The sequence below is a fragment of the Solanum verrucosum genome, unplaced genomic scaffold, assembly GCF_900185275.1.
Source record: "Solanum verrucosum unplaced genomic scaffold, falcon-dt-bn FXZP01000103.1, whole genome shotgun sequence".
Classification (NCBI taxonomy): Eukaryota; Viridiplantae; Streptophyta; class Magnoliopsida; order Solanales; family Solanaceae; genus Solanum; species Solanum verrucosum.
Genome location: NW_026020048.1, coordinates 1,364,214 through 1,419,027, shown reverse-complemented (window position 1 = coordinate 1,419,027; position 54,814 = coordinate 1,364,214). Strand labels below are relative to the sequence as shown.

Sequence of the window (54,814 nt, the reverse complement as noted above, 5' to 3'; positions counted from 1 at the left end):
GGAGTATTAGACAAGTTTGGTGTAATAAACTCGACCGAGAAGACAAATCGCTTGATTTCGCTAGCGAGGAGTTTCAAACTTATTCCTTTACTCTTTATGGTCAAGCAAGAGCAATTTGCAGTTTTGACTCTTTTCCTCCAAAGTGATTCTGTTATCAAATTTATGGAGGAGTGTTATTTAAGTAAAATATTTAATAAAGAAGTAGTTAAGAGTGTTAATAACATATTTAGATTAAAATATTAAATATCTACCTTAAATAGTAGTGTTATTAGTTTTTGGGTTTCCATTTTGGAAGAAAGAGGTGGTGCACAGTTTAATTAAATGATTGAACTACCCTACATTTCATTAAAAAAAATATCACCAAAATTGTACTAATTTGATTTATTAAGTAATTTCTTTTGTTTGATCAATCAAAAAACTTACGTTTAGCACTAATTCTGCCTTTAAGTATAAATAATTACATTTACAATAATGGTGTTTACTTACCGGAAATCACAAATTAGATTCATTAAAGGAAATTAGTGCCTTTAATATTTTTAGGCTATTTAAGATATTAATTATAGCTGTTTACCTAACTTTCTTTAAGTTAAATTAGAAATTTAAAATGCTACAAAATTCACAACAAATAGGATGAAACTGTACTCTAGTAATATAACATTTAATATAGCCAGTATATTTTGTTAAAAAAGGAGTACTTATTACTACTAATCTTTTAGCTCACAGCTAATTAATTAATTGGTCATTACATGGTCAAGCTGTGTATTTTAATGAAAAATGAATCATGGCTAAATCACTTTCCCCTTTAAACAATAATTAATTACATTCAGCGTAGAAATAGTGTTATGTATTCTCAAAACACATTACACATGGACATGATAAATCACAACATAATAACAAAAAAAGACCTAGGTGAAAATAGATTTTTTTAGTTGTATTATGTATTGCCGTAAAATTATTTGATAATAATTGAATTACTGTTGTTATATCCTTTAGCAATATAGAAATTATTGATTAAAAATATTCATATTTGTTATTATCGCCGAATATAATTTAATGACAACTATATCATTGCCGCAATGCCACTAAATCATTTATTGTTATAAAGCAATTACACATGTATAAAAATTTTAAAAAAAAATAAAGGAAAAGAGAATTGAATGGTAGTATATACATATTAGTAAAATTGTTATCTTGTACGCCTCTATTATTAGGTACCTGTTATTTTCATTAACACAATTTACATGTATCAGATAATATTTTCCACTAAAAGTCTAAAACTCAAGAAGAAAAGAAATCGCTAAACAATATTGTCTCTGCAGGGAATTAAAACCTTCTTCAATAGTGACCAAAAATGACTATGATAATTACATCTCAATATTATCAAAATCGTATTTATTTTACCAAAGTTCATTTATTATAGACTTTAAAGAAAATAATCTAAAACCCCCCCAATCTATACCCGAAATTTCAACTAACACTCCAACTTTAAAGGTGTCCTATTACCCCCTCTAAATTTTATATTTCTCTATTTTCTACACACTTAAGTGTTGACCTGTCATAGGAGGTGTTCTCACCTCCTCTAGGCGCGTTAGAAGGTGAATTTTGACGAAAATTTCCTCTTTCTCCAACAGTCATCTTTCCCACGCTTAAATAAACTATTGTTTCTTCTCCATAGCAACAAAGACCAAATTCTCATACCGGATTCACCATTATTGATTCACACAAACTTATAAACTCTCATGTAAAAAACTTAGAAAAAACAATCAATTCAATTAAAGATAAAATGACATGTTTTTCAATCATCCAAAAATGAAATATGGATCAGATTTGAAAAATAAAATAAAATTGGGTTTACATTAAATTCAATTGAACTCCCTAATGAGAATGTTTTTTTCCTTTTTATTGTAAATCCTTTAATTATCAATCTCAAATTTCAATTAATCAATGAAAGGATTCAATCTCAATTGACCTCCATTAATGGCATTGCTAGTGCTTTCGTTTGTTCTCCCTCTTTTGTTGCTCGACCATCAGCCATCACTGTCGCCGCCTCCGACAAAACCCAAACCACTAACAAAACCCCGTTCTCCTCTTCCCCTCTCCTCTTATCTCTCTCCCATTCCGAGACAACCACCATGAAGATCTACCTCTGTTCTCACAACAAGGTCGACTACAACAACAACAACAAAACCTTGCGGGTGCACTGCTCCAACCAGCGAGCTCCGGCGAAGTAAGAAAAACTTCGACGTAGCAGCGATATGCACAAATCCTTTTAGATTATTTTTCAATGTTCTCCGACAAGCGAAACTCGAATATCGCTTGACAAACTCCCGCTATCAATATTCATCTTTGGTCCTCACAATTCCATAGGAATTTGAAAGAATTGGGGGAAGAAGTTACCTTAAAGATTTGAAGAAATTGGGAGAGTATAGGAAAAAGTGGAAAGGAATTATAAAAAATTGAAAAAAAAAATTAATTAAATTTTCACCTGTAAAACGCTTGAAGTTCACAGACCAACACAGATCAGGTTATGGCTTTTTAGGGGTGTAATTATTACAGTTTTAAACAGTTCAGGGAGTAATAGGACACCCGTAAAGTTGGAGTGTGTAGTTGAGATTTCGGAAATAGATTGGGGGATTTTAGACCATTTTCTCTAGACTTTAAGATTCTAAGTTAATCAATTTCAACATAGTATTTGTAAAAAGAAGAAGATTGTTGCTCAGTATTCAATTAGAATCTTCGTAGTTCAGTTTAATGGATACCTGAACTTTTTCACCTTGCTAAGAATTTAATTTTTACTTTTAATATCCTTTCCCTACAAGGCTAAATGTCGCACTAATAATAGAAGGATCAAAACTGAGAAATAACCAAATGTCAATAATTTAGGAATATATAATTATAATTCATTGACTCGACTAATCTAAATTTTCATTGATACACACTTACTAAGAGTATATGATTCAATGTTGACATTTTATTTACTTACAACTAACTTCCCATAGCTAACACCTATTAATTGATTTTAATTTTGAGCAAATCGAGGGTTTTAGGTACAGAATGAGATCATAGATATGTAGTGACATTATTCTTTAATTAAAACTCCACCAAACAAAAATCATGTTACACGATTTTTCTACATTCATCTCGAAGAATCACAAAATAAAATATGATTTGACTAATAGGGAAAAAAAATATGACTATGATTTAACTGCCTGATAGGCAATTTATTGCTACATTTATTTCAATTATATATGTTCACCTTTTGACCTGCTTGTTGTATATAAAAATTGTGCATGTCGTACCATTGGATAATGGATAATAATATGAAATTTAATTTCATAAGGTTTAATTCTCGTTTCCAACTTAATGAATCATGAATTCATGATCAATACAATATGCGATTGAAGTTTTCTTCGTAACTTTCGAAAATTCTCTCTAATGAGATATTTCATTCATTTAATATCTCTTTGATGTTTGTTATTTAACTAATTAATGTTATTTTTAATCTATTTCTTTTTATATCTTTTCTATAGATGAAAATTTCAAAAATGATAGCATAATAATCCACCCATGATTCAATATTTTGATGTACTCCCGGGTAGAGAATATATCAATCAATCCTGAGCACAACGATTAAACTCAATTCAAGTAATTAATATCGAAAGAGAGGTCCTATGAAAAATAGCTCGATACTAAGATAATAAAAAGTTTTACACTTCTCTTTCTTATTACTTTCTGAATATAAAAAAGGAAGAAGACATTTTATACAAAACCCTTAAATTATGACATTCCTCCTCTGTCACTTCATATCTCACACTCTTCTTATAGAGATAAATGCGCTTTTACATCTTCTTATAAATTAAAAATTATCAAAGAAAAAAGGAGATGGAACATAATTATAAAAAAAATAAAAATTGGGTCTGTTCCATACTATATTTGGATTAAAACTTAAATTTATTTTGGTTGAATAATTAATTCAGACTTCAAAAATTAAATAAGTCAACTTTTATTGGGGAAACTTTCGCAAATAGTATAATAAACTTAATTATGTTTCATAACTATAGTTTGCATTGATGACCCAAATCATGTTACTTATTCAATCATTGATATTCCAGTTAAATTCAAATTTTTTTAAAAAATAATACCACGTGTTAAGATAGTTTTAACTTTCCGTCAAAACAAAGACCAATCAAAAGTCATTACCTGTTCGAAATGACCTGTTTTGACCAAATAAAGAAGTTACGTAACTCATTTGACGATACATCCAAAGTACCATAGAGAAGATATCCTCAAGCAAAGAGCTCAACTTGAAATGATAAAAGTGTTGCATGATTTTCTTAGTTATCAAATATATTTCAAGGAGATCCAAAATCATCTACATTTGAATGGGACGATTTTAAAGCGCACTCTTCATTCATTTTATTTTTTTTATGACAAGGAAAATTCGCATCGCTATTCTTTGGGTGCGCACAGGACAAAACCCCCGCTCCCATGTAATAACTCGCAAACCACATAGGAGAGGTAACCCGCACTACGCAAGTCCTGTGCGACAAGCTCGACCCAGAAGACAAACCCTCAGCAAATGGCAAAGAATTTCGAACTTGAGACCTCCAACATGAAAGTCTCAAGATCATCAAAAATTCACAATCCAATATTAAGAGCTTCGATTGAATCGATATTGATATACCGATTCACCCTACTAACAACCGCCGAACTATGGAGAAAAGTTAGCAAAGAAGAATCAAGAGAACATTAAAACAAACTTGATGAATAAAATTTCTTTTTCTTTTAATTTTATGGTTGCAGTTTATTTTTCATACTAAGAGAAAATTTATTGCGAACGATAATAAATTGAACACGTTACTTTCCTATTTCATTTTCCAAATGTTAGTATCAATTGAATGAGGTGATAGGAAAGGGAAAGGGTTAAAAATGAGCCATTAAAATCCTTCACACGGTAATGTTAGCCATTTAAAGGTACAATACTTGCTTTATGTTATTTGTATCAGTAATTGATTTATGAATGAATGCTTTTGGAGTGGACGGTCTAAGTTTTAATCCTAAAACTATGTGCCTATGACTTCGATGTTTATTCCAAATTAGCGTACTTATGCCTCTTTTGGGTATGCCAATATGTCATGTCATTAGAAATACTTATTCATAGTGTTTATATCGAATTGATAAATACTTGGGACTTTTACATGTATTTTTATAAGGTAATCGTGATTAATTGATTTATAAGTTGATTTCACTTTACATTTCACCGTGATAAATTCATATAATTTAGTGTAAACATTCGGCTGTATTTCTGTCATGTGGAATAAATGTCAATCATTGTCCCATGTTCAATCATTATTGCCAAATTGATTGTCCTTTTTGGGAATTGCAACAAATTTGGGAAAGCAAAATCACAAATTATACCAGTGTAATTTTCTTTTGCTTTTTGGGTAAACAAGGTTCATATCAGTGCATTTTTTTGGGGTAATTTATCTAGGTGCTGGTACTACATCGTCTCTCTTGAAATTTTTAGGACAAGTTCTAAGTTTTCACCAGAAATTATAATATATAGAAAAATCGAAGAGCTCAAACACGACTTTTTGTTAGCGTATGGGAGGTAAATACTCGGAATTTTTGAAAAATAAAGAGTGCTATTCTCAGTAAAGCTTAAAAGACCTCTGGTAGACCAGGTCTTTGTTATAGCAGCATAAATTGAAGAACAGTCTCAACATATTTAATATAGCAGTAACTGTATTCTTAATTCACAGCTAGTACATGAATCCCCAGTAACAACAATTGAAAGGGAAGAACAATTCATTTGGCTTAATAACAAAAGCTGTAAATCTCAAAGGAGTCCTCTCCTTCTCTTGTAGTCACTAACACTTAAAGTTAGTACATGTCTTCTCCCATCGTTCTCAGGAACGCTACATCCAACAGTTGCTTCTATCCTCTGTTTGCGAGCCATGAATCCTGCTTGGCCTCCTTGAGACCCTCCAAACTTCTGAAGTACAGCCAACGAGATAGGCAGATCAAAATCATGTAGCGTATTTGATTCTGTTCCTTGATCTACTGGAGCATTTGTGTCCACCAACTTCCCAGCGCCTGCTGCAGCCTGCAAGGCTGCTGCTGTAGCTGCCATTCCTCCGTCAGCAGTTCCACTAGCCCCATTGTTATCTTCAGCTGCCAATGCTGCAGCAGCAGCAGCTTCACCATTGGATGCACCTTCTGCTTCTTCATTAGCACCTTTTGCAAAATAATTTGTAGACCTAGTCCACCTTCTAGAGAAGGGATCATACCCAGCCTGACCAGCTTTCAACAGTTGATTCACTGGTCTGAGTTCTGATGCATTTTTGAAATTCTCGACCCTATTCTTCCGGTTCATCTCAGCTAGCCTGCGGGCCTTGTCATCTTTCTCTTGAACCTTCCTGCTATCCTCCAGTTCCTGCAGTCTTGCCTTAATCCTCTCCACCTCTGCTTCGTCATTCTTCATTTTGGCCACTTCCATATCCCTCCTCAAACGATCCTTCTCAGCAGCAACATTAAGTGGCCTCCAAGTTGCAGATTTTTTCTGCTGCAACATCTGCTTTACAGTGTCAGCAGAGTAAACAAATGTGTTAGATTTCTGTATGGCCTCTTTTTTTTCCAACACATCTTGTTTACTAGGCATACGACCACCACTTCGTTCTACTTCCCTTACCCACTGATCAAACTCATCCCTCAGAGGAGGAGAGTCTGAAACCATAGCCATCTGCCACCTAGCAGCAGAGTTTTCATTGCCCCAAACAACATTTAGAAATTTGGATGTGGTTTTATTTTCTAGCTTGTATTGTCGATTAGGATCTGAAGAATCAACATTGCGGACCACACAGAGCCTATAGATAGGACCAGACCTTGACCTCCCAATGCCAACTCTTACGAAGCAACCCACAATTAACTCATCAAAGAAGGGCTCCATAAACCATTTTGCCAGTTTTGAACGACGAATAGAGATTTCTTTTATATCCTCAAACGTTGGCAACTGTGACTCCGGTGATGACTTGTCATCATCACTGTCATCCATTCCATCATCAGCTGATGAATCTCCCTCATTACTATGTGAATCACTTTCTCCCCTGGTAGGACTACTACCTAGGGTTGCAGCTGTAAAACTTCTACGTTTGATAGGTGAGTAACCCCTGCCTCCAGAACCTTTTCTAGCTGCATCCCTTAGCTTGAATTGACCCTCAGGATCCTGCTGCTGTCTTGCTCGTTTTGCTCGTATCTCATTCAATGCATCATCTCTGTCAGCTGCCCTATCCAAAGCTCTTGTTGATGAGCGCATGCCACGAGAATGTGAAGGAGGTGAGCTTTGTTTCCTTGGTTGGGCCCGATCCTTGATCATTTTGTCATGCAGACTCCTGTCAGATTTCTTCGCTGCACGATCAGTCAATATCATTTCTCTTTCCAGTTCAGTCATCTGAGCAAGCTTTTGCCGGTCATCATCGTCCTTGTAAAGATCACTGCCAATAGAATCATCATCACTCTCATTGCCATAACCATCTCCATCATTACCTTCTCCATGACTGCTATGATCATCATCTCTTTCTTGAGGGTCCAATCTCTTCTTAAGAGGAACTTGTGAACCAGAAAGCTTTCGACCTGAATACCCACGACCATCATCAGAGTCATCATCCCTGGAATCACTTCCATCATCAGAATATGAACTCTTGTGATGTCTTCTAGATGATTGAGGTGGACGATTCCTTCCACCAGTATTCGTTCTACCAGCAGCCTCCAAGAGCAAATCAGTTAACTCTTCTTCCATGGTCTTCTATTCCACTCAGCCACTTGCGAAAATAACAACTTCAAAAATCACTAAAAAAAATCAACAATTTCGACAAATTATAAACACAACAACAATCAATTTGACTATAACCTGAAAGAAGAAGAACAAAACCACCAAACAAGGAAATATAAAACTCTCAGTCAAACCTCAAAGCACCGAATACTAACCCTAAGTCTGGATACAGAATACAAACCCTAAGTCTGGATACAGAATGCAGTAGAACAAGGAATTAAACTATTCTGCTGAGCAAATAAACAGATAAGCATTGATTCAGATCCATTCAACTCTATCAATCATTCTAAAATTTCAAATTTCTGTTCAATCAAGTCTAAAATTTACCATACACAAAATTGGCAAAGGAATAACAGAAAGAATACAAGTTTGCCGGAGAGAAGAATTAGATACATACAATTGATCCCGCCGGATAACGAGCTCGCCGGAGAGAAATGAGAAAGGAACAAATTAGGGCATAGCAGAAAATGGTTTGCAAAGCAGTAAGTAAGCCGTTTGGATTAAGATCCACTTTTTTTTCATTTTTCAATTGACATCAGAAAGAAATTGGGCTTGGGCTATTTCTTTTGAGTTAATAAATTTTGTAAATAGCTATACTTTGGTATCTAATTACAAGCATAGCGATAATTTGGATAATTATCAAATATTGTAATAGTTTTAAATTGTTATAGTATAAAATAAAATAAAAATATTTAATGATGAAGCTTCAAACTTAAAATATTAGCCAATTTAATAAAGATTGATTAGCCAAATGAGACCTAAAAAATACTACTACAAAATATTTTTTACGAAAAAATAATCTAACAAAATGTTTAAGCAACTGTTAAAAATCTAGTGATATTGTTCTACTTTTTATACATCTGGTTAGCTTCATGCCTTCTAATAAAAACACCACATCGAATATTATCACAATTTTATTGTGACGTATTTTAAATTCAAACATTATTAATGTGAAAGGTTTTTATTTTTCAAGGTAATAATAAAAGTATGCATCATATTCATGATTTGCTCAAAATATTTCAGATATGAGTTATGTAATTGACTATAGTAAGTTGAGGAACCCTGAACATAAATATTATGTGAGGCCTCAAGTAAATGTGGAACCCTTTGGAAAGCAAGGAGGCTCACCAAAGATAGTTGGATTACAATAGGATTGACGACGCGCCAGTTGATAACCCTGAACGCCTGTATCTGCATCATGAAACGATGCATGCCAAATTACGTCAGTATATTGAATGTACGGGCATGCAAGTAGAAAACTGAACATAAGGATATATATATATATATATAGCTGAACTGATAGAAAGGGAAAACATATTCACCTCAACTCATCTCAACTCAATATGAATGCAACAATAAAAGATGCAATATATATAAAGCTTTTAAGACAGTTGATAATAACTCAAATGCATATAAAAATACAATAATAAACCCTTTACTCTTATTTGGGAGATTCTCTAACCGACAACCATCACTATGAGCTACGTGATGATATATCGTCTCACCCACACTGTCTTATACCTTACCGGGGTATAGAACATCCTCAACTAAGTAGATCCACTAAGCTATGCTTAAAAGCAACAAGGAATTATCTAAAATGCATAATCATTTACCCATGTTGGCATACATGGTTTATGGGGATTTTGAGTTGTCTGAACTCATCCCCACATCGGTGCTCAATACTACTCTAAATAATATATAACTCATGCTCAAATGTTTAAAAACATAACTCTTTCTCAATTGAGATAATTACTCAGAAGGTTCTCTTAAAAGAGATAATGCTCAAAAACTCATCATGAACTCGTTTAGAAATTAAGGTTTCCTCTTGTTTAAAAAGTAAAAGTGTTTACACTTGGGAATACATAGTTCCCTTATACTCATTTTGAAACATGAAACTCAACTCTCCTCATCCTCATACTCATTCACTCAAGTCATAATTTAAGTTTTAGAAGATTATAAAAGACTTCTCAAAATAACTTTAAAAGGTTTCTCAAACTTTACTCATAATCTTTACTTTAATTTAAAATGAAGATTTAAGAGATGTGTTTAAGATATGCATGATCTCTCAAGGATTAATAAAAACCTTAAGTGTGGATATCAGGGATAAAGCATAGGTACGATTCGATGGAACACACACGGAAAAAAGGTTGGAAGGGTAAGGGACCTGCGACCCAGCGCACTGATGTCACGACCCGGGATCACCCCTAGTCGTAACCGGCGTACTCGACCTCGAAGAGGTCTAATACAAGCCTCTTAGCATTCATTCATCGCATAGACATTAAAACCATAAGGAATTAAGAACTTTCTTTACCAAGAAAACATTTCATAAAAAAAAAAAACAGTAGCAAGCGGAAGACTTTCTAGACTTTATACATGATGTCTCAAAACCATCTAATACTTTAGAGTACAAAATTCGGGACCAATCTCATACACAACTTAAACAATACTAAAGAGACATAAAAGAACATATGGGGTATTGTCCTCGAATATATGAGGACTCACCAAGTCTTCATCTTCAACACTTAGAAACCTATCAAATATCCATGACATGTCACCATCTCCAAATCCCTACACTTTAGTCAAAAAGGGAAAGAAAGGGGTTAGCACAATTAAGTACTAAGTATGGAAGCCATGCAAAAACATGCTAAAAGGGACGTTTATTGGAGAAACATGTTTTTATGCCATTTGGTAAAACTTCATGAAAAAAATACAAGTATAAGAGTCACAATATCCAACCATAACCAACATACAAGTCATTAACCACTTTAGCACATACTCCACACATAACCCATTCCTTCACCTTAAACCATCCACCTCAAGTAACCCTTGGACAACACTTTGTGCAATGTATGGATAGCGTCCCATACCACCATCCACACTAAAGCATCATCTTAAGGCCACCAAATGTGAACTTACCACTTATCATGCTTCATATCACAAGCCATCATGCACAACTAGTACCAATGTACAACACATGAACATAATTGACAAGTAAGCCTTTTCATCATTTCTTGACCTCTATCTCAAGTTACCCAAAGCCACTTAAGTGAAACATGAAGTGACCGCCCATACAATCTCTTCATATACACCTAAGTGTTCCTAAGGGTTACCATAGATAAGGAAATTTACCATTACAATATAACATCAATAGACCAACATTCTTTAAGAAACCATTTTTGGAGACATTCAAGCACATAAGGGGACTTTCACATAATAGTCGTTAGACTTAGGGAACTCACTTTAGTATCTTCAAAGCCTACTCGTGTCATGTGTAGATAGCATCCCATACTACTACCTACACGTTGTAGAACCTATCCAATAACTAGAGTGCGCATCCCACATGATGGGAATAGGCATAACCGACATAGACCATACTAGCTAGGTATGGAATCCGGAGTCTATCCTACTCCGTGGAGGTTGTTCTACTTGCCAAAGGTAGAACTAGTAAGCAACCCATGTAGGCACATGGTTTAGGGGATGTCCAAGGAAGTTCATTGTGCCTAATCTCATACTCAACTAGGCCACCTTCCTAACCACATCCACTCGGTGCTAGCCTTGTTTCCCATAGAGTATTCAATCACATAGGTACTTAGAGAAGGTTCCTTTTCTAGTTCAACCAACTCATAGTACCTCTTCCCAAGAAAGGCCCCATTTCTTAGTCATGGCCAATCAAGGTTCATAAGGATAGCTCATTAAATCCCCCTGGAAGGGTGCCTTAGGCCTACCGATTTTTCATTAAGGGTGCCTTAAGCCTGCCGGTCCAAGGTTCATCATTTCACACATGAGAAGAGCTACCACCATTAGGTCTATCGATTTAATGGTTTTACATTTACTTAGGAAAGCTAGACTTATGAAAGGGCACAATTTCTTAGTTTTGCCGATTCAAGTCTTGGCCTAGAATTCCTCTTTTAGCATTTATAGAAAGGGCACCATTTCTTAGTTCTGCCCATTTCACACATTCATGCATTCAAGACTTTAAGTAACAAGGAGGGACACTTTAGTCTACCAACCAAGTCACAACATTTTCATTTAAGGATACTTCATAATCCAACATCATTTCATATATACATCATGAGAAATCATACTTTAACTCGCAATGCTATCCACTTTACATAGGATCATCACAAGATCACATAAAACTCATTCACATCATACCTTCACATATAGCTTCATATAAAACTCATTCACATCATACCTTCACATATAGCTTCACATAAAACTTTACATATAGCTTCATATAGGACTTTACATATAGCCTCATTCATATATAATAATATAACAATACAATAACACTCATATAATGCCCTTCATGGCCTCAATTCACAATAATACAATATTCCAACATTATGCAACAACTTCCCCAATGCCTTCATGGCTATAATTCACAATAATACCACACAAGAACAAGATATAACACTTCCACCAAAGGTGGATTCAACCTACCAACAACAATTAATTCAATAAAGAGAGTTCAAGCTTTCTTACCATAATTCAAAGCCATAGCCAAAATCACCAAAAATCCAAGCAATCACCAATACTTCACTCATAAGGCTTACCACCCTTAATTAACCCATTATCAATAATTAATCATGAATAAACATTAAACAACACGAGAGATATCAATACAATTCACTTTACACATAATTCCATCAACTTTGAATTTATAGAAATAGACCCACTTCATAAACACATCTTGGGGTTTTGTAGAATACAAGGATTCATGGAGTTTTTCATCTTAAAACATCAAATAAACATCAATAATATCATAACTTATCATTTGAAATCGTTTCATGCAAGAACCCATGAGTTTGAGTAGAAATTAGGCTTTTTCACAAACTTTGGAAACGTTGAAAACCATTTGAAATTGGCTCTAGGGTGATAGCTTGCCCTAGATAAATGTCACGACCCGAGAGTACCCCCTAGTCGTAACATGGCGTATTCAACCCCGAAGGGGTCTTATACGAGCCACATAGTCATTCATTGCATTCAATAATTAAAATAGTGCGGAATAATAAAAAAAAAACCTATTTACATCCACACATTTAAACTTCATTAAAACAACTTTAAAAACACACAGCGGAAGTCTAAGTCTCACATGGCCATCTTAGACACAGTCACAAAACATAAGTAGGGACACGACCCTTTACAATCAAAAGAAGTCTATTAAGTCTATTACATGAACAAAAGAACTTAAAAGTCTTATCCTCGAATCCATGAGGACATACCAAGTCTTGGAGGAAAGCAATCCAACACTTCAAACTAGCTAGGAGGGATCACTTGTCGGAACCTACACTTATAGTAAAAATATGAAGAATATGGGTTAGTACACAAAATGTACTAAGTATGATGACCATGCAAGACATGCTTTAAAAGGGACATTTTGGTTAGAAATAAAGCATTATGCCACTTTTTGAAGTACCATGAATAGTTGCATAAAAGACATACAATACAAGCATAAACATCAAGTAAGTCATAATATTACCTTTAAACAATTTCAACATGAAAACCTTTACCTTGGACCTTCACCTCAAGAAACCCTTATGCTATACCTCGTGCAATGTATGGATGGCGTCCCATACCACCATCCATACTAAGGCACCACATTAAGGTCACTTAAGATAACTTATCATTCATTTCTTTCACCTTTGCACAATATTCATACATAAGAGGTATATCATCACTTAAGACATGACAAGGGAAAATAACTCGTAATATAACCCAAGTATAGCATACATCTCATATTAAGCATTTGAGAGCCAACATTCTTTAATAACCTCATTTAGGCCACAATTGTATCACATACATTAGGATTTAGAGAAACTCACTATGACCCTCTCCAAGCCTACTCGTGCAATGTATAGGTAGCATCTCATACTACTACCTACACTTTGTAGAACCTATCAAGAAACTATAATGAAATCTCGCATGATGGGAAGTAAGCGTTTAACCGACATAGACCATGAGAGCTTGTCATGGAATCCGGTGTCATAAGTCCCCACACCGTAAAGAGGTGGTCTACTTGCCTAAGGAAGACCGGTATATAGCTTAATGGATCCACTAGCTACCTATGCGGGCACATAGTTTATGGGATAAGGTAGACGATCATTGAAACTCATGCCTAACTATTGGGGGAGTTTTCATCTAACCAAATCCACTCGGTGCTTAGCCTACATTCCCATAGAATAGTTCGTTACCTTGACATTATCACATATGAGAGGTGCCATTGGCCTACCAGCTCCAAATTACATTCATTAACACGTGAAAGGGTGCTTTAAGCCTACCGTTTCAAGGTTCATCTAGGAAAACTCATTAACTCCTCTTGAAAGGGTGCCATGGGCCTACCGGTTCAAGTCTCATCATTAACCTTCATGGAAAGGTGCCATAGGCCTACCGATTCCAAGGTTCATTATAAGCTCGTGTGGAAGGGTGCCACTAGCCTACCGATCCGAGGATTCAACAATCAACAATATAATCATTTATACAAGAAAATGATGCATAAGCCCTACCAATTCAAGGTATACTTTATATTGAAGAATCCTTCATATTCTATCATCAACATTCATGAGTGTCAAATTGAGAAATAATCTTTCAATAGCAACACCTTTACGTTCATAACATGATCACATTATCTTCATTGAATTCTCATTCATATAATGTCATGATAACACTCCAATTTCTCATACTATGCCTTTAAGGCCATGGTCACAATACATTCCATAATTAAACACCTCCACCATAAGTGGATCAAACCAAGCAAGAACAATTTTTATCCATAATATAAGATTAAGCCAACTTACCATCCTCCAAAGCCATAATAACCATTACTCAATTCCCAATAATTCTATCACCACAAGGTGATTCTCCCATAATTTGCCCATAAGGCCACAATCCTCAATTCATCCATATACCAACAATTCATCATAAATAGATATACAAAACCATATAAATCAACAATACAATCCGATCTAAACACAACTTCATCAACATTAAATCATAGGCATTAAACCCACTTCATAAGCAAATTCGAGGCTTTTAATGAAAACATGGGTTTTTGAAGAAGTTTCATATAAAATCATCTTAAAATCATAAATACAACTTCAATTCACCAATATAATGACTTTGAAAACATTTTACCCATGAACCCATACCTAGAATGAAAAATAGAAGTTTTGTTCTTTGAAGACTTTTGAAACCCTTTTTAATGGACTCCTTGAAGGAAAGATAATCAAGGATCAAGGGTCACCATACCTTTGTTATGATCTCCCACGAAATTTGATGAAGAAAGCCTTGAATCCAAAGCCCTAGCTCCCACTTCTTCTTCTTCTTAATGGAGGATTGTAGAGAGGGAAATGTTTTAGGGATGAGAATTGAACTAATGGTATCTAGGAAATAATATATGTCCTTTGGAAGAATGGTCCAATACTTAGAAAAAAAATGAGGCGGGTGAACAGTAACCACGCCTACTGGAAATTGCCTTTTCCTGCCGAACAGATTTTACGAAAATGGGCATAACTTCTTCGTCCGAACTCCGAATGAGATGAGACGAAGTGCGTTAGGTAGCTAACTCAAAGGGCTTTCCATGGATATATTATTGGCCACCCAAATAATTTGTGTGCTAGGAGATATGACCCTCCAAAGTAGACCCTCGAAAAAGGCTTCACTTGGAAATTTCGGATTTTGATACGGTTGCTCTAAAATTTGGGTTAGACCCATTTCCACTCAATTTGACCCCCTAAACAAGAATATGAAGTCGGATTTTCGAAAAACGAAACGGATCTTTTTATATACAGCTAAACAAGTTTCCGGTAACTTCCGAAGCACATATTTAAGAACTTTTTGGGTCAAATTCAAATATAATCATTTCATTAAGTTCTCGACTCCAAACTCACATATGAGGCTCTAGTTTCACTCTATCATTTTTCGGGTCGTTACAATAAAGAACGCCCATACCTTTACTAAGATTCCCCAAGAAATTTGATGAAGAAAACGTCTTGCATCCACAACCCTAGCTCCCACTTCTTCTTCTTCTTCTCTTCTTTCTCTCTTCTTCTCTTCTTCACTCAAGAACCCTAACTCTTACTCTTTTAAAATGGAACAAAAATGATCCACAATCAGTCTAACACAACAATATAACATCAAAAGAAATGATTTGTGAAAAGACCAAAATGCCCTTAAATTTCCGAACGCACTCTCTGCCAACTGCCCAACTTTCAAAGGGCATAACTCGCTCATACGAACTCGGAATCGAGCAAACTCGGTGGCGTTGGAAAGATCATTCCAAGGGCTTTCCAAACATAACTGGAACTACTCATGGATCATCCTGAGCTAGGAGTTATGACTGCTCAAATTTGGCCAAAAACTCACTGATTTCCACACTTGGCCGAATTTCCAGATTATGAATTTTTTTTCCAAAAATGACTACTTCCAATTTCAAGGTTCTTCATATTCATTTTAAATTTTCGGATGTTACGACTGAGTGGCGCGGGGAGCCATCCCCAAAACTATTAAGCAGTGTTTTGGGAGCATTGAGTGGCGCACCGTGCCACTCCCCAAACTATTGGGCAGTAGTTCTGGCGTAGTGGTGGCGCGCCGCCCCACAACCATGCCTAGATTTTTGACAAATTTTCTTGCTTCAATTCAAGTCCTAACTCATCTAGAATCGAATAATTTCATCTCAATCTCATTTGGATTCATAAACCCAACACAATTCATCGAACACCTATTCAAATTCCATCAAGAAAAATAATCATTCGCTAAATCCTCACTTCAAGAACTCAACAAGACTCCATTGATGAAGAATGAAGCTAAAACTTCAAGAACTTCTCATGAACTCAAATTCAATCAACTTCAAAAATGAATTTATGGATAAATTCACATAATTTGCGCGAGGACGAACAAATCCAACACTATAAAAGCTTACATACCTCGAAGAACACTCGTTCTTAGCAAAATCTTCAAGTTCTTGAAAAAAAACTTGAATCCATTCTCTTTTGTCCTCTTGAACTTCTCTCTAAAAACCCTAAGCTCTTTTGGAATGAATAAAATTGATCTCAATCAGTTTAGACTCCAAAAAGAGTGAGAAAACGTTTGGGCCTAGTGTGGGTAAGGAAAAGACCAAAATACCCCTCCTTAAAATGGATGAAATGCCTTAACTCGATAGGGTGTACTCAAACAAGCATATCTCCTTCATCTTGGAATCTAGCAAACTCAGTGGCATTGGAAAGAGGATTCAAAGATCTTTAATTTGATTCCTTATGGGACATCTAACTCTTTTTATGTTGAAAGTTATGGTAGTTTGACGTTGACTCAAAACTTAAAACTAACCAAATTTCAAGGAGTTACAGTAATATTGAGCCATTACCATCCGTTGCAATTGCAATCAAGAATTTGATATTATATTTTTCATTGACATGTCCGTCTATCAATATAACATGATGAAGAAACACAAATTTATCAATGCATGGTTTAAAAGTCCAGAACACATAGTTAAATACATCTTCAACGACATCGACACACCGCTTTGTTTTCCATTCAACTATTCTTCCGGGTTTGAAGTGTTTCAATATTTCCATGAACCTCGGCAACTCGGTAAAAGAACCCTCTCAAGTACCATAGACTTTTTCAAAAGCACACTTGCGATCAAGATAAACTTTTCTTCTGCTTATTAAAATGCCATATGCTTTAAGAACATCTGTTTAACAGTTATTGATGGAAAACCTGAAATGTAAAAATAATATTATTTTTCAAATAAATATTTTCTTATTAAAAAAATGATCTAAGGATAATATAGTACCTTGGAGTTTTTTCTATATCACTACGAAAGACAAAAGCAATCATGTCAACATCCAAGTTGAAATGTCATTCACGGCACGTACCCATCTCACATGTATATTTTTAATGTATCTTCCAACTTTCCACATGTTAGTATGTTTATCATTAAAAGAATTCATCCTAAATCGACATCCTTGTTCCGCATGCCTACAAATAAGTCGGCATGATTTCTTTATCGTCTAATAACAAAGTACTCTCTCGCTATCTTTAAATGTAGAAGATTAACTACTCTTTGCATCTGCTTCTTTAAATTGAACAACATGCCTTTTGAATATACCATTCATGAAATTTTATGGTTCACATCACGTACGTTGTGATGTATATTCATTATGTTTATCGCCCAAGCTATATTGACCATCTGTAAGATGATAAGATAAGAAATTTTCAAGAGAATGAAACCCAGGCATACATACCATAGATGATATGACTACAAACTATTGAGTGAATAGTGGAAAAGATTTTTCACCGTGAAACAAACCCATGGACATTGGTTTTAGTGACTGATTGAGCGTAAAAAAATCATCAACACTAGATGATGCCTCAAATGGACCATTATCTCTTGATACATCAACATTATTCAAATCATTACTATCAATGACTGAATGTGAGCAATAATTTGGAAGGTCACGATCATCGATATTTACAAGATCAATGGGCTCATCTTGTCCGATATGTTTCTTATATGTGTAAAAAGTATAAATATTTGTCTCATACAATAAACTTACTTTTAAAAAAATTCAAGTGTTGGACATACCGATAATATTCATTTGCATCAAAAGTAGGCGAGACATGATAGTTTAAGGATGTCCCAACATTTTTTGTCATTTCAAAGTGTGAGGACTGACCAAAATAATTATCTAATCCATAACTTGGAGTAGTATTCCTCTATTTCTGAGGTAAACCACTACGAAATATATAATAATAATAATAATAATAAATCATATAAATTAATAAATAATAGACAAAATCAACAAAAAATAATCAAAGTATAATTACTGAGCATTACCAGTCACTTTCATTGATAGTTTCGTTCAAATCAAAATCATATCGACCGATAAAAATATTTTGGTAATGCTTAATTGGTTCATGGTAGGAAAATCACTAGATTAAGTTATCAAAAATCCATCAGGGCTATTACAATGTAACACCCCGACTTTTCGAAACGTTTAAATTAACTCGTACCTTCGTGAAAAGACAAAGAGGGTGAGTAATAAATTAAGAATGATGTGGTATGTCATATTTTAAGTGTTCAAGGGTTGTATCTCGAGTTTTGAAGTTAGGTAAGTGGCAAAATAAAAGTTGGCGAAAGTTATCGTAAGTTTCTTTTCAAAGATTTCTCTTAAATTTGGGTCAAATGTCTCGGAGGTTTTCTCCCAATCTATAAAAAATTCTGGGGCCCACGACCTATCAAATCAAATTTCTACGAGTCTAGTTTCCAACACATTAAATTGTTCGTTCATACAACTTTATAATAAAGTGATATTTGCGTTTTCGCGAGACTGCGCAAACAGGCACGTGAGGTAGAGCCCTAGATCGGTGGAACATTTTATATATCTTCTTCTTCGACTTTTTCTTTATCTTTTTAGTTAAGAGCCTGAAAACTTAGAAAACCCATTCCTAGGATCAACCAAATTATAGATTTTCTCGACTTAAGTCCTTGACGAAAGTTGTTTTACGCATTGAGCTCGTCATCATGGTATAATTTGTTTTATCGATTTTGTAGTATATCATGCTTTGGTGTTGGGATAGCAAGGGTTTGGACATATTTTAAGGTTTTGAGGTGTATTACAAACTTAAGATCAAGGTAAGACCCTTATTTCATGACTCTAGCTTTAATAAGCTGCAAATAGCAATTTGCGAAAGAAATACATATCTTTTATCGGATTATCATGGTATCATTCTTGTGTGTTGATTATGGTCCTGCCTTGTTGTAGTATCGAGTTGGGTTGTGAGTAAAAGTCATTAGGCCACGTGAATTTAACGAAAAAGGTATGTTAAGGTTATTCCCTTCTTCAACATGTTTCCTTAAAGCCTAGGAGCAATGTAATTGGGTTGTTATATTTGTAGCCAATATTGTTGATTGTTGGCTGCTCGAGTGGATATAATCCTTCTTTGTGGGGATTCTTATTCAATTAGTAGTGTGTCTATGTTGGACACGACTTAGAGGTTATTCGTATAGGTTGCTTATAGCTAAATTGCTCACTTTTAGCCTATTGGATTGTTATTGTTGCCCTTCGGGCTATTGTGGTTAGCTGCAGGAATGCGATCTATGCCTAGAAGGGCTATGAGTTGCCTACGAGGTTATATTGATGCCTAGAAGGGATATGAGTTGCCTACGGGGTTATATTAACGCTTAAAAAGGCTATGTGCTGCCTATAAGGCCATGTTGTTGCCTAAAAGAGTTATGAGTTGTCTATAAGCTATATTGATGCCTAAGAGAGCTATGTGTTGCCTACGGTTTATATTATTGCCTAAGAGGGCTATGTGACTGCCTACGGAGCTAAGGGACTACCGATAGGGGTATATAGAGTGATTGGCACCTTCTGGGATTATGGGGGCCTAGGTAGGTGGTCTTGTGTGTTGTTTGTACCTGCCGAGCTTATGGGGGCTTGGTTAGGTTGTTGTTTTATTATTTTTGATATGTTTAGATTTAGGAGCAATTCAGTACACTTATGGATACCTGCTCATAGTCTATTGTCTTTCATACTCAGTACATTATTTCGTACTGATGCCACATTGCCTAGGGGTACTGCATTCATGTCTGCAAGTCCCGACAGACAACCCAGTAGACCTCATCAGCAACAAGATTGACTTCTATCCAGTTGGCTAGTCCCTTTCCTCCGGAGCTGCCAGAGTTGGAAGGTTTGTTAGCTTTTGTTGTATATATTTTTATGGGTAGGTTGGGGGCCTGTCCCGCCAATCTTCACTACTCTTAGAGGCTTGCAGACTAGTGTGTGAGGTGTATAACTATGTCATGACCCAAACTGTCGTGATTGACACCCACGCTAACCCTCCAATGGGAGAATCATTACTACAACCCAACTACTAAACTTAACCAAATACTACGAATTTGAAGATACGAAAGCAGGTTTAAATGACAAAAAGAAATACGGAGTTCCCATAAACTCTAAAGGTTTAAACAAACAACTAACCAAACTAATACGGAAATTCAACCCCTAGAACCTGAAAGTCAATGTACCAAAACTCTACTAACGACAAGTCTAAGAACAAGGAGTACAACCCCGAAACTAAACAACACATTAAACAAATAGTCTGAGTCCAAAAAAGGTGGACTTAAACAAGAAAGATCCATGGCAGCCTCAAAGAACTTGCTCACCCTTGAATTCGGTCACACTCAATAGTCATCTAGTTGAGGTCTATCAATAGCCACATGAAGATGTCATGTACTCAACAAAGAAAGAGCAAATGCAGTATCAGTACACAACTACGGTATACTGGTAGGATCATGCGGCTATCCCAATAAGTGAAACACATGCAAGTAACCACAACATTATAAAGCATGTATATATCGAACATATACAATATTAGTCATCTCTTCAGGATCAATGTAGCATCTCACATTCTCAATAATACACATTGGATATCAATTTAGAGCAACATACATTCTTCCAATATCAATCATCATTAGATATGAACTTAATCATCACAAGTAGATACATAATACAATTAAATAGTCCTCTCACGGAACCCAATTCAATGGTCATCTTATGGAACCCACACCCAAACTGTTAGCATACCAGAACGTGGTACCTGGTTCAATATTTATGCCGGAACGTGGCAACCGATCCCTTATTTATGCCGAAATGTGACAATTGATCCCATATTTATGCTGGGACGTGGCAACCGATCCCAGTTAGTATGTCAAATCGTGACACCCACCCATTCAATAAACCATAATCACAATCACAATGTATATTCTCATAATTATACAACAAGAGGTAATTCATGGCATACAATTATTCAATTATCCTCATTATGGTGATCAATAATGCAACATTCGCATACATATATGCATTATAATAAAGCAATTACAAGCATATATCACACCAACATGAAATCATAACCATCACCTACCTCGAATCCAAGCTTGAATCCCCTAAGGCACTTGAATCTTCCCTTTTCAGATTCTTCCCGCTTGTTCGTGGTCTAAAAACATATAATTAATGCAAGGATCAATAAACGAGGCTTAATTACCCGAATTATAATCAACATTATCAACCCTAGGCTAACCCAAAATCCCAATACCCAAATTAGAGTTTTTTCCACCATTAACTTCAGATCAAAACATTTCCCCAATGATACATACCCAAGAAACTATGTTCTACGGATCGAAATACAGATTTGGGGAGTGAAAACCTTACATTTAGCCTAAAAAATTATGGAAAACTATTAAGAGTCACTTGGGGTTCGTTCCTTAGCTCTAAAAATAGAAAAATGCAGAATGAGGTCGTTTAGGGCTTTATTTATGACCTTAAGTCGCGTCTGGCCTGCCACAGCGGCCCTCATCCCGCTTTAGCGACCCCGCCAGAGCAGCATAAACCTCCACCAAGGCGGCTTGCACGAACCAGTGAGCTATTTTAATAATTCCAAGACCCCCATTTCACAACACACCTCAAACCAACGACACTCAGAAAATCTCATGCACGCTACAATCAATTTCGGGAGTTCTACTCGCCCAAATTCAATTCTGTAAAGTCGTACGGGTTCCTTAACGTCTTAGTTATCCACTCATGTAATCAAATTCATTAATAAATCTCTCATTTGTTACCAAATTTTCCTAGACCCACTGACTTCGATTTTGTCCAAATCTGGACTATGCTGAAAAATCTCTAAGTTACTACGAAAAAGTTTTCTGGCTCCAATTATTTCCCCATTGTCTTTTCCATAATGACGGAAATCATGTCGTTACAAGCTACGTTATGGCTATGCTGGCCTAGTTTGTTGATTTGCTGAAGCTTGTTAGTTGTTTGATGTATTGTCTTGATATATACTTGCTTTCACTTTCGGTATAGAGATCATGGTGGCCTCGACGACCCAATCAGGATTTCTGTGCTAGTTGATTATTTCTTTATATAAACTCTTGGGAGTAGCTGTTTCTTTTATAGATCTGTTGATAAGGGTCTTGCCGACCAAGGGATTAATTTTAAGCCGAGATATACTTATTTGTTTTCTTGATTGTGTGTGGCTGCCATGCGCTAGTAGCAAATGGTTCAGCAAGGTCGGATCGGGCCTGAGTTTTGGCATTAGGAGCTAGTTGCGCCCCTTGAGTTTAGGGCGTGACATATAATTTTCTAATTGAGGATAGACTTCGGCCGATAAGGGAGAACGTTGTTGACTAATCTTAGGCTCATTCCTAACATAGATTTCAAGTATTGTTAACTTGATTTGTTCTATGTAGACATTTGGAACCCTCAAAAAGTCAGTCAACGATTCATCATTATAGATAATCCACTCGCCAAAATTTACTTGTCCTTGTGATAAAAATGAAGTAGGGTATTTTTCTATCATAATCAAATTATATTCAGTACTATTTTTTACCCATTCTTTTATAAATTGATGAAAGAAATTAATGATATTGGACATTAATTGAATATTTAGCATTGTGTTTGAAAGGACAATTCTAATAAACGGTATTTTCGTCATGTATAATTTTGCCATCCCAGTAAACTGAAACTCTAACTTTTGGTTCAGATGACATTTTTTTGTGATTGAAATGAAGAAAAATGGAAGATTAAAGATGTTGAAGGTGTTATGTTTGAACGTCCTTAATTAGAGATCGGAGGAATTTTCATATTAAAAAAATAAAAATACATAATTTAATTTTTCTTTTTCTTTTTTATGATATGTCAAATCAATATAATTGTATGACAAACACTGCATAAAGAGACACAATTTAATGTAAAATGGAAAAAATATTTTTTTGGAAAACATAATTTCTTCTTCCACTTTATATAGTGTTACAAAAACTTACACTTTATAAGTGAAAAAAATATATTAAAATATAAATGTTAACAAACTAACGGAAGCCGTTTGAAATATAGGATAAAAAGGAAAAAAAATCTACATCAGCCTATTTTATTTATTTACTAGAATAGTGGGTTATTTGGATCAATTTTATCTATGACGGTTCTAGGACTCAGTAGTGATTCCCGTTACTTGCTTTTCTCTTTATATTTTCTTCTCGGATATTTTCTGTCATGCCGAAGGTAGACGAGCTACAGATGAATAGCCCGAGGGAGCTATTGATAGCCGATCTGGGGATCGAGAAGATTCTGATGATGGTTTCTCATGTGATGTTATACTAATTTAACAACGAACTCGAATAGTGTGTTCATTCACTCACTTTTCGTAAAATTCTATTTCATAATTTAGGAAAGAGATAATAATTTTTGGTATGATGATTTTCAATTTATGTGATGTATAAATAATATATTTATATATAGAAAGAGATAATTATTGGGCATGTGCGCACACGTACATTATTCATCTAGTAGTTAACCATAGGTGTGAATTTGATTGTTTGAAGAAAATTGTTTGAAAAGTTTCTCAAAGTCCAAGCATATTTAAAATGAATCAATAAATATTTAAGGAATTAACTTATATAATGCTCCTAGAATTTTCAAAGTTAACTACATGTGCGAATGTGATTGTTTCAAAAAAATTATTAATATAGTTACTAAAAGTCATAACACATTAAACAAATTTATAAGTATTCAAGAAATTGAATTTTAATCATTTTTGAAAATATTTTAACTGGTCTTGAATTTGGAATTTAGGGTTCGAGATTTATGAAAGCATATCAATTATGAATATGAATATGTAATTCAACTTGGAAAATTAATGACGAAAGGTTGATTTGTTTAGCTGCAATTTAAAAAATTAATATAAATTGGATTCATTGATATTTGTTTTTTTCTTTTATCAACTTAATCAATTATTGTGAGTTATAAGAATAATTGAATTCTACTTAGTTACAAGTAAGAAATAATAATGAAAATTACACTTTTTTGTTTTTATATTTTTCATTTTTATAGAACTATATAAACTCAAATCATAGACTTTTTCAACAAAATAAATCAAACTGATAATCATTAAAACAATATGAACTTTTATAAAAACTCGACATGCATTATAATTTAGTGTACTCAAATAGTCAAATTCAATATCTAGAACTACACAAAAATCAAAATGTCTAAACACGCAAAAAAAAAAATTTGTAACAAATTAAAATAAAGGAATTTGGTCTGTATGGAGCTCTATTCTACTACCTAGAAACAAATTCATACTATGACTGACAAAGCATGAGAGATTGTTGACAAAAGAGAATGAACAAGCTATATATTTCAGTGGACGATACAACATGTTGTATATATGATGATAACAAAAAGAAATCTCAATTCTCACTGACATCTATTTTTTGAATGTAGGTGGACAATAACAGTGAAAGAAGAGCTGGAAAGATGATCAAGTTGCAGAGTGTAGAGGAAGTAGGTGCAACCATGTTTATAATAGATAAAAGAGAGACATTGGAGACGATTCGAAAAAGAGTTGACAACAACAATTTCAGGAGCAAGGATCTACCACACATGAAAGACATGAAATTGAAAACACTTCAAGGGAGTAAATGTAAATATGGATATAGTTGTTATACAAATAAAGAAGAAGATTATTGAAACTTGAAAGGATAAAACAAGTAAAAGGCTATAGGAAAGCTATGAAGTGCAGTAGTATAGTTTAGAAAATATGTAACTAGCTTGGTGTTTTTCTTCCTGATTTTGAGGTTGGAATAACTAACACTTGGGTTATGATTCCTTGGAGTGCTCTTTACATGTAAATATTGGTTGACTATGATAATTTTTTTACGATTTATCAAAAGAAATAAAAGAGAGGTTAAAACTAGTCAATTATTCAGACAAAATGCAACTAAAGAGAACCCTCCGACTTTTACTTTGTTGATATTACTATCTTCTTCTTTTTTCATATCATTTAAATGTTCACTTTCAAGCTTGATTAATTAAAATTCAAAAAATCTTGCTTTAAATAATAATAACAATTTCTCTTATCAATCTTGGTTTAGTAATGATGAACAAACATCAACTTTATCTTATTCCCAAATATAAAAAAAAAAATCATAATTTTCCAATTCAAGAAATTGGACGTTAGTATTCATTTCATTCCATTTAATTGGTGCTTTAATTTCTTTCCCATGCATATAAAAAAATAATGGAAAATAATAAATATACTATATAATTTATATTATCCATATTTATAAAGATAAATAAGTAATAAACTACTTTTTCCTCTTAAATAAATTATAGTCATATTTCTTTAATATTTAGGTACGATGCTAAACAATTCTTTCTATCTCAAGTTATATTGTAAAACTTGAATTTCAAAAATCTAAAATTTATTTTTTACATAAAATATTTTTAAGTATATAAAAATTACCATTCACAATAATTAATAACTTAAAATATTTTTTAAAAATTGGGATGTAGCAAAATTTTATTTGAATCTCCAAATTTGGAAAGTTGTGAGCTAAATTGGACTGAGGAAGTATCAACTTTGAATCTCCAACTTTTTGACATTTCCAAAGTCGGTCACTTTGGTGCCTCAGTTCTCAACTTACTGAAAGTTTTAAAGAGAAAGATGGAAGAAATAGATCACAAATTCGTTGTAGTGAATGGTCTAAAGCTTCATATAGCTGAAATTGGAAGTGGGTTTTCCCCAGTTGTGGTATTCTTACATGGATTCCCTGAAATTTGGTATTCTTGGAGGTACCAGATGATAGCTGTAGCCAAAGCGGGTTACAGAGCTATTGCACCCGATTTTAGAGGATATGGGTTATCGGATCAACCAACTCAACCCGAGGAAACCACATTTCTCGATCTTGTCAGTGACCTCCTTGCACTCCTTGATGCTCTCAGCATCTCCAAGGTATTCATTCATTCATCTTCTGAGATTTCGTGATGACAGGATTATTTTTCTTTTCGGGTCGGGTTTAATTTCAGCTGAGGCAAAAATTGGTATCGTAAGATTACATTGTTGTGGCAGTAGGTATCCGTTGAATAATTCGAGCTGCTAAGGTAGTCCAGACACCACGATTATTATATAATAACAAAAGAAGTTGTAGATCGAAATTGATGGTCTGCATCTAATTTTGGGTTCAGCTGCCATTTTCTATTACTTTTAGAATAAAATAGAAATGTCGTTTGAAATTACTGATAGGAGTAGTAGTAGTTGTATAAATTACTGCCAATTTCTATTACTCGCTCTGTCTCTGTTAGCGTGTGTCTTCTCATCTCTTTGTATGCCGAATAATGTAGGTTTTTCTTGTTGGCAAAGACTTTGGATCTGCTATCCTCTCCCGTTTTGTTCTTCTCCATGGGGAGAGAGTCTCTGGAATAATTACCATGGGAGTGCCATTTGTGCCCCCACAACCTGCCAATTACTCTGAAACACTCCCCGAAGGCTTCTATGTTTCACGTTGGAGGGCATGTTTTCGCTTTCTGATTTACATTCTCCATGATATCAATCCTATTTCTATTTGATCTCAAAGAGATTTTCTTTGCAGGAACCTGGGAGAGCTGAAGCTGATTTTGGTCGCCTTGACGCTAAAACTGTAGTGAGGAATGTATACATTCTTTTCTCCAGAAGTGAAATACCAATAGCCAATGAAGATCAGGAAATCATGGACATTGTGCAACCATCGACTCCTCTTCCCCCTTGGTTCTCCGAGGAAGACCTGGCTGCATATGGAGCTTTGTATGAAAAATCTGGATTCCGAACTGCATTGCAGGTTCCTTATAGGTACCACAACAGCTTTTCTCTATCTCTCACTCATATGTTGCACAAAGTTGCTATAAAAGGATTTTACTTTGATGTCATTTACGACCCTGGTGAGGAGAGGAGACTTAAGAAAGTAACAGTACTAATTATCCTGAAGTACTAGCCTCGTCGCTCCATTGTGTGTTTAACATTCATGAATTGACTGAAAATTTGAGTTTTATAAATTAATTCCATGGCTAGTTAGCTACTGACCGCTTTCCTTATATCATATTTTTCCTCTTGTTGATGATGAATTTCATTATGCAATAGGAGGTCAATGCATGAACAAGCCAACATTAAAGATCCAAGAATTCATGTTCCAGTACTGTTTATCGCGGGCGAGAAGGACTATTTCCTGAAATTTCCAGGAGTCCAAGACTACATAAGTGGAGGACTCAAAAGTTTAGTCCCTAATCTACAGATGGTTAACTTGCCAGAAGGAACACATTTTGTTCAAGAACAATTACCTGATGAGGTCAACCAACTCGTGCTCGACTTCCTCACTAAGAATAGCCCATCTTGAAAATCATCAGCAAGGCTTTGTTGAAGAGTTTTCAACAGTTTGATCTGTTGCATTTTTCTATGAAGTGTGAATGATCAGTCCATCTTTTATTAAAATTATGGGTGCGCAAGGAGATTCATCTGAATATCTCTTTCTTCGAAAATTATACAACATCAACAAGTTTAAAATTATTTTGGTCTAACTGTTAAGGTGTTGTTTGGTTTGGATTTAGGCCTTCTTGGATTTTAATCCAAAGACGTCTCAACATGTGATTTTGAACTCATGCTTATAAGATCCTAACTTTCTTCTTTCCGTCGAACGGGGAATTTACCTAAGGTATAATGTGCACCTCTATTCCGAGGCTTACCTTCTGTCATGAGCGTCATAACCTGGTTTAGTGCCAGTACTATTGGTTGTGTGTACCTATAGTTTCCAATTAACTACACAATTACATTAGAAACAAAAACAAGTAGAAATCTAGACGGATAAACGTACCTTTTATTTTTACAAAATTAGATAAAATTGATTATTAAGTGGCAAATAAATACATACTAATTGAACTTTGTCTTAGACAGGATAATGAATAACTCACTTGCTTCACAAACTTACGTATGATTCTTTAATAATATTCTAATAAGTAGTAAGGATTTTCTTGAGACATGCCTTCGTCAAAGAAGATGACAAATGTATGATAACGTCCAGAATATCATACAAAATTAGCCCTATTATGAAAAAGATAATTTTATTTGATATATTATATCTATAGTCATAATTCTTAAAAAAAAATTGTTAGACACTGTTTTTTTTCGTATATATAGCCCTACAAGAAACTGATCAGATGAAATTATAACTCACCTGTTAATTCATTACAATTCATATAACTTTGGAACTAGTCAATAATTGTCCATATTAACTCGCATCATTTGATACCCCACCACCTAGCATTTAATGAAATTAGGCCGGCATAATCAATAAAGAAAAAAAAAATAGACAATGGAAAACACGATTATGAAATAAAGTCAATGTGATATACTATTGCTATTATTTTTTTCGTTTTTTTTATGAGAAGATGCTTGTCTAAACATAAGAATTAATAGAAAAAAATAAAACCTTTGCTGGAAATTTATAAAAGATAAGATATAAGATATTTGTACGATTTAAGTAGCTATAAATTACTACAATGAAAAGTTTAAAAGAAATTATTTCTAAATATAAGAAATAATTACTTTAGTTTAAAACAAATTAAAAAGATAAAATGCATTAACTAAGATGAAACAGAGCTAAAAATTAGAGGGAAGCTAGAAGGTTAGGTATGATTCGGCCGAGATGCGGTTATTTTTATACTTATTTTTTTAAAAAAAATAAAAATTTAATTACTATTAAAATTTATAAAGTTTGAATTTTTAGTCTAAACTTCCACTAATAATGACAACTATAAAATTATGTATAGCAAAAAGTTGCCAGGAATAATTTTATGAATTTGTTGATAGTATTTTGCAAAGATGCTTTTTTTTCTTAAAATAATCATATTCGTATTAGTATCGAATCAAATTTTAGTATTTTGTTATTGAAAATTTCATTTTTAAGTAAAATGTTTTTTAATAAAGATGTTTTATACTTAAAAACTCAAATTCGAGACTTGTAATTAATGAAAGGTACTTGTCACACAGCAATGCTGGGGCAAAGATGCTTTTTTTTCCTACTCACTCTGTCTGCAGGCTCTGAAAGTAATTATAAAATCCCAAACAAACTTGATCAATCTTCTTACAAATAGATCAAAAAATGGAAGAAATAGAGCACAAATACATTGAAGTGAATGGGCTAAAGCTTCATATAGCTGAAATTGGAAGTGGGTCTTCCCCAGTTGTGGTGTTCTTACATGGATTCCCTGAAATTTGGTTTTCTTGGAGGTACCAGATGCTAGCTGTAGCCAAAGCGGGTTACAGAGCTATTGCACCCGATTTTAGAGGATATGGGTTGTCGGATCAACCAACCCAACCCGAGAAAACCACATTTCTGGATCTTAACAATGACCTCCTTGCACTTCTTGATGCTCTTAATATCTCTAAGGTACTTTTAATCTTCTTAAATTTTGCAAAAAGAAGTTTTTATAACTATAAACTAGATTAGTGTTTGAAGAAATCGTAATTATCTGGTTGATGTTGCTGGTGGGAGGTGACAGGTTTTCGTGGAATTGTTGAGGTGCTGGCCAGGACACCATAGTTATAAAAAAAAAAAGTGTAAGATGAGACATAGGGTAGTAAAGAATTACAAGTCTGCTATGCAGCTTGCATAAGGACACATACCAAATGACCCTTTTTACTTGTCCACACATACTGTTGGAGGTGTTAGAATTTAAATTCAGAATTAGAAATAACTCAGGGGATTGAAACAATGCTTTTAAGTACTAGTCGAGGTGTGCATAAGGTAGTCTGGATGATACTGTTATTAATAAAAAGAGTGTAAGTTACTGAAGTGTTCTAAACGTATTATTACTATATTTTTAGAACACCTCGGTAACTTAGATTGGCTTTGTTCAAGACTTGACAGACCATAAAAGATGGACTGATCATTCACACTTCCTAGACAGATGCAACAAACCAAACTGCTGAAAAATCTTCAACAAAGCCTTACTGATGATTTTCAAGGTTGGCTATTCTTAGTAAGGAATTCGAGCACAAGTTGATTAACCTTGTCGGATCATTGTTCTTGTACATAAAAATGAAAGTCCCGGGGAAGGAGGAGGGTTCAAAGAGGTTTGATGTAGTATTTGAAGAAGCATTGACTCTTCAGCAACTATCAAGAGATTTTGTGATTGGAATAGAATCTAACTTAGGTGGTCTAAGCTCATAATTCTTTATAGCTCGACCATATAACGTTTGCTGTTTGGATAGAAATTTTAGTTGTTATAAGTTGAAGATTATATCTTTGTTCCTATTCTCATCTCCGTGCATGCTCAATAATGTAGGTTTTTCTCGTCGGTAAAGACTTTGGATCTTTTGTCGTTTCGTATTTTTCCATTCTCCATAAGGAAAGAGTCTCTGGATTTATTGTTATGGGGGTGCCATTTTTGCCTCCAAAACCTCTTGAGTTTAAACAAGGCCTCCCTGAAGGCTTCTATATTTCAAGATTTGGGGTACGTTAATACGTTTTTTATATCTAATTTGCTTTCGCTATGATTATCATTTATTGCTCTCTCTTGGTCAATCTTGGAGATGTATATATTTTAATTGTTTGCAGGTGCCTGGGAGAGCTGAAGCTGATTTTGGTCGTCTTGACGCCAAAACTGTAGTGAAGAATGTATACATTCTTTTCTCCAGAAGTGAATTACCAATAGCCAATGAAGATCAGGAAATCATGGACATTGTGCAACCTTCAACTCCTCTACCCCCTTGGTTCTCTGAGGAAGACCTGACTGCATATGGTGCTTTGTATGAGAACTCTGGATTCCGAACTGCTTTGCAGGTTCCCTATAGGTATCATGCACAAACATCTACTGTATGTTTTGTTCTATGTTGCTCAGAGTCTTCAAAAATACCGTTGGGTGTGTGTCGGATACTCCAAAACCTGTGTATCTTTGGAGGATCTGACACTGGTGCAGCAACATTTTTAATAGGAGGGTCCTAACAATATAGGTTTTATTTGAACCGGAAATTCCCCATTTATTACCCTCTTGTCTCATGCTCATACATTATACCAAGTTACCAACATCATTGCGGTAGTCACTCACAGCCCTGGTATGGAGATGTAGACTTTTTTTTCTTGATAACCAAGAAATATTCGAGGGGTAGTGGTGCACGGTTTAGAACTCGGTGATTAATTGGTCCAACCCTATACCAGGAGAGGCAGAGTTGAGAAATAATTAATCCACTGTGTTACTAACATTCATGAAACTACAAGAAAATTCAAGATATAGCCTTATAGGAATGAATTGCACATGAGAGTTTGTGAAAAAATGCATGAACTTTGTAAAATAGTCGAGGTGTTTGCAGGCTAACTCGAACCGCCATTATAAAAGAAAAGAAATTATAGGATTTTTTTTTGCTGGTTGATTAATACTGAACACTTTCCTGATTTTTTTTCCTTTCTTTTCTTGGTTGTTTATTTCAATAGGTCACTGCATGAACAAGTCAACATTACAGATCCAACCGTTCACGTTCCAGCACTGTTCATCAAGGGTGAGAGAGATTATTTCCTCAAATTTCCAGGAATCGAAGATTACATTAGTAGTGGAGTCCTCAAAAGTTTAGTCCCTAATCTGCAGATAGTTAACTTGCCAGAAGGAACCCATTTTGTTCAAGAACAACTACCCAACGAGGTTAATCAACTCGTGCTCGAATTCCTCACCAAGAATAGTAAGCTTCAGTAAGGCCTCACTGTTGTTGTTGTTGCTCCATCTACTAAGAACAGAAAATCCAATAAGTTGTTGTTGTTGTTTTTCCGAGTTCCGACTACTAAGAATAGTAACCTTCAGTATGTCCTAGTTGTGCTCTACTACATGTAATATTTTCCTGCAGTGACCCTGCAATTCCTATAAAAGCAGGCACTGAAAGATGAAATTATCATGTTATGAAGCCTTGTTCCATCTCTCTTTCTTGTTATGTTATATTATGAATGTTGACTAATTACCTAAGGGTAGATTAATTCAACTTTTATTCGAATTCCCTTTTATAAAGCAAAACTTAAATCCTGCAAGGGCGGGCGAGTTTTTACTCTTTCAATCCCAGTTTCATTGTAGAGTTAACTCGCGATTTCTCAAATCTCAGAATACATGAATTTAAACCTGCCGTTTGGTTGGGAACAAAATGATCTTACTACATTTTATCTTGAAATTATTATATCTTATACACCACATCAAATGACTAACTTCAGCGTGAAACAAACATGGTAAAGCAGCAAAAGTAGAGAATATTAGTTTTTTTTCTCTCCAACCCAAATTCAGAACTAATAAAAAAGAAAGATAAAAGTGCATAACAAGCTGCCAGAGAGGAAGAAACCATCACTAAAAAATTACTACAAATTACAATCGTGATACATATTCATAATCTTTCATCATGTACAAGTATCTCAGCCCACACCAAAACACGGTGACAATCGGCTCGAAAATAGGGGAAAAAAATATATTTCTCTAAAGACTGGAAATCATAGACAAACAAAGGCCATGACACAAAAATCCTGAGATAGGATTTGTAATGCACCAGTGGACCACCACCAATGCTGCAGGGAAAGGTAGGTTATGCTGTACAAAGTCTCATTGTTACCATCTTCGAGGAAAAGACGCAGAAGGAAAAGGAAACAATAGAGAGATCTCCTGCTCTCACCTAACCCTACAAGATTCTATAACTTCAAGCACTGTTGAATGCGTCTCCGGCGAAATCATGTTCAGCGTCATGTGGAATTCCTGGATAAAGAATACAAATTAACATATATATACATATAAAAATCACTAGGAAAGCAACGTCATCAATATTAAAGTTTTTCTTGTAGAAATCATGAATTTACTGACAATCCAAGCCCTGGGACTAGGGCCCTAATGAGACATTCCTGACGATGGCTGGTAAGAGAACATTGAAATATTGGATGCAACTTATAAAAGTTGGGAGAAAATTATACAATTTCTATTATCATGCTTTATCAACTCAAAGAACCACACAAGATCACATACCACAAATCTCTCCAGCACAGGTACAAGAACGGACAATTTATGATCTGGTAAATAACCAGCAATTGCCTGCCGTATGCTCTTGCTGGTGCAAAGAAAGATTAAAAGCATAAGAAACCATTTAAGCGAGAGATAACAGACACAAAAAGTAATTTCTTCAGACATAACTAACCTCTCAGTTGAAAGAAAGGCAAGAAGGAGAGCTGAATATGCTTCAATAATCATTTTTTCAGCTTCTTTCTCCCCCTGTAGTACAGCATCTTCATCATCCTGTACAAGACAACCACATTCAATTTAGTAACCACATGGTCAAAGCTGAAAGTAATCACTAGTTTAACCTTGCTTCATGCTCAATCAACTGAAATCTCTCTCTTGCCCCTACCCCATCCCAAGTGGATTTTATATCCGGCTAAACTCATTGTCCCGTTAAAGAGCGCATGAAGCTAAAATTCTAGTGATATCATAAGCAAGTAGAATTTGACAATCAAAAACTGGGATCACTAAGCAGATTTGGAAAATGGAAAACATTTAATGAACATTCAGTATACTTAATCAATTTGATAAAGCAAGCTCAAGGAATCAGATTTTGAGTTGCCGTCTAGATTTACCACAAGGTGATTGACTTCTCTGTGAATCATATGGAGAATAAACGGAGAATAATATGAAAAAACCCAAAAATTCCAGACTCAGGACCAAACAAAATAAAAATAGTCATGCAAATCAGTAAAGGACTAGAGATTTAGACAAAAAAATTGGATAAAGCAATCTTGCATACCCATTGCAAACATTTTCCTTCCCCAGCAGCCTCTCCAGCCCCTTGATTTGCCAGAAAGATTGCACATAGCAGAGGGATAACATCTGTCTGAGTCTCCCCCTTAAACAAACCTTCTGATCCAGGCAATGAAATACTAGCAGCTGCAAGTCTAGACCTGCCATTAGCAGAATGAGTGAAAATGCTTATCAGTGTTTTATCATCTGAAGTGAAAATGTGAGACTTGAAAATCACGACGACAATTCACTCTCAGCAAAAGAAACTGCATACCAGTATGAGCAAACTACTACTAAATGACGATGTTAAATGATTGAATTAATGAATCCAGGATGTACTTCTTTCTTTTTAATTTGTTTTCTTTGCTAAAGTGATGAATTTTAAAAATTAATGAGAAATCATCACATATATGAAAAATTTAACAAAGACGCATCTCTCAATTAGCAGATAATATTTGCTGCATGATCTGTTGGGATAGATAACATATGAGATCGATTTTCTGCACTTTTCAACAGCATAAATACTCATTTTGAACTAGTCATGCTGAGAAAATATTACTTGTTTCAAGATTTCACGATGTCCTTAATAGAATAAACGAGGTTCCATAAAATTTTAGCAACAGAGACACTATGACACAGGCTTATAATTTACCAAAATGAGATTTGAAAGATGCCAGTTGTCTTCAGTATATAAGGTGCAATTCTTCATAGGGGCACTATGTGTGCATAACCTGTACACTTAATTCATTTAAATAGCACATTATGCTCAAAGACTGTTGTCCATATTTTTACAAAAGATGGCATCTCAAATTCACGTGAAAATAATTTTTTCTAGGCCAAAAAGAATGAGCATTTTTTGCACACAAAAACAAAAAAAACTGCTGTTTGTTTCAGAATGTGAATCCTATAAGACTTGTTTCTAGACCCCCTCCTACACACCATTAAATACTTTTTGATTTCATGTCACCAAAAATATAAGGTGGGAGTAGGAACCATTTCTATATGAAGAGAAGTTTATATCTTAACCACCTGATTTCAACTCTAGCATAGGGTCCGCCAATATTTTATATTCTGCCAACTTCAAAGAGAAGTTTATATCTTAACCACCTGATTTCAACTCTAGCATAGGGTCCGCAAATATTTTATATTCTGCCAACTTCAAAGCCTACCACAACACATCCATTTAATAGGAAACAGTTAAAATGGAATGCATGGATTACTGTTATATGGAATAATTTTTTAAAATTTTTTTTTTTTTGATGACAAGGGAAACCCGCAGCCGCTACCCTTCGGGGTGGCCCAGTGGTTTGAGCTTGGGACTTCCATGTTGGAGGTCTCAAGTTCGAAACCCCTTGCCAACGAAAGATTTTATTTTCAGACCTAAAAACTTGTTACATGCGTTCAGTTGGGAGATTGAGATCAACATCTTTTTTTAAAAAACATGATCTTTAGTGTACCAAGAAAAAGGAATACAAGGTAGCATTTGTCATGACTAACAATAAGCATGCCCCCTATCCAAAAAATGATCCACATGACAGAAGAATTCCATGATGGATGTACCAAATAAGGAAGGATATGCAAGCATCAAATAATCAAGAAGAAACTACAAACAACTCCCAACAAATTATCAGTCACTTTCTCAATGCTCAATAACTGCTAGGAAAGAAATCCAAAATACAGCGATAAGTAAATAGTCGCAAAAGTTGATCATGTAAAGCCTGCAGTGTACAACTTGAAGCATAAATCAAAAGGAAATATTCACCTGTTGCAGCCATCCTTCTCTACCAAATTGACCAGCAAACCCAAAATAGCAACAAGAAAATCTAGCTCTTGATCATTGAGATGGCCATCACTATCAGATCCAACACTTGATTTTGATGACCCATTACGATCCAAATGCAAGCTGAAGGACGGAAAATGGCTGGCGATCAAAGCAGATAAAGCTTCTAGTCCACCACCGGCAGCAATTTGCTGACAGCCAACAGGGTTGTCATTCGTCAAGTTCATCAGAACCTGTCATTTGATTGAATATGTATTAAGAGACTAGCATGTCAAGAGATGGCACAGAAGTTTGAGCAATATAAAACATTGACTTGTTCAACTATATCATTCCAACATAAAGCAATGTGTTTCCATAATCAACTATCAGGAGAACCATGGAGAATGGATGAATGGCCTGCCATGCTTAATAATAGCATAATCAACAACCGGAAGAACCATAAATTGCCTTATAACATACAGAAATTATTAACATTAAGTGAGAAAAATCACCTTAACAGCTGTGAGAAGGCAATCTGCCAGAAGGGTCGACATTTCGTCATCAGCAACAGAAGAACAAGAGGTCTGGCCAGATTGATTGTTCTCCTTGCTACTCGACTCTGGTTTGTTCTCCTGGCAACTTGACTCTTGCTGGCTTCGCACAATAAGAGATTGGTATTCATCATCAAGTTCAAAAAGTGATGTCTGCCTAATTTTAGTTTCAGGCACCTTTTGCTTAGTAGACATTAAATCCCATCGTGAAGGTCCAAAATCATCATCAAATGCAAAAGGATCTTGACTCTCTTCCATAAGTTCAAGTCTCTTATCTCCATTAATTCTTTGATTATCACCAATCAAAAAATTCACTTTTGATGAATTCTTGTTGACCCCAAAACTGAAGTCCTCAGAGGTTCCACTACATGACCCAGACTTGGAAGATTCAATCCTCAATTTAAGCTGCCAAGAATCACTGGTGGAAGTGCTAGCGAATTCTAAACTAGATATGGATGAACCAATCTGATCAGTTTGAGTTTCACCCAAGTTCTTCTGGGAACAGGAACCTTCACTTGTATAGCATGTCGTAGAGGAATCAATGCACAAAATCTGACAACTTCCATCTAGAAGTACAAAAAAAGAAATTATTCAACATCTAAAGCTAATTAAGGTTTCATTAGCGAATAAAAAATTCAGACTGGAATTTTCTGTTTGATTGGTAGCTCTTCCACCATAATTCCAGCAAGTCTAGAATTCAAATTGGATAGTTTTTTATGTTTATCCAACAGAAGAAAAGATTTTTATGAGACCCCTTCACTCTGAAGAAAAACTTCCATGGCCATGGGGTGCAGGGACGCTCACTATTTAATCAAGCTTTTCCTTGCCTAAATGCCAAATGCTAGCACTAAATTGCTTTTAGAACAGGTGACAAAGTTAAAAGAGTTAAAGAGTTAGATTAATATGCCTACTGTTAGTGTTTAACGCTGTCTATGAACAGTATTGAAGGTGATATTTCATGCTTCAATATCTTTTTTCTGGTTAGAAAGATAAATTCCGAATCCTCCTGATAAACTTTAATTGACTTTCACTATGGAGTCTACTCTGTAAATGAATTCCATCCCTAATAAAGGTGCATCTTTTTAAACTATCAAGAGCCACAAAATTGAGCCACAAAATTGAGCCACCAAACCACAAACTCTAAACCCTATTCTTACTTTAGTTGTTTCTTGCATTACAATTTAACACACCACAATTCATGGGTGAGAGAATCCAGAGAAGAGGGAAGAATGTGGGGAGGATATTTCTGTGTCACTAGAACTATGAGCTTCTGAGAGCAACACCATGATAAGGGAACAAGTTTATCCAAGGATAAGTGTAAATCAATTAAACCATTCCCCCAACCCCCACCAACTCAATTAACCAATTCCCACCTCCCACCCAATCCTACCTACTTCATTTCTTTTATGGCTATGAAAAAGAAACAGCCTTGTTGTTGTCAAGTAGTTTAGCTATTCACCAAAAGAAAAAATTAACAGCTTACCGTTCTTATCTGATAGTGAACGTAATTCTAAAGCACGAGCAGTTCCATCAGAAAGATCAGAGACTTTTCCATCATTGGAACTTCCCAAAGAAGCTCTACACAGGTAAGACCCTAAAAGTTCAAACAAGTTGACAGACAGGAAGCATCATAAGCCAAGGGACAAAAAAAATGCAATATGAAAAGGATAAAAGGGAAAACAAAAATGTAAAGTCAATTTTTTTATTTTATTTTTTTGGATGAAAAGATAAGAGGCAGTAGTACCAGAGAGAATCTTGATCACACTTAAGATTAGCTTTGTGAAAGACCTTGGGGAGTTCAGACTATCAAATTTTCCTTTCATTTGAAGCAAGTGATTCTGAAACAAAACAGGTAGTGAACTCAACATCCAGGAATTCAAGGATACAGAAAGGCAGTCTACTACAGGAAGGTATATTGATGTTACCTGATTGTCCGTACTAAGAAAGGTTGCATTTTCCATGATCTTCAAACATTTTAAGAGTAGCACCAGACTTTCTATGGCAGTATTATCTTTAGATTCTAAGATAGACTGTGAGCTTTTCTTTGACCAACCCTGCAGAGAAAATGATGTCAGGGCAGATTACATCAAAATACCCATCTAAATTTCCGATTATTGATTACAGCATGAGCTAAGACAAAAGACGGATAACTCAAATAACAACCTTGAAGTCATACATATTGCATTTGTACACCAAAAGATCTAGATGAACATCAAATCCATATAAATTCTCTTCGACATGCATATATATAATCATAATCACAATCTAAAACCTTCAGGACAAAAACAAAGGATATGAAGAGGGTGATAGGGAGCACAAGTCATCATATTCTTTCAATCCAAAATGGTCATGTTACCACTCCAACTCAGAGCTTAAATATAAGAGGAATATAAAGCATATTGTTGGCTCTTCACATGTCACAAATTTATGAGACTCGTCTCTGGTAACAACACAGAAAATAGCATACAGGCTCACACCTCCAAAACAGAATGGCAACTCCTTGCCACGTCAAAGACCGCATCAAGTCCTCCAAGCTCTCTCAGCTTTTCTTTGAAGTTGTCCTTACTTCTCCGCACAGTACCAGAAGTATCTGAGTGAATACAGACAGAAAGAGGAAAAAGAAAACTATGTTATACTATGCAAAAATGGTGAAATACAGATCAATCACTGTCAAGGTAGCTTGAGTTTCCATATGATCTCTTAAAAATGATTCAATTGTAAGCCACTATAAGAAACACAGGCAAAAAACATGGGTATCACAGTACCACACTAAAAGATTCTAGAACATTATATGATAAAATTTCCACAATCAGAAAAAGAGTCAGATCTGAAGTTTTGAAAGCACGAGCATCTAAAAGCAACAGCCACTAAATAACACAAAATGTAGATTAAGGAAATAACCAGGAAACCATCATATAAGTTGTAAATACAATATAAAAGCAAAGCACAGAGCTACTTAGCTCTTCTATTTTCTGACTTTTACCTCTTAGTAGGAGACAGGTAGCAACCAAAAAGCAATCTCAAGAAGTTAAAGAATAACAAGCTACTCAGATTAACTTCCAATAACAATAGCAAAATTGCAACCAACCCACCCAACCTAAAGGATGAATATTTATTAAATAGCCTCGACTTTTCCACTGCAGGAAGAAGAAAAGACATTCGAAACAAAGAAATATATCCCTCAAAGGACCATTTTAAGTGCCAAACAAACCTTCAATAGAGATTGTCGACAAGCAAGCTTTTGCCATTGTCAGTAAACTAATCCATTTTGGGTTTAATTCTGGTCTGTCATGTCCATTTCCATCATTTGGCTTTATTTCCTTGCAAGAAACAAGAACCTCCTGCACCTTGCGGGTTATTGAAGAGGAAGTAGAATCTAGGCCTTTTACAGAATCTTGAGTCACATCAGCATCTAAGCGCATCGCCAAAAGTTTGCTCCCAATAGTTGGAGCCTTTGCTACGGAAGCAGGAGCAGCAACTGGTCTTAACAATTTTATAAGAAAGCGAATGCAGCTGGGTGAATCAAGAAGATGGTCGTCTCCTCCCTGAAAAAAATTGGAAGATCAAAAACACAAGGAATGGAGAAGTTCCCAGATTACTTATATAGATGATAAGATAGTAAATGACGTTGTGTTGATTAAAAGTTGCAAATATAAACAATACATGTAACAGAATAACTTATACCAATAATTTAAGCAATGAAAGAGTAATTTTAGCATACAGATACAATAACATGGAGGAAGAAAGTTTTATGAACTTTAAAATATTTAAAAGTACAATATTATATCAGTTGATGAAGGAGCATCCACAGTATCATTGTTTGCAATCCACCAAAAGGAGAAAAAGGAAAGGAAAAGGGGAAATTCTCTTTCTTCAATTCCATGGTTCTCATTTCTGATAAGACAAGTTAACAGAATAGATCTGATGTAGAACTGACGCCTTGAAGTCAACTGAGAAGAGATTATTTCCAATCACACATACGCAAAAGTTACTCACAACTAGGCAGCTAGCAGACAGAATAAAGACTTCAAAACTACCAAACATAATCATCCAATCTTTCAAATTTAACGAATAGGTTCAGCCTCCTCACCTGCTTAATTGGGTTGCCTCACCCTGTTTCAACTAGAGCCAGGGAAAAACCTTTACCTATCTGATAAGTCATGCAGAATATGCAATAACCTAGTACTAACGTCCAAATGAGAGGGCTACACTGCTAGAGAGATGAAGCAACTTACATCACTGGTCAAAATGTAGAATAGACCTGCTGCAGCAAGGTTGCTAGGTGAGTCATCAAAGCTGAGTCCCAAAACAGTATCAATAATAGTTTTTGCCATCCTGAAATCAAAATCTTGGCAAGTTATACCAATTGGGAATAAAGGTTGACAATTAACAATCAGGCCACTGAATTCAAGGAAAATCATACACATTCAGGATTAGCCAAAAGATTATATGTTCAGGTAAAGTAATTGCGATTGTGATTATCAGAAATTCAGACATCAGGAATGTCTAAATTTAAAAACAAAACGACATCCTCATATGGGTTACCAATGACTGCTATAAGGTGTAAAGTATTATTTATCTCAACTACTAGTGCGCACGTACTTCCAGACTTGATGATTTACATACTAGAACATCAAATTAAATGGAACACCCATTAAATGGCTTAATTGGCAATTTCTGAGCATATCCAAGCTCACTGATTTATTCATAACGCTACCACAGGGACAATAGGACCATTCAGCCAATTATAAACGTAAAAGCTTCATAATGAACCTAGGCTGGATATCCTCTCCATAGACAAAACAAAGCCAGAGAGATCTTCATACGATGGTTTACGTGAACCTAATATTACGAACTACCAAAAAATACTACAAGGTTGATGTAGATAAAGCCTAATTATAAAGATAGGCATATCGTCGCTTTCATGTTGCATCCTCTTGCAATGTCAGCAACTCGCTGTAAGGGCTTCAAAATTACTGATGAGATCCCAACGATCATTTGCTGGGTATATCCACTTCTTCTTGGGTTGCCTGCTATTACAACTTTTCTTACATACTCTGACCCAAGATGGCAGAATTAAACCTTAAATTCCAGAACAGAATATTGTTATCTAAGGAACTTCTGAAGTTGTCATTGGATTGCTTAATTAAAAGCTAAAAATTTATCCAATTGAACATGATAAATCAGCTCAAGTAGCTTCATTTATAGGGAAGATAATGGGGTCAGGTGGGGCACGGCAGGAGACCAATATGCTCCCCTCATCCCCCTCCAACGCTCTGCACCTTGCCCCATTCCACCCCATTAAAATACATTTCTCTCTATTTTTTTGATAAAGGTAAAGTTAAAATACATTTCTCTCTATTTTAAGCACATTAGTATTGTTTTTCTTTTATTTCGTTACTTCTTTCATCATTTTCAATTAATTTATTACGTTTTCTAGAGGTCATTTTGTAAAAATAGCAATCAACTAATATTGTTTCTTCTCTTATGTGTTTAATCTCTCATTTGAGAAGAAATTAAAGTTTTGGTCTACTAGATAAACACTAGTGACATTCAACAATTATATATGAGCAGAAAGAATTAAGGATGTTAAAAGGAAGGACAAGAATCTCCCAAGGTTCTGGTTCAACAAAAAAGGAAGTTCATCGTGGGAAGTGTGGTAAGAGCACATCACGAATTCATATCCTGGTTAGTACACCAACTCAATTATTTAAGTGGAGAAGGGTGGAGAAGTCGGCTTATTATGAGTAATGGAATTCACAATTGTCTAAAATAAAGGAAGAACTGGGAAACATTAAACTAGAAGACAATTATGCCTCACACTCTACATTTAAGAAATAGATATCTCCTTCCACCACCGAGTAAGAATTCCCCACCCATCTGCCAAGCTTCTCCTGTCCTACTGCCATGCCCCAACAACAACAACAACTATTACACCTTGGTCCCAAACAAGTTGGGTTCGTCTATATGAATCATCACCAACCATGTTCCCATGCCATAGTACCATCCCTATTAATTTTCTTGTTCAAACAATTTGTCTAAGACTTGAAGATAAATTTGTACTTTTTTTTTTGGTCAGCTCATCAAAATTCATGTATCTGGAAATATTTATGTCCTATAAATGTGTATACAAATTACCTAAGAAATTTAAGCAACACTGTGATAACTGAACTTTCAAGAAACCAAGATTTATGTTTATCGAAACAAGAATATTTATACTCATCTAAATTCGAAAGTCTAAACAATGTTCATAAGCCAAATTTCAACTACCCGTGAGCCCGTAAAAGGCGACGCTGCTGAGCTGTTCCACATATAGATAGCAATGACAATAAACTCGCCCTTCTGATTCTCGCAGGCTGCCCTTTCCTCAAACCATCCAACGCAAAATTCACCTCATCCATATGTTCCATCATCTCACCACATTCTTGAGTCTCCATCAAAGTCGCTGTGGGCCCCAGCGAAGGCAATCCCAGCTCCTTCGACTTCACCTTCTTCTTCTTCTTCTGTAAAACCCCATTTTCCTTACCTTTCCCAGTCTTCTTCACCTTCTTCGGTTCATGTAATCCCCCATCAAATTTCCCAAGGCCACCATACTCCCCCCCATCTGGTAAAAACGAAAATTCATCCGATTCTTGTGATGAATTCAAACTATAAGGCTCCCAATCAAACATCTTTACTTTCTTGGGTTTCCACAAAACCCCATCATGACCCTCAAAACCCAAATCCCTATCCTCCTTTCTTGATGGCAAAATCGACAATTCTTGACACCCTTGAGATGAGCCGACATCGTATGGATCTGAATTATTGAAATTCGACGACCAGTGAACTGAGTCTTGAGATGAAAATCCAAAACTGTAAATATCTTGAGAATTCTCCTGAGAAAGTGTGTGGTCCGAAACATCATCGTTTAAGCCTGATTCAGAGTAGCTCCGGGACATGCTTCTACTCCGCCGGCCGTATGTTCTAACGATCATTTTCCGACGGAGAATTCAAAAATCCTATCACTGGATCAACTAAAGAACACAAATATTGATGTATTTTCGTAATTATAACCGAAAATTTGGGATAATTTGGAACCTGAAATTAGGGTTTATAGAAAGTGTTCTTGTGAGTTTGCTCTAATTTGAAGATTTGAAAATAGCGAAGATCAGGAAGCGTGAGAGAGAGAGAAATAGACTTTCTTTATTTGCTAATTAAAATAGATGCGTTAATTTTCATGTAGGGGAATTTACGTAAAGGTCCAAGAATGGGAAAGATCTGATCCGTTCAATTTGAATTTTGGACGGTGAGATTTTGTGGATGTATGTTTGGGGACCTGATGAGCGAGGGTAGTAAAGTAATTGTATATAGACTTGGACCACCTACCCGGTGGGGACCGTTAGATTTTTACTCACAACTCTACTTGCCGTTAATTTCCGTTGGCTCATTCGTAATATTTGAAAGCCCACAAAAGTAGCCGAACAAAGCCCAATTAGCTGAAAAAGGCCAAACAAGCCATCACTCTTCATTTCTTTGTTGTTGTTATTGTTATTTATTTTTTTTGCAACTTTCACATATAGCAAACACAAAATTCATATTTGTATGTTATAGCAAAATTTGCATAATTGCGCTCCATAGCAAATATATATGTATAATTCGCTATACATATACAAAAAAAGAGTTATATAATTCGCTATACATATACAAAGAAGGCTTGTATAATTCGCTATACATATACAAAAGAAAGCAGTTGTATAATTCGCTATACATATACAAAAGAAAGCAGTTGTATAATTCGCTATACATATACAAAAGAAAGCAGTTGTATAATTCGCTATACATATACAAAATAGATGCGTTAATTTTCATGTAGGAGAATTTACGCAAAGGTCCAAGAATGGGAAAGATCTGATCCGTTCAATTTGAATTTTGGACGGTGAGATTTTGTGGATGTATGTTTGGAGATTTGATGAGAAAGGGTAGTTCAGTAATTATATATAGACTTGGACCACCTACCCGGTGGGGACCGTTAGATTTTTACTCACAACTACACTTGCCGTTAATTTCCGTTGGCTCATTGGTAAAATTTGAAAGCCCACAAAAGTAGCCGAACAAAGCCCAATTAGCTGAAAAAGGCCAAACAAGCCATCACTCTTCATTTCTTTGTTGTTATTATTGTTATTTTTTTTTAGTTTCATATGATGACTATACTCATATTAGAAATTAATTAATTTAAATTTGTATTGCGTAGCGGTGTAGGAATTCATTTGGAAGGTAATGTTTTCTATAAAGGATTTTTTCATATCAGATTCTTAAACTCGAAACCTTTGATTAAGAGAGAAGCAGCCTCATGGATTGTATCACATTGCTTGATCAAACAGGCCATTGTTTTTCATTTCTTTGTCATGATATAAAATATGTCACGCTTACAATTTGTCGTTATGCGTAAAGAAAAATATTGAACGTCAAATGAGCGAGTTGAATAATATTTGAGTTGGTTAAAATTAATTGAGTCTATAAATAAGTTGGACTAAGATTGGCTCAAAGGTTTCTTGAGCACAAATGGGTCTGACTGATAATTGGGTTGGATCATAATCCTTCTCAACTGATAATTCACTATTAACCTGTGATTTTTAAGTAAGCATCTTAATGAATTTTGAACGATATCATTTTGACAAATTTGAATACTACTATACATGATAAAATATTCAATTTTATCTTTATCTATTGGAAATAATTTAAAATTACACTATTGTGGGTTGTTGATATTTTTATTATTGACACATCATCTTGTATTAATTTTAAACTTTCAACTTGATATTGGCATAACTCAATTATATTGATATAAATAATTTATCGTGTGACATAGATACCGTATTTCTTTATATGTTATATAAATAAAATCTAGGCGGTGATTTTTTTTTATAGTTAAACATTTTTAAGATTAATTTCTAAAATAATATTATGGGGTTTTAAAAAGAGATAGTTTTAGGTTTAGCAAACATATAAATCATATTTGTATAAATCGTTGGCAGGAGCATCAGATTTGTATAAATCGTTGGCAGACCTCTCGTTTGTATAAAAGTGCAGCGATTGTATATGTATATCGGTTAGATAATTGTATATATGTAATTACTATGTATATGTATCAATGATTGTGTTTGTACACCAAAAAAGGATTTTGTCACATGGAATGCTCTGGTTTGTGGCTATGCACAACATGGTCTTGGAGAAGAGGCTTTGCAGCTCAAATTAATCAAAGAATTCTAAATGTTGAAAATGAAAGGTGCGAACGTCAGCAAACGCTTCATGCTTTTTTAGAGCATGTGCCTGCTGTTTTTCCGGAGCTGGTGGAACAACGCATTCAACAGCTCCTTAACCAAATTCAAACCCTGGAAGAAGAGGGGAGGACCCTTTCCCGAGACAGGGAAGACCTTATTGTTAGGATGGCCTTCCGCATCCGCGGCGGAAACAACTAAGAGTCAGTCGACTCTTTGGAGTTTAAGAAGGTTTAAAAAACATGTGTATATCAAATCTCTCTCTCGCTTTATACAATACAAATTATATATTGTAATTTGTATAGTCTGCGTTTGTATAAAGCGAGAAAGAGAGATAGGCAAAAGAGAACTGGGCAGGTAAAGATATGTATTTGTATAATTATTAGTGTATAGAACGAAAATATATGTATTTGTATTTGTATATATAGTTTTCTCTCACTTTATACAAACACAATTTATACATTTGTGTTTGTATAAAGTGAGAGAGGCGAGCGAGATCTGGGAGAGTGGCGAGCGAGATTCTTTGGGGAGAGAGACGAACGAAAAAGATATGTATATATACAATTTTCTCTCTCTTTATACGAACACAAACATTATTTATACATTTGTGTTTGTATAAAGTGAGAGAGGCGAGAGAGAGACTGGCGAGCGAGAAATCCGAGGAGAGAGGCGAATGACAAAGTGTTTGTACGAATTAGAATTAAATGAAACTGTTGTTATAATATTTAATTTTAATTAATAATTTACTATTTTATATAATTTAAAATCCTGACGAAATCAATTTTATTGAGTGCTAATACCATAGGTTCAAGTGGTGGAAGATGGTTCATAGTAAATAATTATTTTCTAATATCATGTCTCAAACTCAATTTTTTAATACGACTTCTCTCCCTGACTATCATTAATTTTTAGTTTTATGTAAGACAAAAAAATTATGGTAAACTCGTAAAATATAATTTTTTATAAATTTGAATTTCTCGCAATAGGTTATTAGTGAGACACTGAGACTATTTTATTATTACATATATGCATTTACTAGTGTACTTGGCTGCGCTTCGCGCGGTTATGAAAAGAATTAAAATAAAGTTACATACTAATATCAATAATTACTTTAATAAAAAAAAATTATTAATCACATAATTTCATAGAAGAGAAGCTATGCAAAATATTTAGGTTAATTATGAAATTCATTAAGAAATCAATATATGTGAACTTCGGAAAGTTAAATATTAAAAATAAATTTCATAGAGAAAAAGAGAAGGTAATATTAGAACTACTGAAATATAAACTTGAGATGTGATATTTTTTCTTTTTTATTTGGGATCTTTTTAAGTATAATTTATATATATTTATGTAAACTTGAAATATGGTCATTCTTTTCTGCTTCTTTGTAATCTTTTTAATTATGTTCTTAGTATAATTTTTCGACAATGTGTAACTCATATTGCCATTAATAGTTATTATCCATGACTATATCGTTAGCCAACACTATTTTTAATAATTATCCACAATTACTATTACTTGTCGTCGTCATCACCCAATCATCACATGTTTTAATTATTTTATTGTACAATATTAGATTAATTTAATATTTGATTAATAACTTTTTAATAATTAAATTTTAAATAAAAAAAGTTTACATATTTAAATGATGAAAAATAACAATCTTAATTAGTTAGATTTCATATCTTAATATATTATTATTATAAAAGTGAGAGATGAATTTACCTAAACAAATAATAATTTTTTTGAAGAGTGTTATCATTATAATATAATCAAATTATCTAAGAATAACATAGAGGTCTAAGGAGAATAAATTAAATGTTTTTTTTAAAAAAAAACTCAAAATTTATATCTTCACGAACACAAACAAATAATATTGAGTGTATGATTTCAACAAAGAAAGAGTTGTAATTATATTAGACATATCAAATTATTTTACCTTGTAAAATCAAATTATGCAAGAATGTCTAACCATTTTCATTATAGATATATCTCCTATAATATGCAAAATATGATTAAATAAGTTAAAACATTATCTAGCAAAAGAAGAAAAATATAAAGGATAAGGAGAAAATTGCATTTAATCATAGATCCTCCTACACATATAATCATTTTGACAAAACATAAATAACTCAAAAGGAAATAATATAATAGAAACATTACTTCTTAAGCACCTAAAAAAAATAAAGGATAATCAATATATATAGCTCAAAATCCACTAATCTCCATCTCTGGATGATTTCATTTCATCCTATATATAAGAGTCAAGAAAAATAATAACAAATAGATTATTAGTCCTAAAATGAATCTCAAAGATAACAAAACAAAATAATTTATTTAAAAGAAACAAAAATATGTTTTGACATATTAGCCTTACTTGCTAATTAAAAGTAATATATGAAATCATATTTGAAAGACAATGCACCTCAAAGCTTACAAATATTGTAACATGTCTGCCACTAATTCTCTAGCCAAAGATGACTATAAAATAACACACAATTTTAGTGTGATTTTATAGTGTTAATATAACCTTCCACATTAAATAATTAGAGGTTATGAATATAAAAGGCTTGAGAGGTTATGAATATGAAATGTTTGGGATTTGTGAATATTATTAATACTAATTCAAGAATATAATTTATATAATTGAAGAGGTATAAATTAAGAAGATGATTTTGCAAGAAAAAAATAATTTGAAAAAAATAAGAAAAAGTGTCAAGAAAAAAAAGAAAAAATAAATAAAATGAATGGAGGTTATAGAGAGGTGCCACATCACCTTCTCTATGATCCTCATATATATATATATATATATATATATATATATATATATATATATATATATATATATATATAATGTATGCACGGGCCCAATAATATAAATGGTATAATTTGGGGTTAATAACCAAGTTTTTAAAGCGATTGTTTACGTGGATAAAGGAATAAGTTTTTTTATCACAAACCTGTACTTTTTGTGACGCTATTTAAGGCATAATAAGACTACCCACATACAACATTTTTGAAATATTTTGTGTTGTCAATTATCATGATTTACAGTATTTTTACGATAGATTCACTTCAAGAATTAGTGGAATTTTGTGTATTTTTTTCAAAACATATTTTATATTGTCAATTATCATGATTTATAGTATTTTTATGCAATTTTTAAATATAAAAAAAAATAAAAAATAAGACAAATAAATTAAAATGGACCCAATATATGTTATTTTTGTTGTCTCAATTTATGTGACACAAATGAAATTTGGAGAGTCATTTAAGTTATTAATTATTGTGATTTAGAATATTTTTATGTAACTTTCAAATAACGTACATTACTGGTCACTTTGTCATAATTTATGTGATATGGATAAAATTACAAAATTAATCCTTTTAAAATGTCTTTAAGATATTTTAAGTTGTTAATTATTATTATTTATAATACTTTTTTGGTAATTTTAAAATGATATGTGTTATTTTTTCTGTCCCAATATATGTGAGTCTGATAGAATTCTGAGAGTCAACGTATTGTATTATATAGCTTTTAAATATTTTAAATTGGTAATTATTGTAATTTTTAATGTTTTTTAAGTCATATGTAAATGATATATGTTGCTTCCTTGATTGAGACTTTTCCATTTGTGACACATATATAAAGATATTTGGTGCCCGTGCCAGCACGAGCCCAATAAATATTATTTTTTTTTGTTTTAATTTATGTGATATAAATGAAATTTGAAGATCAGTCGATTTTTTATATGTTTTCTTAAAAATATATTTGAAGTTATTAAATTGTTGTGATTTATAGTATTTTTCCGTTAGTTTTGAATAATATAGGTTATTCATGTTTCAATTCACGTGAATAATCATAAATATTTTCAGTTGTTAATTTATTGTGAATTCTAGAAATTTTGACGTTATTTTCAAATAGTACATGTTACTTATTCTATTCCAATTAGTCAACCAAATTTTTTATATGATTTAAAAATATTTTTAATTGCTAATTATTGTGATTTATATCATCTTTTATGTAACTTTTAATAATATATAATTTGTTCAAATTCATATGACAATGATAGGATTTCAAGAGTCAACGCAATAAAAATTTAAATTTTTTAAAAAGTTGTACCTCTAATATATTTTGTAGCTAAAATATACTCTCTCCGTCCACTTGTATTTGTCATGTTACGCTTTTTGAAAGTCCATTTTACTAATTTTCAAAGTTAAATCAGATTGTATTAATTCGATATTTTTTAAAAAAAATTAAATATGCAAAATCTATACAAAAAGTACTATAAATTGTAATTTTTTGCATATGAATATTATGAAAAAACACATTGTAAAATATTAGTTAAAATTCTTATAGTTTAACTCTAAAAAGGAAATCATAACAATTAAAAGTGCATGGAGAGAGTAATAAATAGGTAATTAAATTTCAAGAAGTTAAAATAAAAGGTTGAAAAAAAGAATTAGATAAACAACATATATTGAAAATTGAAAACATATAAATAATAAATGGGCCCAAATGAGGTCAAACTTTTTGGCTAATAAAGTGGTAGGTAATTAATGGTGTTAAATTGTCCAATAATATAAATTTTAAAGGTACAACCATAAAAGAAGAAAATTCCAACATTTGTCATGTGCTAAGTAGTAGATATTCCCACTTATTATATATAGTAATATTAAAGGTACAACCATAAAAGAAGAATGTACAACACTATCAAGCACATATCATCCAACACTTGTCATGTGCTAAGTAGTAGATATTCCCACTTATTATATATAGTAATATATATATAGATTGTTGAAATTAACTTTATTAAGTAATTTATTTTTTTTGTGAATTTACACAAGATTACTATTTCAGCCATCTACTAAGCATTAATACTAATACTAAAGAATTAAGAAATTCATCAAAATACTATTAATTTTATTAATCCTATTAAAAATAATAACTTGTACTCGTAAACAATAAATACCTTATTTTTGTTATTTTTTTTAAATTTATAATCAAATATTTTAAAATTAGTTCTTTTAGAAAATAATGGAGATTTGCCAAATTTTGCCGATATCAACATTAGTGATTATTAATGGTAGTGTTAGTAAATTAAACCCCTAGATATTTCTCTTTCTTTCGATGGTGAAATATGATTTTTGATCAAAATTTTATATCTAATATAAATTGTCAATTTCACTTTTTCAGTATGACCTATTATCCTAACTAGACATTAGAGCCCGTGCTAGCACGGGCCCAATATGTATCATTTTTTGTTTCAATTTATGTGACAAAGACAAAATTAAAGAGTTAATCAAACTTTAATATTAATTTAAAATAGTTTTAATTTTTAATTATTGTTAACTATGGTAAAAAAATTTTTTATGTCTCTTAACATTCTAAATTGGTAATTATTGTTGTATGATTTGTAATTTCTTTTACGCAATTTTGAAATAATAAAGGTTATTTCTTCTTTCTCAATTTATGTGGTACTAATAAAATTTGGAGATTCAGTCAATTTTTTTTGTCTTTAAAATATTCTATTGTTAATTACTGTAAATTATTGTACTTTCTAAGTAATTTTCAAATAATATATATTATTTCATTTGTCCAATTTATGTGTCACAGATAAAATTTGAAGAGTTAATCAGATCTTTTACATATTTTTATATCTTTTGAATATTTAAGTAAATAATTATTGTTATTTATAATATTTTATACAACTATTTAAAAAAATTAAACAACAAACAAAACGAATTCATCATAGGAAAATTACCAAAGCATCCTTGAATACATCAATAATGGGTCCCACTTTTTGTTTAAAAAATATACATATTGGGAGGATATTTTTGTCCAAAGTGGAAATAGAATAAGTATAAAGTATTAAAGTCTTTTAAAATTTTAAATTGTTAATTCTTATTGTATGATTTGTAATACTTTTACGCCATTTTCAAATAATAGAAGTCATTTCTTCTTTCTCAATTTATGTAGTAGTAAAAAAATTTTGAGATTCAATCAATTTTTTTTGTCTTTGAAATATTTCTAGCTGTTAATTACTGTAATTTATAGTACTTTCTAAGAAATCTTCAAATAATATATATTATTTCATTTGTCTCAATTTATGTGTCACCGGTAAATTTGAAGAGTCAATCAGATCTTTTATATATTTTTATATCTTTTAAATATTTAAGTAATTAATTATCGTGATTCATAATATTTTATTGAATTATTTAGTATAGTAAAATAAATTTAAAAGAAACAAACAAAACGAATTCATCATAGGAAATTACCAAAGCATCCTTCAATACATCAATAATGGGTCCGACTTTTTGTTTTTAAGAAATTGCACATTCGAAAGATATTTTTGTCCAAAGTGAAAATATTGTGTAAAAAATGTGTATTTATTGTGATTTTGAATGTTTTGTGGGGTAATAGGACGCACACAAAGTTAAAGTGTCTTTTTAAAAATTTGGGACAACTTCAAGTATCACTTAATGTTTTTTCTCAAAATCTAATTTACTTTCGTAAACTATGTGTCAGATCAAAATTTAAGTAATAAATAGCTCATACAATGACATATTTATTATTTAACTAAATAATAAATATGTAACTAAAAATCTTGTTAGCTTTTGGTTGAAAGCTAACAAGATAGTTACAATGATAGTTGCATTGTGGCTTATTATATACTAGTAAAGAAAGCCCGGGCGCTGCCCGGGCCCAACATTAATAAAGTTATATTGTTACTCTCTCCGTCCCATATTAGATGAGAATCTTACTAAATTTTTTTTTTCATATTATTTGAGCACTTATTAAATTAGGATAGAATTAATTAATTCTTTTCCATTTTACCCTACAATTAATATGACCATTCCTATATTGTATGTGTATTTTTTGTAACTCATTTCAATGTGCATTGATATAAACAAAGGGTAAAATGGTGAAGTCTTCCAATATATTAATGATTTCTTAATCACTGTGTAAAGTTGGAAGTGCACATCTAATATGGGACGGAGAGAGTATAGTTTATGTATTGTTATAAAATTAGTAAAGATTGTTATAATATATTTTGCTCATAAGTGAGCTAATATAAAAACTTATTTGTCATTTGTCTTTTTAATTTCAATTTCAAATAGCAAATAAATGTACCGATAAGATTGAGGGTAGAAATGGAACATATCTTTCTAAATTTAAGTAAAAATAAACAGAGTAGAAGTAACATTAGGGTTATCGATAGGACGATTCATTCGGTTATTTTAAAAAAAATTATATCATTCAATTTTTCGGCTATTTTATAATGTATAACCAAAAGTAAAAATTTAAAATCATCCCAATCCTAATTTATGTGACACAAGCAGTACAAAAATTAGTCTTTTTTTTAGTTGTCTTGTAGATATTTTAAGTTATTATTTATTGTAAATTATAGTACTTTTTATTAAAGTTTTTAATAACATATGTTACTTTTTATGTTTGAGAGTTAAACCAATTTTTTTTATATGTCTTTCAATTTTATATGTGTTTTGTCCTTTTCCATTTTCAAAAACTAATACCCTGTCCATTTCATTTTATATGTCATTTCTTTTTATAAATATATTGGTTATTCCCTCTTCTTATGTCATATATTATGAAATTTGAGAAGTTATTGAAATTTTTATATGATTCTAAAAATATTTTAAATTGTTAGCTATTGTGATTTGTAGTACCTTTTTTTTACAGAATTTTGAAAATAATATTTATTACTCTCTTTGTTCTAATTTATGTGGCACATGCAAAAATTCAAATATTAACCATTTTTTATATGTCTCTTTACTAAATTAAGTTGTTAATTATTGTATTTTATAGTATATTTTGAACTTAATTTTTAAAGAATATATGTTATTTTCCATGTCCCAATTTATGTGGCATTAATTGATAGATTTGTTGGAGTCGAGAGAATTTTTTTGTTAATTATTGTAATTTATAGTTTCTTTTTCGTCAATTTGAATTGAAACAATATATGTTCTTAATTGATAGATTTTTTGGAGCCGACAATTTTTTTGTTAATTATTGTAATTTATAGTTTATTTTTCGTCAATTTCAAACAATATATCTTTATCATATAATCCATTTTATGTGGTAGCAATAGAATTTAGAGAGTCAATTAAATTTTTTATATAACTTTTAAATAGTTAAGCTATTAATTATTGTAATGTATAGTATTACTTATATTATTTTTGAATATAAATGTTACCTTTTTTATCCTAATTTATATGGCATTGATAGAATTGAAAGTGTCAAATAATTGTTAATTATTGTAATATGATATGTAGTACTTTTTATGTAGTTTTTACTATTTTTAAGCATACTAAGTATAGTATTACTTATATTATTTTTAAATATATTTAAATCTACTAGTTATATATATTTTTTTTAGTAGATAAGTGTGAATGTGAGGGTATTTTAAATACCCAAAATACCCTCACTTTCACACTTATCCAGTACTTATATTATACATTATATATATTATATAGTAATTTTTTTTTAGTAGATAAGTGTGAATGTTAGGGTATTTTTAAATACCCTCACATTCACACTTATGTTCAACCCTCTCCTTTTTTTTGGTGCCACGTGTCGAAAGAGGAGTAAATTTATTCACTCTTCTTATATAGTAATAAAATATAGATTTATGATTTTATATTGACCTAAATTTATAATGAAACATTTATAAGTTAATAACATAATAAGTTAATAGTGAGACTAACTTCACTTTCCACATGATTCTTGATATGAAATTAACTCAAATAAATGATTTTTTCTCGTGATTTTAATTCTCAAT

The 54,814-nt window shown here is 33.1% G+C and overlaps 3 protein-coding genes across 5 annotated transcripts; 1 reads left to right on the top strand and 2 right to left on the bottom strand.

The window, feature by feature from the left end:
- Window positions 1-5,805: 5,805 nt before the first annotated feature.
- On the bottom strand, window positions 5,806-7,824 carry LOC125822039 (protein RTF1 homolog). Its single transcript, XM_049501417.1, has one exon. It carries the CDS (start codon window positions 7,796-7,798, stop codon window positions 5,840-5,842), a length of 1,959 nt encoding a protein of 652 aa, XP_049357374.1. The 5' UTR covers window positions 7,799-7,824; the 3' UTR covers window positions 5,806-5,839.
- Window positions 7,825-26,293: 18,469 nt separating this feature from the next.
- Window positions 26,294-32,600, top strand: LOC125822454 (uncharacterized). Of its 3 annotated transcripts, none has more exons than XM_049501854.1 (5): window positions 26,294-26,584; window positions 30,048-30,083; window positions 30,982-31,149; window positions 31,254-31,489; window positions 32,127-32,600. In XM_049501854.1, exons 1-5 carry the CDS (start codon window positions 26,333-26,335, stop codon window positions 32,380-32,382), a joined length of 948 nt encoding a protein of 315 aa, XP_049357811.1. In that variant the 5' UTR covers window positions 26,294-26,332; the 3' UTR covers window positions 32,383-32,600. The 3 variants fall into 3 exon arrangements, with proteins under 3 accessions (XP_049357811.1, XP_049357809.1, XP_049357810.1); XM_049501852.1 differs by having other exon boundaries at window positions 26,327-26,460; window positions 29,924-30,083; XM_049501853.1 differs by lacking the exon at window positions 26,294-26,584 and having other exon boundaries at window positions 29,744-30,083.
- A 384-nt stretch (window positions 32,601-32,984) lies between these two features.
- On the bottom strand, window positions 32,985-43,908 carry LOC125822448 (wings apart-like protein 2). Its single transcript, XM_049501845.1, has 13 exons — window positions 43,024-43,908; window positions 40,989-41,088; window positions 39,965-40,298; window positions 39,231-39,343; window positions 38,679-38,807; window positions 38,498-38,591; window positions 38,237-38,347; window positions 36,715-37,319; window positions 36,206-36,456; window positions 34,451-34,604; window positions 33,848-33,945; window positions 33,679-33,760; window positions 32,985-33,414 (listed from the first exon to the last, which is right to left on the bottom strand). Exons 1-13 carry the CDS (start codon window positions 43,725-43,727, stop codon window positions 33,331-33,333), a joined length of 2,859 nt encoding a protein of 952 aa, XP_049357802.1. The 5' UTR covers window positions 43,728-43,908; the 3' UTR covers window positions 32,985-33,330.
- Window positions 43,909-54,814: the final 10,906 nt, after the last annotated feature.

Excerpts from the sequence above, each read along its gene's own strand:
- LOC125822039 (XM_049501417.1), bottom strand. The coding sequence starts at position 7,798 with ATGGAAGAAGAGTTAACTGATTTGCTCTTGGAGGCTGCTGGTAGAACG.
- LOC125822454 (XM_049501854.1), top strand. The coding sequence starts at position 26,333 with ATGGAAGAAATAGATCACAAATTCGTTGTAGTGAATGGTCTAAAGCTT. Across the intron at positions 30,084-30,981 it reads ATGCTCTTAATATCTCTAAG|GTTTTTCTCGTCGGTAAAGA; the intron begins GTACTTTTAATC and ends TCAATAATGTAG. Across the intron at positions 31,150-31,253 it reads TCTATATTTCAAGATTTGGG|GTGCCTGGGAGAGCTGAAGC; the intron begins GTACGTTAATAC and ends AATTGTTTGCAG.
- LOC125822448 (XM_049501845.1), bottom strand. The coding sequence starts at position 43,727 with ATGATCGTTAGAACATACGGCCGGCGGAGTAGAAGCATGTCCCGGAGC. Across the intron at positions 38,592-38,678 it reads TTCTTAGTACGGACAATCAG|AATCACTTGCTTCAAATGAA; the intron begins GTAACATCAATA and ends GTTTTGTTTCAG. Across the intron at positions 36,457-36,714 it reads GCCTTCTCACAGCTGTTAAG|GTTCTGATGAACTTGACGAA; the intron begins GTGATTTTTCTC and ends ATCAAATGACAG.